Source organism: Dipteris shenzhenensis, chromosome 10, assembly GCF_047967505.1.
Source record: "Dipteris shenzhenensis isolate YYH24624 ecotype China chromosome 10, Dip_SZ_1.0, whole genome shotgun sequence".
Lineage (NCBI taxonomy): Eukaryota > Viridiplantae > Streptophyta > Polypodiopsida > Gleicheniales > Dipteridaceae > Dipteris > Dipteris shenzhenensis.
Window position 1 is genome coordinate 4,556,485 of NC_141605.1, and position 72,089 is coordinate 4,628,573.

Consider the following 72,089-nt stretch of genomic DNA (forward strand, 5'->3'; position numbering starts at 1 on the left):
CCATCCTTTCAAACCATCCCTACCTTTGGCTCAATGGATCCCTTAGAGACTATTGACTCGCTTTGCAAGTTAAGAAGTGGGTAGCATATAAAGACCTTCACCAACAAAGCCCCACCAAAGCTAAATTCACAGAGGAAAAATGTATCTTATTGATTGAAAGATGTTCCCAAGACACCAAGATTATAGTTCATTAAAAGAAAGAAGAGTTGAAGAGAGCCACCGGTTGTCTGCTCGAGGTACATCAAAAAGCCAATCAGCACAAGAGTAGGTGCACCAATTGTAGTACGACCAACAAAACCTTCTTGCACTAAAGGAAGAATTGCAACAGTTATGAAAAAGCACTCAAAGTTACAAGCCTAGGTCGAGGTGCTCCAACAACAACTAAAGCAAAAGAAGGCTGATTTGTACCTTGGTTTGAAATGGTCACCACAATCATTTACACTTTATCTACATGCACTCTCCCTTGCACCCCATCACATCCTCCTCACTACCCCTAACACATGCAAGCAAGGCTACATAAGAAAACCTATATGCACCCATCTTAGATGAATGAAACAAACCCCCCTCCCCCCACTATGTATACATGTGTAAGCCATAAAACAACCCCCTCCCCCTTGTGGATACATACAAAAAGTGTATATTCGAGTCAACTAAAAATACACGTAGTGTTAACTTACATGCTAGCATCCACTTCTACTAAGTGACCCCCCCCCACATTGCAACCACATCACTTCCCCACAACAATTGAGAAACTTGCACGCTACCAATCTTGATTGACCATGGCCTTTTTTGCAATTGACTCCAATAACCTATCTACTAGACCTACTAACATTTACCGGCTCAACATGGCGCACCCCATAGCCCCCAATTTTCTTACATTTTGGTAGCCACTAGGAGTTTTGAATCACTTGATTTTGTAGAGATCCAAAAGCCTAATGTCCTATCATACAATCCTATTCCCCAAAATTCTTTGACTCAACACCTAAAAGAGATGAAGAAGGTAGGTTACACTATGACCATAGAGGCCTCTATGGCACCTCCATGTCAAATAATATCACCCATCATCATTATAGTTTTATACAATAGGGTATATAAAGACGTAAAAGAGATGGAAACCACAAGGGTAAGAATTTTGTATACCACCCATGTGGCATACCTTGAAAACCTCCCAAAGGAGGAATGGGAAACCAAACATGTCCTCTTCAAATCCCTCAACCCAAATGATGATGGTTATAAGAATTCGATGATGAGGATGATGATACCAAAGAAGATGATTTCCATGATGTTGACGAGAAATGGTCATGGTAGTGGCAACCCCTACTGCCCTATTAACAAACCATCCACATCTACATAGCCAACACTGTCTCCACCCACGACCACCACTCCACCATCACACACATGCACATGCACGCACACACACATGCACATACACAAACATGCACACGCATGTGCACACACACACACACACACACAGACACACACACACACACACAGAGATCAGTCGGATTAGGCAGCACTAGCACACCTACAAAAACACATGAACGTGTGCCAAGGATAGACAAAGTTGCTCAAGTTCCCCTTGAGGATGATGTACAATAGGAACATGACCCCTCGCCCACTTTTTCTTATTTGTTAGATGATTGGAGCACCAACATCCTAACTTATGGGATGAAAATAGACCTCACTAAGTTCTTTAGATGAAAGGGAAAGATTCCCACCATGGACCCCTCTATAAAGGCATCCGAAGACATCTAAATGATTACAACAAGGCATGCACCCACTTTAAGAGGTTGTAGAGAACCCGTTTAAGGTAGACATAAGGTAGTGCCATGACACTTCCTTCCTTAGCATGGAACATCGACAATGTGGTAGGGCTACAAGGAGATTAGCAAAAGCCATATCTCTTTGATCATCTTGTGTGATACTTATATGTGAAACAACCTCCCTCAATCTGTGTTGACCCAACCTATCTTCCCATCCCTCGAGGATGGTCTTGGAAGTACTTCTAAGCCATGCAAAAGAATGATCTAGCTATTATATACAACTTTCCCTCATCGATCACTTCAAAAGCCAACAACTTGACTATGTACTATCTTGGAAGGGTACAATCATAGATACATGAAGGATCTAGAATTGTCAATGATGACCACCATCCACTTCAACAAATTCATAATATTCATGTTGCAAGAGGTACCACCAAGCCAGAAGGAAAGGGAACTTCAACTAACCTTTGAGATGATGTTTGATCAAAATGATCAGTGAAACCTAACGTAGATGGTCAGAATCTACTGTCGACTACAAAACTTGCACTCATGTCAAATGGAAAATTTGAAGACATGCATGACATGGGTTTTTGGCAATTGCACTACATGTTTTGCCACCATGATCCCCATTCACCGCACTCTTGCTACCCTCTCATCCCTTCGTACCCCCCTTTTCCCCTTTCTTGTGGAGTAGCAAAGAGTGAGTATTCTAAGATTCAAAGGAGATGTAGGTGACATCCAAAGATCAGAGAGCATTGGAGACACACATCAACTTATGATGTGTAGAGTGAAGGTTGAAGTACCTCATTGACAAAGCATCCATCCTGCACAGTAGGTTGAGATGTAAGTGGTCCACAAGGAGTTATTGTCAAACTGAAGTGGTAATCTATGTTGTATAATTGAATCACTTGGTCCATAGGCTATGAATTTCTTGTGAGCCACACACTGGAATAACATTTTCATTATTGTGGCCCTACATGTGATAAGCCAAGAGAATAATTTAAACCGAAGGTGGACATGAAAAAATATGATATCTATCTTGTTTGGCTAGGTGTTGCATTGTCAGATGTGGACACCAAAAAGGCATCCAATAATTACATGAAGATATTTGTACAATATTGGGCTCCCATACATAGAGGATGATGTCATGATGTAGCATGATATGAAAATTATTAGAAGAAAGAGTGGTGATATTTTAGGGATGTAGACCATTGGGAGCATGAGATTCTATATTATGGAGTTGGAGTACAATAACAGCTCCAAACAAAAGAAGTAAGGTCATAATACCACATAACGCAATCTTGAAAGCACAAGAAATCTTTGAATTGCTGAGAAGAAAAGTGGGAAGGATGATGTGGATATTGATGATTTCCTCTTATATGAATAGTGAAAATGGCTGTAAATTTTAAGGTTCATATGAGCAAAAGGCCAATGCTAGAGAAATGCATAGAAAGATAAATAGTAATGATTGGATGAGATTTTACTTCAAATAGTCCAACTGTAACCACTCTTCTTTTGGAAATATTTATTAGAATTGGACTTTGCACTCTACTTTTTCATACACTGATTTGTTTAAATGAGAGGATTGGAGTGATAAAACTTGGTATTCTTTTCAAATTGAGATGAACTTTTTCTAATGCATTATTATGTTTAACAATAAGTTATCTCAATGCCAATTATGTGTAACAGTGATTATTTTTATTATCTTACTTAATAGTAATTATTTTTAATTAATAATAATTGTTTTAAATATGTTAAATAAAACCACATTGTTGTGCTAACTAAACCAATGAAGTTGCATAGAGAGTTAAGATACTAGAACTCATTTTAGTTATCGGTACATATCAATTACAACCTTTTGCGGTGAAAGCACCTATCTTGCACATTTAGTATGTAGCACATCATGATGAACATGGATCCACACTAGTAGCTAGCATGCAAGACAAATTGACCTTATCTCTTTTAAATGCATAGAAATCCTTTCAGCACAATTTGGTTGGAACATTCTAAAAACCAGAAGAAAAGATGCAAGAAATTGCTAACATGAAAAAGCAAAAGTTTAGAATTTGAAGCAAGGTCCATTTGTATAAAAGTGCACACTTTCCTACTACTTCAAGAATTTGAATAGTCCCAAATTTCATGAGATTTTCCCACTTTTCCTAATATGGTCTTCAGAATTAATGAGGATACATACTAAGGGAAAATTTGTAGCCATTGGCATCACCCCTCTACCCCTCCTTTCAAACCATCCCCTACCTTTGGCTCAATGGATCCCTTAGAAGCCATTGACTCGCTTTGCAAGTTATGAAGTGGGTACCATATAAAGACCTTCACCAACAAAGCCCCACCAAAGCTAAATCCACAGAGGAACAATGTCTCTTATTGTTTGAAAGGTGTGCCCAAGCCACTAGGATTATAGTTCATTGAAAGAAAGAAGAGTTGAAGAGAGCCACCAATTGTCTATTCAAGATATATCAAAAAGCCAAATAGCACAAGAGTAGGTGCACCAATTGCAGTACGACCAACAAAACCTTCCTACCCTAAAGGAGGAAGTTTAACGGTTATGACAAAGCACTCACAGTTACAAGCCTAGGTCGAAGGTGCTCAAACAATAACTAAAGGAAAAGAAGGAAGCCAAGGAGCAAGCTCTGAGCAAGATCTCTAAGGGCTGATAGAAATACAAAGAGAAGGTATGCAATGACATGATGCAATACAACAAATTCTTGGCAGCCTTCGAAGCCAGACCTCGTGGCCGAATGACAAAAGCTTTAGGAAGCACAACCCAAGGGGGAGGAAATAAAAGAATGTCTCACTCACCTACATTAGGAGATAAGAAGGCAAGGAGTTTATGAGATTCTCCCATACCCTCTACTTCAAGACAAGGACAAACAAATCACAAACTTGATAGAGCAAGTACCACACAAACCCCGAATTCCTGCTCTTAGTGAGAGAGTAGCAAATGAAGAGGTCAAGGCCAAGATTGATACCCTCACCACCACGGAAATTTGGATGGCTGATTTGTACCTTGGTTTGAAACGGTTACCACAATCATTTACCCTTTATCAACATGCACTCTCCCTTGCACTAGCACCCCATCACATCCCCTCACTACCCCTAACACATGCAAGCAAGGCTACATAAGAAAACTACCTATATGCACCCATCTCAGATGAATGAAACAACCCCCTCCCCCCACTATTTATACATGTTTAAGCCATAAAACAACCCCCTCCCCCTTGTATATACATACAAAAAGTGTATATTCAAGTCAACCAAAAATACTCCTAGTGTTAACTTACATCTAGCATACACTTCTACTAAGTGACCCCCCCCTCCCCCCCACCCTGAGTCACTACCACACTGTAACCACATCACTTCCCCACAACAATTGAGAAATTTGCACCCTACCAATCTTGATTGACCATGGCCTTTTTTGCAATTGACTCCAATAACCTATCTGCTAGACCTACTAACATTTACCAACTCACCATGGCGCACCCCATAGCCCCCAATTTTCTTACATTTTGGTAGCCACTAGGAGTTTTGAATTGCTTGATTTTGTAGAGATCCAAAAGCCTAACATCCTATCATACAATCCTATTCCCCAAAATTCTTTGACTCAATGCCTAAACTAGATGGAGAAGATAGGTTGTAGGATGACCATAGAGGCCTCTATGGCACCTCCATATCAAATAATATCACCCATCATCATTATAGTTCTATACAATAGGGTATATCAAGACGTAAAAGAGATGGAAACCACAAGGGTAAGAATTTTTCATACCACCCATGTGGCATACCCTAAAAACCTCCCATAGGAGGAATGGGAAACCAAACATGTCCTCTTCAAATCCCTCAACCCAAATGCCATGATTATTATAATAATTCGATGATGAGGATGATGATATCAAAGAAGATGATTTCCATGACTCTGAGGAGGAGAATGCCCAAAATGGTGATAACCCTTCCAACCCTATTAACAAACCATCCACATCTACATATCCAGCACTGTCTGCACCCATGACCACCACTCCACTATCACACACATGCACATGCATGCACACATACATGCACACACATGAACACTCACACACGCACATGCACATGCATGTGCACACACACACAGAGGCACATGCATGTGCACTCACACACACACATGCATGCGTGCATAGGCACACGCACATGCACACGCATGCGCACTCACACACACACAATTAAAAAGATTAGTGAAGCATCCCTTTCCCACTTTTTAAGCAATTTACCTCAATTGTTGGAACTCTTGATAATACTCCACAAGAGTTGGGGATATGTAGAGAGAAACTCACTTGAAACCCAGTGAGTGGGTGACCTTTAAACTACAAAAAGAATCCTATTCCCCAAAATTGTTTGACTCAATGCCTAAACTAGATGGAGAAGGTAGGTTGCAGGATGACCATAGAGGCCTCTATGATACCTCCATATCAAATAATATCACCCATCATCATTATAGTTCTATACAATAGGGTATATCAAGATGTAAAAGAGATGGAAACCTCAAGGGTAAGAATTTTTCATACCACCCATGTGGCATACCCTAAAAACCTCCCATAGGAGGAATGGGAAACCAAACATGTCCTCTTCAAATCCCTCAACCCAAATGCCATGATTATTATAATAATTCGATGATGAGGATGATGATACCAAAGAAGATGATTTCCACGACTCTGAAGAGGAGAATGCCCAAAATGGTGATAACCCTTCCAGCCCTATTAACAAACCATCCACATCTACATATCCAGCATTGTTTGCACCCATGACCACCACTCCACTATCACACACATGCACATGCATGCACACATACATGCACACACACACGCACTCACACATGGACATGCACGCGCACGCACACACACACATAGGCACACGCACATGCACATGCATGCGCACTCACACATACACACGCGTGCGTGCATAGGCACACGCACATGCACACGCATGCGCACTCACACACACACAATTAAAAAGATTAGTGAAGAATCCCTTTCCCACTTTTTAAGCAATTTACCTCAATTGTTGGAACTCTTGATAATACTCCACAAGAGTTGGGGATATGGAGAGAGAAACTCACTTGAAACCTAGTGTGCGAGTGACCTTTAAACTACAAAAAGAATTGCTATCCTCGACAAGTAGTCTTTTGAGTATGTGAAACAATATACTCAAGATTGAAGTTCTTTGTTTGACCAACAATATCAGGGATATTATCTTGCTCAATAGATTGAGGGGCCGATGAATGACTTTATCATGGCAACAATTTTGGAAACTACCCCATAGATAAAAGGTCGTGAATGTTTACAAACCTTTACATATGCTCGTAACATACACTTTGGAGCTGGGTTAACTTTTTGAGTTGAATCACCATGCTATGGATGATCAATCGTATTCTTGCTTAGCATAGTGTCCAACCTTAGAACATGACATGCCAATTTGTATTAGCATCGCACACTATAGGTGACCATCCCATATATCTGAGCTGCCTATGACATTATGGTTGTAAATGCGATATCGCGAGTGTAATACTGATAGAGGGAGAGAGTGTGTGTGAGGGAGACACATGGAGGTAGCTAAGGCAAAAAGATTGTAGCTTGATTGATGAGAAAGAAAGTATATGAGCCTCATTTTATAGGCAGAGGATGTGTTATCTTCCCACACACCACACAAGTCAAATGATTCTCAAGGTCAATTGTCCCTTCAAACTCACAGAAGATAAACTAGAGCTTGTTCACATTGTATCTCTAAAATACTCCAACATGCCCCATTGGAGCGATAGCGGTGAGACCCTTGGCAAAAAGTGGTCGATCTCCAACTCTACCACAATACTACAAGGATTGGCCTTGTTGTGTGCACCTCCATGCCACAACTACTCCCTCAATCAGCTTGCAACCAACAACGGAGACCATCACTAAGTCACCCCCCTTGACTTTGATGTTGCTGGACATTTTGAGAGCCTCTTATAGAACGAAGGCTCACACACATTAAAAACTCTAATATAATCATTTTAGAGGGAATACCCAGGGTAGAGAAACCATGTTGACAATCACTCACATAAAGACATAATTACAATAGAAGTGATCGATCTCCCAAGTTGGTAGTTGCTCCCTGCACAACTATTGTATCAGAATTCCAATCTACTAGCAAAGACACTAGCTCATTTGGGTAAGATGCATGTGTAGGTGAACATATCTAGTAGTATAGTGATTGTCTCTAATAGAGTCCAATGACCCTCACAACAAATCTATCTCCCCCCTTCTAAATGAAGAAGGTGATCACAAACTTCTTTTTGCATTGGGGCAGGGTGATTGCCAAGATTTGGATCCAAAATCAATCTAAGATAAAATTCTAGATGCCTTTTAGATGCTTCTTTGTCCTCCAATGTGCTTGCCCATTATGCATCTAGTACAATACCTATTACTACACCCTATTCATCCTTGAACTGTTGATTAAAAATATCCACAATAGCAACATAAGCCAAAAGTGATTTTTGTACTGAAATATCTGCTCATTGAGAGTTATCAAGTATTTCACCCAATTGCCAAAGCATGTTGCAAAGTACTTTACAATGTCCCGATTTAGCCAACCTTTAATAGCATCATGACCTCAAGAAGGTCCCAATGATACAAGGTAACAAATGGTTCAATTCCTTTGCTGATAAGAGAGTCCATCATAGCATAATAATATATGATTCCCTCCTCATGGACTGAACCATCTAATCCCTCAGGAAATATTCAAGAGGCATCAAATCTCATGTTGGTGATCAATTCCATGCCCTTCTCATAGTGATGGCATAGATCACACGAGACATCTCTATTCTTTTTATTCATGATTTTACTTGAACTTCCATTGCTTGTCAAACAAAAAAAAGATGCCCATAGGAATCGATGTTGGTACCTTAGACTTGCAGTAGGAGCAGACTTACACACAAAGGAAGCATCAGATGGTGTTGTGGGTATAACATACCATCAACATGTGAATAAAATGCCACATACTTTTACCTATGTTGTTTCACAATATTAGCTGTGTGTTCCTACTAAGGAAGCAGCTTGGCTAGTAGAAGGAATGGTGGGATAAATTTGGGGTGGCCACTTCTCCTCCAAGATAACAAGTTTTTCAAGTTCGTTTTGAGTAGCTTGTGATGCTGAAGAAAGGGTGGCACAACAACATTTCTGAATAGGAGGTTAGGAACAACCAAGAATGGGGGCACATATGGGCACTGGACTAGTAAGAGATGCCATCAATTTCTTCAAGAAAATAACATGAAAAAATGTGATAGGTCGTCTCTCTCATGCACAAACACGTTTGATAAGAGTAGGTAGCAAATTGATGGCCTCGCACTTAGCAAATCAATTGCCTGGAACTACATCAAAGTATCAGAGTGCTAGGCTTCCCTCCACTCATCGCCCATTCTATCTCCGTGACTTGTTTTAGCTGCTCGCTCGGCTGGAGTTGAAGGAGACAAGGCACCGTTCTTCAAACTTCTGTAACGATTATGCAAGCCATCAACCTCCAAGCAGAGCCTTGTGTCTACAACAACCTACGCTCAGCAATTTGGACCAGCTCCTGAAAATATTACGCAACCATACGTGAAGAATCGTAGCCCCTGTTTGTTGGTGGACACCTACGAGTAATTGATCTGCGGAGGGGTACGTGCTCGAAGAATGGAGCGGTCCAGCATGGGGGGACGGATAGAGGCCGGTTTCGGCCCAGGAATTCATGGACTCCATGGTTTTAGATTCATTGATAATGCGCGTCACTCTCGCGTCACTAGATCTTATTAGTCAAGAAATCGGCTATGGCATGCATCCAGAAGTCCAAAATCTTCCTGACATTTTCAAGCGTGTGGGTCTTGAAAACAATGAGAAAATGGATTTGTCAATTGGTAACAAGGTTCTGGAATCCGCAGTGGCTCAGTTTAACGTTGATCGACTCTTGACAGAACGTCACTTCTGAACAAGCCTGACTCGACATTTGCATATGCGTGGAGTAGTTTTGACTGCATGTATATGATTTTTGCACGTCAAATTCATACAATTTCTCTCTAGTCATTGCTATTCCTGACTGGTCCAAAGATAGAGACCGACATTGTGGTGGTCTATTTGAGATTGACGGTAGAGCAAAACTAAGCAACAACGGCGTAGCAATATGGTGATGAACGGTTGGTCTTGTTCAGCAGCGGGTTGGCATACTAAATGGTGACTTTCAGAACGGAAACAACGACTGATTGATGGGCAGATCTTCATGAGCTGTGAACGTCTTCCCATTGTGTGAGGAAGACCAATTCTGAAAGAGAACTGCCATCGCTAGCTCAGCGCAGTTGCACGTCTTCCTCAGCACCACTATTACTTTTGGAAGTTGATCTACGTGTGCTGTTTATCTTTCTTCTCAGAATCTTGATTGTCAAGAACGATTTCTAATGCACTAGCTCTCCAAAAAAAATTTTGGGCTTTGCTGATTTCCTATCTCCTTGATCAAAATTGAGGCCTCCCTAATGTAAAACTTGGGGCTTTACTGAAATTTGTGCAAATCCATAACTAATTGTACATTTGTTTGGGGATTTTGCTGCATTAAGCAAAATCTCTCCATTCTGAGCTAAGTTGTTCGACACTGGTAACTCCCAGCCCAACATTTTGAGAGTCATGATGTGATTGCCTCATGCAACTGCTCCTATGGACTTCATCGACATATTCTACCAAGACATTTGTACCAAGTGCTTCACCAATATTCGGATGCAAGATGTGTATACATCAATATGCAGCAACTGTTTCGAGAGATCTACATGTTTTATTCCTTTATTTACTTTGTGTGAGTGAGTTCTCTGCCCTTGCTATGCATAAAATGAATGTTTTCTTGTTGACTTAATAAAGGTACTCTGCCTTGAGTTGTCCCTCTAAAATGATTGTACTTTTGTGTTCTATTTTCTGTGCGAGCCTCGGTTCTATATATGGCTCTTGAGATGTCCAGTTGCACCCACATTGGAGATAGGGGGGGTGACTAAGTGATGGTCTCCACTGCTATTGATGGGATTGTTGTAACACGGGAGGTGTTGACAATCTAGGCCCGCTCTCTTCAGTATTGCGCTAGAGTTGGAGATCAATCACTTGTTGTTGAGGGTCTCACCACCAATGCTCCAAGGGGGGGTGTTGGAGCAATTCGGAGCTCATGTGTGAACATGGCTCTAGTGTGTCTTATGTGAGTTTGAAGGGTCACTTGACCTTTGAAGATATAATTTGATTTGTGTGTTGTGCTTTGAAGATAAGGTTGAGCCTATCCTATAAAATGAGGCATATGTACTTGGATCATGATTCATAACCAATCATCATTAGCTTGTGCTTTGCCTCCATTTGTGACTCACGTCTCCATCTTGTGATTGTCTATTTTCACCCTGGTTCCAACAACATCATACAAGGCCTTCCACGTCCTTGCTTTTTATTTAACGAATACGTTATTTCCAAAAGAATGAAGCCTTTATGCATATGTATAATTGTTGTAGTGGGACCCACATAATGTTAAAAATTTTGATTAACAAATACTTGGGGTGCCTCAAATTTTTATAAAAGCTAGTACAAGTCTAAATTAATGGAATTTTCTAGTGGAACTAATGCATGCTTAGAAACTAACAGTTTCGATTGCAATTATTGCATGAGTTTTATAACTAGATTGACCATGGAGAAATTGCCCCCATAGAAAGATTCATTTATTTATATTTGTAGATCTAAATATATAAATTTCAATAAGGGTATGAGTGTGATTAATTGAAGCTTGTAATTTACATGTCTAATCACCACTTCATAATTGAACCATGCTATCATTCTCTTAAAAGCAATTATCATGTGTATTGCATTGTTATGACTTAGACACTCAATATGCTATAGCTAAAGAGATGTGACTTCCTTGATTTTATGTTGGCATGAAACTTAGAGAATAGATTCTACAAAATAAATCTACATTGACACAAAATCTAACAAAGGACAATGCAAGATTGTTGAATTTGAGAATGTAGTTGATTGGATTTGTTCATGAAAACACTTTCATTCATTAGAGACCTAGATGTTTGCTACCATGTATCATGGTGTCACTTAAAATTTTATTGAATATTGCTAAATATACAAGAACATATCATGTCAATAACAATTGAGAAGTTGGGCCACAAAAAGTTTAGTAAGGAAAGTATGGTTTAACTAATAAATCATACGATTTCTTAGTCTATAGAATGCATTATATATGATAAATACCTCATATTTAGGATAGGAAACACTATAAAATAATAGTTGTGCTCTCTTTTTTTTATTGGTAAAATTTTTGTTAGATTCCCAATACACCCTTGACCAAGAATCAAGACATTGACAATTAGAATTGGACACACATATTCATGTTTAGTATTTAAGCATCATAGACCAATAGGCCTCCTCATATGTACTTAAGTGAGTTCTAATAGTAAATCCTTAAATCGGACTCTATTAACTAAATTATGTGTATATATTGCACCAAAAGTGGCATAACAAATGCCTGTATTTGAAGATGGCATTAATTTTTTTAAAACAATTTAAGGTGGCGCAAAGAAAATGAGTAAGAAATATAAAAGAATGATATTAAAGATTTATTGAGATTCCAAAAGTAGATCTATCTTAAGTCAAAAGAAGCTTACCTAAATAGACCAAGATTCTATAAAGAAGGATGCAATGTAGATACCTACCCCATCCCAAGTTACATGAATATTACCTAGGAATAAATATCTTACATGCCCTCAATATTGCATGTAGTCCTTGTCACAATAAGCTAGATTAAAAAGATAACACCAAGTCTATAGGGTTTTTTACCACTTACATCTCAACCTACTGTGTGGGATGGATGCTCTACCGATGAGGTGCTTCAAGCTTCACTCTACACATCATAAGTTGATGTGTGTCTCCAATGCTCTCCGATCTTTGGATGTCACCTGCATTGCCTTTGAATCTTAGAATCTCACTCTTTGCTGCTCCACAAGAAAGGGGAAAAGTGGGGTGGGAAGGGATGAAAGGGTAGCAAGAGTGTGGTTAATGGGGAAGGGGAATTGTAGATATGTCAACAACAAAGAGGGGAAAAAACAAGCAACAACATTATCGACTGAACACAACAACAAGGGAGTAGAAGAAAGTGGAGAGATTGTATTTCTTGCATATGAGAATGAAGAGCAAAGCCAAAAGGCTTGGCTTTTATACATGGTGGAGGGGCAACAGTAATTTCACAACTAGACCTAACTTATCCAAAATGGCCCAAGCTAGTCCAAATCAGATTTCGATCAAACCTAGCTTTTCCTAGTAGCATCGAGAACACTATACATTTCCTCAACTTTCATTTAAATGGATTCTATATCTATACATGAATGATGCATTTTTGCATTATGTACAAAAGAATGAAAAATGATGATGTGGGATCCTATGTTAACCCAAAGTGGTAAACATGCTCCACTTCTTGAGGCAGATCTAGTCCCTTGGATCTATATCATGAGTTAAAGTACATTCACATGCTCCATCCACTCATGTAGTCATAGTGAGCTATGAGCTTCGGATCGTGGTGGCAAAACATGTAGTGCAATTGCCAAAAACCCATGTCATGCATGTCTTCAAATTTTCCATTTGACATGAGTGCAAGTTTTATAGTCGATAGTAGATTATGACCATCTATTTTAGGCTTGGCTGCTCATTTCGATCAAACACCATCTTAAAATGCTAAGGAAGGAAGTGTCGTTGCACTACCGTATGTCTACCATATATCTATCGGTGCTCTACAACTTCTTAAAGTGGGTGTGTGCCTTGTTGTGATTGTTTAGATGTCTTCGGATGCCTTTGTAGAGGGGTCCATGGTGGGAATCTTTCCCTTTTATCTAGAGAAATTAGTGAGGTCAATTTTCATCCCATAAGTTAGGATGTTGGTGCTCCAATGGTCTAACAAATAAGAAAAAGGGGCAAGGGGTCACGTTCCTATTCTACATCATCCTCGAGGGGCCCTCAAGCATTAGCGACTAAGGCAGTGCCCTAATGTTCAGGTGCCCGGGTGATTGTTTTTTCTTCTTTGTTAGCCTGGATGTGATTGTGTAGACCAGATTGCACTATGTGGATCATCATTTGGGTGCCAAGGTGTCAATATCACATAGGGCAATGTCTTAGGCTATGGCAATGCCCTGTTTGATTGAGGGCAGTTTAGCTTGATGACTTGGGCTTCTGAGTGCTTGATGGATACCTACATGAGTAATAACAACTGACTATGCCTCAGGTACCATCATTTTGCTGATGTGATAGCTGAACCAAAAAATTGTGGACATTAGCTGTAAGGCAGTGACCTATCATCCTTCGATCCATTGTGTGCAACTGTCAGCCTTGAGGTGTTTTTCCAGTGTTGTATTATCATGTTGGACTATCAAAAGTAGGTGGAAGTTGGCCTAGAGGGGCAAAAGCACATAGGGCATTGTCTTAGGGTAAGATAGCATCCTACTTGGTTTGGGGGCTTCCTGTGTAATTTTGCATCTTCCTTGGCCTTCATTCTTCATGTTGTACCTAAATGTGACCTCTGGTTACCTTGGTTGCCCTGCAAGATGTCCCAGTGCCATTTTCCCAGCCATTAGGCCTAAGACATCGCCTTGAGTGGAATTGGTTGTTGGGGAGGGTCCCGCTAGCATCTGGCTTCATGAATGAGTTTTACCAGTTTGAGAATCAACCTAGGTAATGCTGGTGGGGCTAGATGGGGCCAGTGCACAGTAGGGCATTGTCTTAGTCCAAAGGCAGCGTCTGCTGTGTATCTGGGTGTTGGTGGGGTACCTGGTGCCATGTGAAGCCATGATGATGTTTCTTTAGCATAATGATGTGCCTCCAAGGTGTTGTTGATGTCCGATTGAAGCAAGACACATCAAGGCACTGCCTTAGCCTAAGGCAGTGTCCTATCTAGATTTGGTTGATGGTGGAGCTACTGGTGGAATCCAAGGTTATATATAACTTTCCCCAGCATAATGAGGTACTTATGAAGTGTCAGTGGTGTTGAATGGGGCCAGGACACATCAGGGTGCTGCCATAGGGCTAAGACAATGCCCTACTTGATTGGGGCCTTGGGTGACTGACTTGTGGGGTCCTGGGGGTTTATGGCAAATGAGCTAAGTTGGGATGACCCTCAAAGAACCTTGGATTGATTGTATTTTCACCATTTCTTGACCTTGATGGACTTGACATTTTGACTGGAATTGGGGCAATTGGCTAACCTGTGAGGTCCATTTGATGGAAGTGAAGTGCTAAGGGTGACACACTTGGATCGACAACTGGCAGTGTATGGCACACACTTGGATCGACAATTGGCACAAAATGGGGGCTGGACAAATAGGGTGATGTCTTAGCCCTAAGACAGCATCCTGTAGAGGTCCTGTAGCACTTGATTAGATTATGGGGGCACCTGGGGAGTAGATGGCTAGGCCTTGGCATGCTCAATTGACATGAGTTGGTCATTGGATGGCAAGTTATGGTGCATGGATGATGGGTGAGTGCTGGCTACCTAGAGACCTAGATTAGACTTCAGCTTTGGACAATGTTTGACTCAATCCCTATAGGATGGACGACTCACTAGACAGAAGTTGGATTGACCTTGTTGCCTTTAGTCATGATGAGTCTGAGAAATTGACAACAACACTTATGATTGTAGTTGTGTTGCATACCTTGTTGATATTCATGAAGAGTCATTCTGCAACTTGCTAGCCAATTGTGCTGTTATGGTTTCTTGTGGCTTGTTTGGTTGCAGTTTGTTGGCCATGTCAAGGATCATCCTTGTTGATGTAGCATTGGTTTCCTATGGCAGCAAGGTTACCTTACATTCCATTGTCTCCATTGTTGCAGCAGGTTCTTGTGTGTCTAGTCCCTTTTTAGGAATAGGTTCTTGTGGAACTACTGCTATGTATGGCATAATCAATGATGTCAATGATATGGCTGTCCCTTGTTAACCAATTGGCTATCCTAGCAGGTTCTTGTGTAGCAATCCACTGTGCAACCATTTGCAATGGATTGTTCCCCTCGTTGGCTTAAATTTTCCCTAGAAATATCGCCAAAAATGGAATCGTCTGTATTCATCTTGGCTAAACTTCAGATTCTGCTCACTTGATTCTACTCGATGCACTTCCGAGAGCTTGCAGGTGATAGACTCTTACACTTAGAAAACCAAAGATTCCGAGTCTCAGTATCATGGAATGCTTTTGAGACTGCTCGGCCATATGAAGACGAGGGATTGCTACACAATTGCGAAGACATAGATGCAACAAATAGAGTGGAACAGAGTAAAAATATATTGCAAATAGTAGAAAGCAGTGTTACATGCCAAGTCACCTCGACTTGGATTGAACTCTCACACACTAGAGACTCGATCTTCTACTCATAAAGGTAGACTCAAGCTCATACTCCCTTTATTACAGAATCCACCACTATCTACCCGGTACCCAATCACACTCGGATTCTACTATATGAGTTGGTATGAACCTATGCTTGATCCTGATATGAGTTGGTGTGAACCCAGCTAAGATTGAGGTTTGGCAATAAGCTCCAATGTCCTACAGCAAGGACTCCAATGTCCTACAGCAAGGCTCTAATGCCCTACTGGAAGGACTCTCCTTTCGAAGTTCCTCCCTTTCCCAACTCGCACTCTCTCTCTCAAAATCCCACACACAATCACACAACTCTCTCCCGCACACTAACTTCTCTGCCTCTCTTGCTGCTGCAACTGCAGAGGCAGTCATCTTGGATTTGGAAACTTGGAAGATGCTTCTCTTTACTCATCCCTACTTGCTACTAGTGTTGGCTCCCATACTCGGATTGGTTGTCGCTCCTACAATGTTGGGCTTCAGTTTAGGTATCTCGATCATCTTCACCGCTTCTCGATTCTACTCGAAGCTCATCGCCAAGTGTTGTGCCTTGGCCCATTCACAACGAGGAGGATGCATGCCAAGGCCTTGAGTTGGGAATTGAATAAACAAGCCCAACCTAAATAGATTGGGGACAAGCTTCTTCACCAAAACATACACCGAAGGGATCTTGGACAGCCACAAGGGTAGGAAAAGGCAATGGCCAGCGGGTCATCATTCAGAGTGGATCGAAAGAAGAGATGGCAACTCTATCCACCTCCGCATCTTCACATAGCATTGCCTCCCTAGGCAAACCAATCAGGAAACCCCAGCCTGATACCTACACTTCACATAGAACCAAGACCAACTGAGAGGCTTCGACCTCTAAGAAAATAAGGAAGCCCACATTTATCAAGGGGGTGATGAGGAAGATCATGTGTAGCCCTAAGTGCGACATGTGCGACACTTAATGGCCATTCAAGGAAGCCCTTTTTGCTAACTATAGGCCTTCAATGGCCAAGTCTTGTGCCTTGCCTAGTCTGCTTGTCCACTCCGTGTGCTCCACTCGTGCATTCATCTATTTCTCTGCGTGCTCGTCCACTCGTCCATCATCTACTCCAGGTTCTCTCTCTCTCTCTCTCTCTCTCTCTCTCTCTCTCTCTCTCTCTCTCTCCCCCCCCCCCCTCTCTCTCCCTCTCCCTCTCCCTCTCCCTCTCCCTCTGTCCTTGTCCCTCCCTCCCTCCCCCCCCCCAATATGGTGTGTGTGCAATAGAATGTGGTTAGGGGGTTTGGGAGCTTCCCAAACCCCCTAATCGCATTCTATTGCACACCCAAACCACCCAAGCCCCCCCCCCCCCCCCCATCTCTCTCACCCAAGCCCCCCCCATCTCCCACTCACCCAAGCCCCCCCCATCTCTCTTACCCAAACCCCCCCACCTCCCATGTGCCACTCATGACCTTTTTCTTTCCTCGTGCTCCCTAAACCCTAAACCCTCCCCTCCCACCCATATGTTCAATAGAATGCGATTAGGGGGTTTGGGAGCTTCCCAAACCCCCTAATCGCATTTTATTTCACACTCACCCATGCCCACCCCGCCTCCGCTGCTTCATTATTATTTGTTGTCAAGGTGTTGGCACTATACTAGCAACCACTGAGATTGTTTGCAATCACAATTTCCTTATGTTGTGGGAATCCTTGGGCAGTAAAACGTAGAAACTTTTTCATTTCCTTTTAAATCTAGCAAGGAAGTTTTTCTTATTTTGCCTTATGCAACAATCTTAGGTAGTGCCACTTCTCCCTCACCCCCCCCCTCTCCCCAATATGGTGCCTATGCAATAGAATGCGATTAGGGGGTTTGGGAGCTTACCAAACCCCCAAATCGCATTCTATTGCACACACCCAAACCACCCAAGCCCCCCCCCTCCCCATCTCCCACTCACCCAAGCCCCCCCACCTCCCCTCATCTGCCACTCATGACCTTTTTCCTTCCTCGTGCTCCCTAAACCCTAAACCCTCCCCTCCCACCCATGTGTGCAATAGAATGTGATTAGGGGGTTTGGGAGCTTCCCAAACCCCCTAATTGCATTCTATTGCACACTCACCCAAGCCCCCCCTAGTAATCACAATCCTAGGAGGATTTCTAGACTAAAAAAGAGCCATGGAGGATTTGGATGCCATGGATGTGGATTAGAGGATTTGGATGCCATGGATGCTTAAATCCTCCCCACACCCAAGCCCCCACCACCCCCCCTCTGGAAAAGGTCATAGAGGAGGGGGCAATATGATCCTCCAATGAGGGTTTTACCCTCATGGACAAAATGTTTGAAGAAGACTTGGTCATACAAAAGCTAGAAGAGGAAGGCAACATGTCATTCTATGACTTTGTGGAACCCGATTCTTTAGGGATCACTCGATCCAAAGGCTTGCATGACACGACTAGTTTAGCCGCTCTTCTAGCCACAGAGTTAGCATAATGACCGAGGATTGTTGGGAAAAATGGGGCAAACCTCCTCTAGAACCCAAGTCCCTAGTGGTCAAGCTTGTAGATGAAAACACGGCTCGCCCCATGGGAGTACTAAAGGACCTCAAGGGAAAACCTTTGGATTCACTTACAGAGTCTGGTTCACAGTAATGGATTTTCGCAACCATAACAACTCATATGAGATCATTCTTAGACACCCATTCATATGCGCTGCTGCGGGATTGGTCCATGATTGCCTTGCAAATGACATTTACCTATGGAAGGATGGCCAAGTTACAAGAGTGGACATGAGGACCTGGACGGTTCATTTGATGAGTGGCCACTTGTTTGTTGCACGTAGTCTGACACCACCACTAGGACACCTTCAGAAGGAACAGCTCCATTGAAGACCTTGGAACCTGAGAAAGATTGAGAATGAAGATGACGCATGGTACGAACCATTGCCCGAGCCAGAATTCTCCCATGATTGGATGCATCTGCTGGCAACCATAGACTTGCCAGAGAAAAGGGGAACCCAAATCACAACCCTCGAGCTAGAGTCCAAACACATGGTAGCCCCTCTGAGAATGATGAATTAGCTGAGGAGCTCACAGAGCTCCAAGAGAAATGGAGGAGTTATCAGGGTAAAATTAGACTTGCATTGGTCGAAACATATTGGTGCCACCCCCACCCACCATGAGTTTTCTCCTGGTCAGGAAACCAGTATGAAGAGGGTGCTAGTACTAGTGGGTTCGGTTACCGCCCTCGAGCCAGAACAATCGCATATCGCTCGCACTAAGAAGCGCAACCCAAAACAACAACCTTCTCCCAGGAAGGCATCAACCAACAAGGAAAAGGAGTCTAAAAAAGAAGAAGAACTTCATTAGGTCCCGCACCACTTTAAATCTTAAACGGTCAAAGACTGCAAGATTATGTTCGAACAAGCCAAGAGGTCGGTGGTGGAAGATAAATCACATGGCTTCAATGGTCTAGTCACTGTGAAGGAGGTAGACCTAGCCAAAGAGTGAGAAGATCCAAAACCGATGTACATCGTAGATTATCTGACCTCCAAACAAGAGGAGCAATCAATTTCCCTCCTAAAGGAATTCAAGGACATCTTCACTTGGAAGTACACATACATGAAGGGTGTGCAGCCAGAAGTGGTGCAACACACCATTCCTCTTAAGGAAGATGCCAAACCAGTTTGCCAACGACCATATCCGATGAAGCCTAAGTATTCTATCCTAGTTAAGGAGGAACTCCAAAAGCTAATAGATGCGGGATTCATCTATGAAATCAATTGAGCACACAGATTGGGTTTCATCCATAGTGATCATCATAAAGAAGAATAAGAAAATACGAGTCTTCGTAGATCTCAAAAAGATCAATGCAGCAACATGTTGGGATCACTCCCCGCTCCCTTTTACAGAGCATTGGGTTGCAGGCAAGGAAGCATACAGCTTCCTTCATGGATTTTTAGGATACAACCAGGTGTTTGTGTTGAGATATCAAGCTCCACCCCTGATGTATCTCCTGGGTGGCTATCATTTATGTTACCAACATGGGTAGTTGTAGTTGTGGCATAGTTAGCTAGCCACGTATCTTGGTTTTGGTTCACACATGAACCATGTACTTTAGGGATAGACATATATGGTATACCCACTCTCTTATTGTTATTTTGTTGTCTGCTATTTGCAACTAAGAAGAAGAAGATACTTCAGCCTCCATCTTGCATATCCCCTCTTGTGTATGTTGTGAAGGAAGCTGAAAGTGACTCTCCTCTCTCTCTCTCTCTCTCACACACACACACAATCGTTTCATGGTATTGGAGCTTAATTCATGGTGAGGAGCTCAAGCAACAAGCAAAGGCAAGCGCAGGTCACGATACCCTGGTAAGAGGATCAACGTCTTATTTCTTTTTGGACTTTGGGGAGCATACAGATGTAGGTACATAGTCGCAAAAGTGCAAGGTGTGAAGTCTCCAATTGAGATGCCCTTTGGTGTGAAGCACGGGTGCATCAGCTGGACAAAACTGGGACCATTTTAGGGTCCATTTTGGCATCGCAAAGTTTTCGCAGGCACTCGAGAAGTGGCCATTTTTGATTGTGTATGCCTGTTTTTCGCCTGTGTGAGAAGTTTCAATAGAAAGGTTGTTGTGTGCCCCAGTATAGAGATTCTAAGAAACGCAGGCCAGTTTATGCTTTCCACTGCCCTTGTGAAGCATCACTGTTTTGGGAGTGCAAAAGTTTTTGTTGTTCGCCCTTGTGAGGGTATTCTATATTTCAAGTTGAAGTTGCAGTTGTAGACTTGCAAAAATGTCTAAGAATCTGTCCACCATTGTCAGTGAGAAGCTTGACAAGGATAAGTTCCCAGCATGGAAGTTCAGGATGACAAACTTCCTCTTGGGAAAGGGAGTTTGGTCATATATCAATGGCACTGAGCAAGAACCATTCTTGCCTATTTCGCCTTCTGCGCCTACTATTGCTGAGCTGAAGGCCTATAAGGAATGGCATGAAGTCTCCAGGAAAGTCATGTATTGGCTGTCTATTAGTGTATCAGATGGCATGATTGTGCACATATAGGATGTAGAGATGCCTAAAGAAGCATGGGATACTTTGGTGAAGCTGTATAGCACCAATACCAATGCTCGAAAGATGCAACTCAAGCAGGAGTTGCATAATATGCAGATAGGAAGGTTGAACATCAATGACTATTCCATGAAGGTTAAAGGCCTTGCAGATTCTCTTGGCTCAATTGGAGCATGTGTTGATGATGAGGACTTGGTGTCTATGACCTTGAATGGTCTAGGGAAGGATTATGCATAGTTTTGGACATCCATTGGAGTCCGTGAGACATTTTCTGATTTTCAGGAACTGATTGCTCTCTTGTTAAGTGAAGAGCAAAGAAATGGTCGTTTTTCATCCATAGGTACCTCTCAAGAATCTGTTCTCTATTCACATGTAGGTAGAGGCAGAGATAGAGGAAGAGGCCATTTTGGTGGCTGATCAGGGAATCATAACCAATAGCAACAACATGAAAACTAGTCCTATGGAGGAGGACATGGTAAGAAAAGAGGAAGGGGGAGCCAAAGAGGGCATGGTTCATGGAAAAGGAACGAATAATCTAATAATAACACCGAATGTTATTATTGTGGAATGCCTGGACATAAGGAAAATACCTGCTATTAAAAGGAGAATGACGAAGAGTGGGAAGTTGCAACAGAGCAACTATGCATCATCCAGCAAGCAGATTGATGATAGAAATGGGCACCTTTTCGTGATGCAGCACATGGTTAACTCCATGACAAGATATGTTGCAGAATGCAGTAATGTTTGATATGTTGATTCAAGTGCCTCTAACCACATGACCAGTCATGGTGAGTGGTTTAGAGATTTTAGAAATCTAGACAAGCCAAGTTATCTTGAAACATGTGATGATACTGCGCATCCAATTACACATGTTGGCAAAGTGCCACTAGCTATGCAGGATGGCAAAATGAAATACCTATAAGATGTACTTCATGTTCCAAATATCACCAAGAATTTGGTCTTTGTTGGCCAGATGGTTGATCAGGGTTTGCAGTGTAAGAAAATAATACAACGTCTATGCTCAACAGATAATAGGATCTCGTACGCAAGAGAGAAAACAAGATAGTATAGAAAATCAAAAATTTGATTATTGTAGAACTAATACAATAGATGGCGCTGCCTCCCAACCGTGCGTTCTTGTGAAAGAAGCTTCGATGGCATGATGGAAACAGTAGAAGACGGAGGCTGGATGCTAAGGAATCAAGGTTGCTGTAGCCAGTGATGAAATGGGCTTCACGGGCTTGCTCTTATATAGCCACTGATCATAGTCGATTAGGCTCAATTGGGTGACCGACCCAGTCCACCCAAAACGGTCGACTGGGGGTCAGTCCCGAAATAGGCCACCGACCATACGATAGAGTCGGTGCACAAAACAGAGCAGCTAACCTATGGTCTCCATTCGGCCCAGAGCCATCCGGGATCATCTGAGGCTCCAAACGGGCCCCGTAACCCGAGTGGGCTGCCCCGAGAAATGCTCAGTCTATCCTCAATGCGGTCAGTCAAGGGATGCCTTCCTACACTTGCATGTAGCCTAGTTGGCGGTGTGCCAACTCTATTTGAAGCCGTCCAGCCATCAGGCCATGCATGGCCCCCATCTGGTGTCCAAACTAGGACCTACCAAATAACCGAGCTACTCAAATGCCTTCTCCTCATATGGGGGGCTTACAAGTAGAGTTAGCTAGTTCCCGCGTAGTTACACGAGAGTGGAGCATTGATATCTAACACCCTCCCTCAATGTCCACCTGCAAGTGAACTTACTTTTTTGGCCCAATGCCAAGTCGATGAAGATGCCTCTCTAGCAAGTCTCTTCCAAGAGCCTTCGTGAAGATGTCCGCAGCATTCTCTGTAGTCGGACAGTACACCAAGTCGACCTCTCCATCCATGATGAGCTCACGTACAAAGTGATATTGAATTTCAATGTGTTTTGTGTGAGCGTGGAATACCGGGTTCTTTGCAATCACCATGCAACTCTGATTGTCACATGATAACTGTGTAGGCTTGTTCTGCACTGCACCCATGTCCCCCAAAATCCTCCTCAACCACACTGCCTTGCAAGAAGCAAAGCATGCAGATTTGTACTCGGCCTCGGTAGAAGAAAGAGCAACTGTGGGTTGCTTCTTGCTGACCCATGACACAACTCCAGATTCAAGTGAGAAACAGTACCTTGTCACTGATCTCCTGCTGTCCACGTCTCCTGCCCAATCCAAGTCACAGAATCCGGTCAAGATGTTGCCCTTGGTATAGGTGATGCCATAATCAAGTGTGCCTTTGATGTATTTCAGCACCTGCATAATTGTCCTCCAATGGTTCTCCCGGGGCTTATTGGAAAACTTGCTTACTACACCAGTCGCAAAACTGATGTCCGGCCGTGTGTTGCACAGGTAAATCAAGCTGTGCACAAGCCTTCTGTACTTCGCTTTGTCCACCAGTGGTGATGAATCCTCGTTTGAGAGCTTCGTGTCAACCTCCATAGGGGTACCAACTGTCTTGCACTCAGCCATGCCAAATGCCTTCAGTATCTCTCCAGCATACTTCAATTGTGAAATGAAGATCCTGTTTCAGCTCTTGCCAAACTTCAATCCCCAAACAGAAATGCATCAGTCCGAGGTCTGTCATTTCAAACTCTCTTCCTAGCAAATGCTTCGTCTGTGAGATCTCCTCTTCATGGTTTCCTGTTATGACAAGGTCATCCACATAAAGGACCATGATCATACACCTGCCTCCTTCTCTGAAGATATACAAATTTGCATTAGATGGGCTCCTCTTGAACCTATTTTGCAAAAAGTAGGCATCAATTTGCTGGTATTACGCTCGTGGGGCCTATTTCAGTCCATATAAAGTGCCTTCTTTAGTTTGCAGACTTTACCTTCTGAACCAGGGATCTCAAACCCTGGTGGTTGTTCCACGTATACCTCCTCCTTGAGATCTTCATTCAGAAAGGCAGATTTCACATCCATTTGAAACACGGGCCAACTTCCTTGGGCAGCTAAAGCCAAAACATTATGAATTGTGGTTAGTCGAGCTATGGGAGCAAAAGTATCCTGATAATCAAAACCATGTACCTATGCAAATCCTTTTGCCACGAGTCAAGCCTTATACTTATCCAACGTGCCATCGGACTTGTACTTGGTCTTGTACACCCACTTGGTGCTAATTACCTTGCGTTTTGGTGGACGATCCACAAGGTCCCAAGTGTTGTTCTTCATTATGGAGCCATACTCTGACTGCATAGCCTCCATCCACCTATCATCACCTTATGCCTCTTCAAGACACTTGGGTTCATCAGCACGGATCACTTCTGTCATCAAAGCATAGTTGACCAAGTGTTCCTGCGCCCTTCTTTGCTCCTCTAATCTCTTGGACCGGCGGTGTTTGGATGGTTCCTCCTCAATGGCTGGAGGTTCTCTGCCATCCAAAAGTTGCCCACTTCGGGAATGGCTGTTGTCGTCGTGGTTTTGTAGGCTCTTCTTCATCTTCTTTATCTTGAATCCTCCCAAGCACCATTGGGGGAGTTCGGTCTGCTGTTGGTGGTGGTACTGGATGGATATCTTGGTCCTGGTTGTCTGGAAAGGAAGCATCCTCCTCCAATTGATGCAGCTATTCTAAGAAGACAACATCGTGACTTACTATTACCTTCTTGGTAACAGGGTTATAGAGACGGTAACCCTTCGCCTCTTCACTGTAGCCTAAGAAAATACACTTCGGGCTCTTCGGTTCCCATTTGGTCTTGGTAGCATCAGGGACATGCACAAAACAGTCACATCCAAAAACTCTGAAATGTGCAGTTGAAGGTTTCTTATTAGAAAAAGGCTTGCAGTGGAGTGTTCACAGCCTTCGTGTAGCTATGATTTAGGATGTAAACTACAGTGTTACATGCTTCAGCCCAGAAAGTCTTTGGCAAATCTTTCCCTTTCATCATACTCCGACCCATTTCGCAGATCACGCGCATCTTGCATTCTGCTACTCCATTTTGCTGTGATGTATGTGGCAGGGGTTTCTGCCTCTTGATTCCATGACTTTTACAGTAACTTTCGAATTCAGTTGATGTGAACTCTCCACCTCTGTCTGATCTCAACTTCTTCACCTTCCTCCCCGTTTCTTTCTCAACCATTACATGCCATTCCTTGAACCTACTAAAAGCCTCACCTTTAGTCTTTAGGAAGTATATCCATATCCTTCTACTGTAGTCGTCGATCAGCGTCATGAAGTAGTAGGAACCACCCAAAGCTTCTGTCTCCATCTTTTCGTAGAGGTCTGTGTGAACGAGCCTTTGCCCTGCTGGCCTCTTTAGGAAAGGGGTGCCGATGCTGCTTGCCCATCATGCAAGCTTCACATACATCGGGCAAATCTGAAATTTCTAGTAGGTCTGCAATCATTCCACTTTTATGCATCTCCTTCAAAGAAGTAAGGTTTAGATGACCAAACCTCTCATGCCACAACTTAGTGTTCTTCACATCTGCTCAAGCACTGAAAGCTGAGAGTTCGTAAATGTTGTTGCGCCGTGTACCTTTACCAATGACCTTCCCTTGAAGATCCAGAATCTGTGCACCATTCTTATCGAATTGAACTTTGAGGTCCCGATCCGTGATCGCGGAAATGGACAACAAATTCCTCTTGATATCTGGCACATAAAGAACATCAGACATCTGTTTTACAACTCCATCTGACTTGAGAGCAATCATACCTTTTCCTTTTGCTGGACATTTTGCATCATTGCTGACTGCTACCAGAATGTCATTCCCTACCGGCTGTAGAGAGGTATACCAATCCTTCTGACTGGTCATGTGGCGCGATGCACCCCTGTCAATGATCCACGGTTCATCCGCAGGTACATGAACTGCCTCCGTGCAAATCTTCTCAATTGCTACGAATAGCTCTATTGGTGCTGCCTGCGCTCTATTGCTAGACTCTTTCTTTACTCTGTTTTTCTCATTTGCAATCTTCTTTCGGCACTCATTTTGCTTGTGCCCTGCCTTGTTGCAATAGAAGCACTTGATCTTCTTCTTTCTCTTTTTATCATCAGAAGAAGATGGGTTACCAGAGTCCTTACCCTTACCTTTCTTTGATCGGGTCTAGAAAGCCGAATCTTCTCCAGTCCTCATCTTTTGACACATCTCCTCCTCCAGAAGCATCGCGCTGAAATCCTTAAAGTTGAGGGGTGAATTTCTATTCTGCGTATTTAGTGCCGTAACAAGACCGTTGTACTTTGGTGGGAGAATCCATATGCACCTTCATGCTAGATTCTTGCTGGTGATGGTGATGCCAATCGCAGTCATTTGATCGCGCAGATTCTTCACCCTGGTGATGAACTTCTCTGCCACTTCACACTCAGACAACTTCTCGTTTGCGAGTTGAGTCTCCAGATTCTGAATCCATGTCTGATTCGTGGTCTCGTACTGATTTTTGAAGACCGTCCATGCCTCCTCCGCTGTGGTGACATGTTGAATTAACGCCATGATGGAATCACTAACACTGCAGACAATAGAACACAACGCATCTGCATTTCTTCTTGTCCATGCGAGAATCTCATCCGCAGTTGGGTTGTCCTGCATTGGCTGGTCTGGCAACTGGCCTCACGTCCATCCCAGTAGCAGTGTCCCAAAGCTCGTATGCGCTTAGGATGGTCTTCATCTTGAACTTCCAGAGTGGATAGTTAGAGTCGTCCAACTTTTTGCTTTCATTGAACGGTGGGATTCGTAGTCTTGCGGGGTGGGCCATCTCTCACAATCTGCTCGCAAACAAAAACACACTACCAAATCTTCTTGCTAGAGTCCAGGTTCTGATACCATGTAAGAAAATAATACAATGTCTGTGCTCAATAGATAACAGGATCTCGTACGCAAGAGAGAAAACAAGATAGTATGGAGAATCAAAAATTTGATTACTGTAGAACTGATACAATAGATGGCGCTGCCTCCCAACCATGCGCTCCTATGAAAGAAGCTTCGATGGTGTGCTAGAAATAGTAGAAGACGGAGGCTGGATGCTAAGGAATCAGGGTTGCTGTAGCCAGTGATAAAATGGGCTTCACGAGCTTGCTCTTATATAGCCACCAGTCGTAGTCGGTTAGGCTCAATTGGGTGACCGACCCAATCCGCCCAAAACGGTCAACTGAGGGTCAGTCCCGAAATAGGCCACCGACCATATGATAGAATTGGTGCACAAAACAGAGCAACTAACCTATGGTCTCCGTTCGGCCCAGAGCCATCCGGGATCATCTGAGGCTCCAAACGGGCCCCGCAACCCTAGAGTGGGCTGCCCCGGGAAATGCTCTGTCTACCCTCAGTGCGGTTAGTCAAGGGATGCCTTCCCACACTTGCATGTAGCCTAGTTGGCGGTGTGCCAACTCTATCTGAAGCTGTCCAGCCATTAGGCCACACATGGCCCCCATCTGGTGTCCAAACCAGGACCTACTGGATAACCGAGCTACTCAAATGCCTTCTCCTCATATGGGGGGCTTACAAGTAGAGTTAGCTGGTTCTCACGTAGTTACACGAGAGTGGAGCATTGATATCTAATAGTAGGTTAGATTTAACCTTGATGGATGCTTTGTTGAGGACATGAAAAATCAGTGTCGCTTGGTCACAAAAGGCAACAAAAATGGCAGAATGTTTACCTTGGATGTTAACATGCCTAAGGTGGAAGCTACTATGTTTGTGCATGGAAAAGGTGTCATTGCAGATATTGAAATATGGCACAAGTGCATTGGGCACATGAATGTACAAAGGCTGAAATCTATGAAGATGTAGAATATTATGGCAGGATTGCCTAAGTTCAAAGTGAGCACTATGCATAGAGTGTGTGAGGCCTACCAATTTGGAAAGCAAGCTAGGCGACTGTTTCCATGTTACACCCTCGTCATCATCTGGGAGACTATAGTCTTGCTCAAAGTGTGAAGGTATATGCGTACCCTCGTCAGCCTCCTCATCCTATTTTAAGATTTCGTGTAAATATAAGATCTTGTATTTCCTGGTATCCAATATTAACCGCGAACTTAAATAGCTTTGACTTACTGATAATCCATCAACACGTGCAACACCAACAGTGGGTACTGGTTTGGGCTCCTCCCCATATGTCCACAAGTGGCGCATGATAATACGACGTTGATGTCGTACTTCTCGCTTGCAATGAGTGCAATGATAGTATAACCTCTCCGTAAGCCACTTTGTGCTCCCGGGCATTGGTGCACCATCGGATGAGATTCCACTCATCCCTTCCATCTACACTTATAAAATCACAACATAAGTTGCAAGGAAATATATTAACAGTTATAAAATAGCATCTATGAGCTTCTTTTTTAACTTAGAACATAAAGTGTCTTAAAGCATCGCTATATAGCGATGTTTCGATCTGTTCCATCGCTATATAGCGATGTTTTTAATTAAAAACATCACTATATAGCGATGCTGTGGGTCAAAACTAAAACCTGACGCGATGCACGGTGCTTTCCTTAGCACTCTCTAATCTCTATTGTAAGCAAGGCAATCTCTCCTCCCACCTATTTCTGATGTAAGGGAGCCCTTGAGGTTATTCATTCTGATGTGTGGTATGCCATGACACCAACTCTTACAGGTTGTAAGTCTTATGTCAGCTTCATTGATGATTACTCAAGGAAGATGTGGGTCTACTTCATGAAAAAGAAAAGTGAAGTGTTCAACCATTTCAAGAGCTTTAAGGCTATGGTTGAAAATGAAACAAGGCTAAAAATTAAGTTGCTAAGATCTGATGGAGGGGGATAATATTTCTCTACTGAATTTAGTGAATATCTACGTGAACATGGTATTCAAAGGAAATACTCATGCAAATCCACTCCTCAGCAAAATGGCGTTGTAGAAAGAAAAAACAGGCATTTTGTAGAAGTTAGGCGTGCATTGCTCAATGAGAAGAATATGCCAGATTACTATTGGGCTAAAGAAGTACAAACTATTGTTTAAATTATGAATAGAACCCCAACTGCAGTTGTCCATGGCATGACGCCTGAAGAAATGTTTACAGGCACGAAACTAGATATTTCTCATTTGAAAGTATTTGGTTGCATAGCTTATGTTCATATTCTTGATGAGAACAGAAAAAAGCTGGATCCAAAAGCAAAAAAGTGCATCTTTATTAGGTATTCTCTGCAGCAGAAAGGGTATCAGTGTTATAACCCTTCCACTCACAAATTGCAAGTGAGTAGTGGAGTGTTGCAATCAGTTGGAGCAGCAAGAAGCAATCGACAATTGCCTTGTCTAGCACAAAGGTGCGGCTATGGCTGCATGTGAGGTGGCTTGGTTACAGAAGCTACTTGCAAATATGGGACAGTCAGTGCAGGGAGAAGTTGTCATTTATTGTGACAACATTAGCATCATTATGCTGGCTAATAACCCAATCTATCATGCTAGAACAAAGCACATTGAGGTGCACTATCACTTTGTGAGGGAGAAGGTTCTAACAGGTGAGTTTGATCTTCAGTATGTCAGCACCGAGGATCAGGTGGCTGATGTCTTTACAATGGAATTGGGTACAGAGAAGCTTCATAGATTCAGAAGCTTGCTTGGTGTACTTGAGTTGGATTTGAGCTTGAGGGGGAGTGTTGAGATATCAAGCTCCACCCCTGATGTATCTCCTAGGTGATTATCATTTATGTCACCAACATGGGTAGTTGTAGTTGTGGCATAGTTAGCTAGCCACATATCTTGGTTTTGGTTCACACATGAACTGTGTACTTTAGGGATAGACATATAGGGTATACCCACTCTATTATTGTTATGTTTTTGTGTGCTATTTGCAATAAGAAGAAGAAGATACTTCAGCCTCCATCTTGAGTCTCCTCTCTTGTGTATGTTGTGAAGAAAGGTGAAAGTGACTTCCTCGAAATCTTGAGACGATATGTTCGAGAGGATGAATTTGTAGACGTCTACGAAGAAGCCCACTTAGGTATTATCGAAGGACACTTCATGGTTGATACAATAGCTCAAAAAATGATGCATGTCGGATTGTGGTGGCCAACACTCTTTAGTGATGCTGTTGAGTTCATGAAATGTTATGATCCTTGCCAAAGCTCGAAAATACCACATGTACAAGATAAAATGCCCTTAATTGCCATATTGGCCGACCAACCATTCGTGAAATGGGGCATCAATTTTGTAGGACCAATTAGTCTGCCGCAAGGTCAACAGGAGTCTGATATATCATAATGGCCACGGACTACTTCACCAAATGGGTAGAAGCTAAGGCAACAAGGAAAGCAGATGCCCATAGCACTGCCATTCCTTTATGAGAACGTCATCACTCACTATGGCTGCCCCTTGGAGATTATGAGCGACAGAGGCACACACTTCATCAATGAAGTGATTTCAATCTTGTTTAATGAATTCATGGTGGTCCATTGGAAGTCCACACCATATTATCCACAAGAAAACAACGTAGCGGAAAGCTCAAACAAAACTATGTGCCTTATCATGACCAGAATAGTAGGAGGCAGTCGAAGTGACCGGGACCACAAGCTCATTGCAGCCTTGTGGGTGTACCATACAACCTACAAATTGTCTACCAATTGCACCGCTTTCAGCCTAGCCTTTGGGCTACAGGCGGTCATGCCCATGGAATTCCTTGTCCCAAGTTTGAGAGTAGCAGTAAGGGAACACCTTACTAAAGATGCCCTGGTAGAAAGATTAGTGGACTTGGAAAAGCTAGAAGAGACCCACCTTAGATCAACCGTTGAGAAAGCGTGTCAAAAGCGATGGTTTGCCCATAATCTTAAGAAAAAGGATCTCAAGGTAGGAAACCTTGCCCTACTTTTTAGTGTTCATAACACTAAGTGCAAATTGAACTATAGGGGCATGGGTCCTTATCGTATAACAAAAATCACCCCCAAGGGTCAACAGTCAGGATCGCCACCCTAGATGGTGTCAAACTTGAAGGATACATTAATGGAAGTAAGCTCAAGCGGTACTACGGACCGCTCACTCAAGAGACCCTTCAAGCGATCCATAGGGTAAAAGGGAAAAAGGAGTTGCAACTCCTCAAGAAACGAGCCCAAGAAGCAGCTAAGGAACACATAGCCAAACAAAAGGGTAAAAGACCCATCACGATCAATATGGCTATTGTCACAAACCTGAAAGAGGATGATGAATATATAGAACCCACACACATAACACTTGGATTGCAAGTGCAAGGTCAAAAGACATTCGCGAAGGCCATGTTGGATGGAGGGGAAAGCCACAACATCATTTCATATGAGGTTAGGCAACGCTTCAATGAGGTAACCCTAACCCCAAATAATACAAAGGTCATCGTGGTGGATGGTCATCAAACCCAAACTCTCAGATTTATAAATATGTATGCTTGTGTTAAGAAAAATGCGATATTGTGTAAATTTTATGTGATGCCTGCAGCTACCACCATGATAGAGCAAGACGTTTTAGGGAGAGCTTGGATGAAGCTGACCTCCATTCACAACATCAAATGGAGTAGGAGGACCGTCACAATGTCCTTTTCAAAAGGGACAATTACCATTCTGTTGTTTGCCTATGACAAGCCCAGGGAGCCGGAACCAATTCCCCCTCCTACCACATCATCGTCCTCTACAACAACTTCCAAACCCAAGGCACCAAATCCTCCCCAATTAGTCGACAATAGGTTTCCAAGGTATGGGTCCATAAGGATCTACTCCATAGTTAGGTCGACCACGAAGTAGTTTGGATTCCCAAAAGAAGAACTAAGGTACCACCACCTGCTACACCGCGACAATGAAGAAGGGTTCAACCCACACCTAAGATGGTGGTGCCCCAAGATCAAACGAAGGTGGGTAGCAAAGTCGCTACTCCAGGCCCAAGGATACTACCAAGGCAACACATGTATTTGGGTCCCAAGAACAATGAGCCCCAAGGATCAACCTGCTCCAACACCTCTTCGTCCACAAGATACATCTGTACTAACAAAGAGATGGGTGCCCAAGGGAGTGAAGGTAGACCTGCCCTTCAAGGAAAGGAACATGCCATAGTCACACAAGAACCTATTCCAAAAAGAAGGATGGTACCACAAGAACCTATGCATGAGTCCTCGACATCAGCAAAAAGAAACTTCATGGTCCCGCCATCCATACAAACAGCCACACAAGAACCTGCTAGGATGGCCATGTGGCTAAAGAAGAAGAAGCAACTTCAATGATGACAACATCGGCAGAACCACAAGAACCTACTCTGAAAAAAGGAGTAGTCCCACAAGAACCTGCTGAGACAATGAAGAAAGTGGAGCCTAAGGTCACCTTGTTACCACGTGAAGAAAATGCTACACCACCAAGGGTGATCCTTGACACATCGAAGCAACGGCCGCAAGTGACGATAACAGAGCAACTGGCTGGTAAGCTGCATGCCTACTCATGGATATCCATAAGGTATACAGTGTTGCTACCATCGTAAATTCAAGGCAATGCTATGGCTACATGGGTCAAGACAATAAAGTCATTTTATAGGGATTGAATCAAACAACGGTCAGGGGATGGAGTCAAGTCTAGGTCCCTAGGCAATCAACACTCACCCATCATCCTTGCACAATCACTTACCCTTAGCAAGAGCCCTGTCATGTCATTTGAGCATACCACAGTCTAGCCATGGTCAAAATCAGTAACCTGAGCCACTCATACCCCAACTACCCCCAAAACGGGCCAAGCACAGCAGGCTGCTACCTTATAGGCTAAGGCAGTGCCCTATCCGGTTCAACCCCCTTTTGAGTCAATTGCCAATCCAAGTGAATGCCGCACAAGGCCAATGTCACCCCTAGTACTTCACTTCCGTCAAATTCACCTCACAGGTAAGCCAATTGCCCCAATTCCAGTCAAAAAGTCAAGTCCTTCACAGTCAAGAAATATGGCAAATTCAATCAAACCAAGGTCATTCCAAGGGTCACCTAGTATGCCTCAGCTGCCAGGAGTCCCTCAAAAGTCCAACACTTAGTCACCAAGGCCCCCTTCCAATAGGCCACTGCCTTAGGGCTAAGACAACGCCCTAATGCACCCCACCCCTATCTGACACCAACAACACCATGGACGCCCCTCATTATGCTAAAGAAACATCAACAGGGCTTCACACGGCACCAAATACCCCACCAACACCCAGATGCATACCAAGCTACTACCATAGGGCTAAGACAATGCCCTACTATGTGCACTGGCCCCATTCGGCTCCACCAACATTTCCCAAGTCAATTCTCGGGTTGGTAAAACTCATTCATGAAGCCAAATGCCAGTAGGGCCCTCCACAAATAGCCAAGTTCACTTAGGGCAGTGTCTTAGCCCTAATGGCTGGGAAATCAACACCAAGACACCTGTAGGTCAACCAAGGTACCCAGAAGTCACATTCAGGTGGAATTCAAGCTAGGAAAGCTGCATAGTTAGCCAGGAAGCCCCCAAACCAATTAGGGCACGATCTTAGCCTAAGATAATGCCATGTGTGCTTCTGCCCCTCCAGACCCACTTGTCAACCGTCAAGGGTTCGACAGGATAATACAACAAAGAAAAACACCTCGGAGCTGACCAAGGCACCCAAGGGATCAAACAACGATAGGTTCGCTGCGTTACGGCTAATGTCCACGATTACTTGGTTCAGCTATCATGTCAGCAAGATGATGGTACCATTGGGCTGTTATTAATCATGCAGGTACCCATCAAGCATCTAGAAGCCCAATTGATTGAGCTAAAGTGCCCCAGGTCAGCCAGAGCACTGTCTTAGCCTAAGACAGTGCCCTATATGACATTCACCCCTTGGCACCCAATTGCCAATCCACAGAGTGCAATCCAGTCTACATGAAGACATTCATATTAGGCCGTTGCCTTAGCTGCTAATGTCCAATGATTCGCGGTGGTGCACTTTTGATAGAGGGTTGGTGCAAAATGAGGATTCCCGGCATGTCGGATCTTCATCATTGTCCATGAATCACTATCAAGATCAGGTTGCAGCATCATTTATTCAAGTTGTTGCCATAACCGTTCAAGTCCAAGAGGTAAACCTGTGATTATTGCCAATGCATTGAAGTTCAATCCACATGCTGGATCACACAGAAGAATGTCAGAAGAATGCAACCCAGGCTCGCCAGAGTCAAAATCAAAGTTGGTCAAAAATTCAGCCCAGGCAAGCAGGGCATTGTCTTACCGCGGCTGGGGGTCTATAAAGGGGCAGGAGCACAGGATGTTGCCTTACCAGTCGTAACAGAATTCTACCAAAATTTCACAAAAAATTAACTAATATTTTCAACACTTAACCAACTGCCTAAACAACCCCCCCTCACCCTAATTCACACACAGGAAACCGTAGATGTCCTCGGTGTCAGAAGATTCAGTCGACTCCCTGCTAAAAACCATGGCCGACGACTTTTGGTTTGACTTTGAACAAGAAATTGCCTCCACCCTCCCAAAGACACCCCAAGAGCCACATCTCTCCTTCACGAACGATGTCTGAAAAACCCTCTGGATAGGCCACTGAAGATGAGCCACCCCAACAAACCACCCCCTCTACTCAACACTCTACATCCCGGCAAGCTCGAAAAAGAAGGAGAGACGATCCAGCACCCCTGACAGTACACTCTGAACACTCCATCCAGGCTTCCACCACCTCACCCCTCGGTCCTCAATGGGTAGAAGCCTTGGATGGAGCCGTCGTCCATTCGAAGTACCGGTACCATGCAACTGTCGCTAAAAACCATGGCCGACAACTTTTGGTTTGACTTCGAACAATAAATCGCCTCCACCCTCCCAAAGACACCCCAAGAGCCACATCTCACCTTCACGAACGATGTCCGACAAACCCTCTGAACAGGCTACTGAAGATGAGCCACCCCAACAGAACACCCCCTCTCCTCAACACTCTACAACTCGGCAAGCTCGGAAAAGAAGAAGGGGAGACAATCCAGCACCCCCGATAGTACACTCCGAACACTCCATCCAGGCTTCCACCACCTCACCCCTTGGTCCTCAATGGGTAGAAGCCTTGGATGGAGTCGTTGTCCATTCGAAGTACCGGTACCATGCAACTGCCGACTTCAAGATACAATACCACAGCAGCAATTGCTACAAGGCATTGGAGGATCCCGAAGTCCAATCACACCTTCAGGAGTTGGGCCTGAGTACCTTAACGTATAAGTTGCCATGCTACCTCGACATGAAGGCGGTGTCGCAATTTGTCAACCACTTCAACCTTAACACCAACACCACTTATGTCGAGGATAGCGATGGCAACATTCACCAACTAAGCCTAAACATCAATGCGGTATGCAACGTGTACAACTTTCCAGTGGTCTGAGAGCCCTTTCGGCACTTCAGATCACTCGATAAGAAGCTCGAAGGGGTTGTGGCTTACAACTGACATCGACACAAAGGCGGCATCCCCTTCGAAGAGATTGTAAAACCAGAACTTGTGAATCCTGCACGGGCTCTTAGGTTCCTCACAAGGGTGGATCCAGCAAACATACACAACATCATCACCCCAAACCTGCTCGCCCATCTACACAATGTTACGGTCGACGGACCTAACGTGTTGTTTGGGGATGTTGGGATGTGCTGATGGAGAGCTCAACCTCCAAGCAACTCATGGTAGTGAGCAATGCAAGAGGAATGCCGTCCACGGTCATCAATTGTGGCTCCCAGGTTGTTGCAATCGTGTGTCCACAAGATGAGAAGAGGGGGGAGAGAAGGAGACAGAGGGGGAGAGAAGCGTGAAGTGTGGTGAAGGGGAAGATCGTAACGTGGCACAAAAGAAGGGCAAGAGGGAGCAAGAGGAAAGACACCAAGGTTGGAGCAAGGATCTTGCCTCTACTTCCTCAAGCAAACAACAAGTTAAGACCAAAGTCAACACCTTTTGCGATTCATACGCTCCACCTTTTGCAGGGAGGGCTAACCCTAAAATCCTTCCTAGACCTAATTCTTCTAGAATGCCTATTTGGGGTACAAATTGGACTCCGTCTGCGGCTATGACTTGCTCTCATATCTAGAATAGATTGGGCCTAGTCCTAGATGGTTCCGTGGACTTTGTCATGTATTTACATTCCATTTTTTTAAGGGAGGGCTAACCCTAACATGGCATTAATGCATGACTCTTGGTTCCTTGGGACACCAAGGTATTCTTTGTGCTTGTTCTAGCTCCTTATGTTGGTAGGCTACTCCCGTTAATCCGTTGGGGTTAACATGCCCTCTCCCTACAGTTGGTTCATCCTTGGATCAAGGAAGGTGGAGTATGTTGCTTGTCTAGGCCCCCGAGATGATGATATGGTGGTCAAGTAGTCATTGGGAGATGCGAAAAAGGTTATAGCGAGGCCAAAATCTTGTGTCCATGTCTTCGAAGGTTCGTATATGATGTGCATAGTTTGGTACATCCTATAATATTATTATGAGAAGCTGAAAGAAGTGGACAGAGGCCACCACCACCGGATCGGGCATCGTAGCGTATTTCTCGTTGAAGATCTTCATTTGTGTGACGAGGCCGCTGGTGGTGAGGCACTTGGGAAAGCAAAATCGTGGGAAAATATACTGCACATTAGGATCATTTGCTCTCAGTTTACAGAATTCTTCCCACCTCCACCATCAATAGATTGGCATGTAGGTGGGGTGGATTCTTCTTGGAATGGGGGCACAACAGTAGATTTTCGAGCAAGTGGGGTCAGGAACAGGATCCGCCACTTGGGTTGCAACCCTACATCATTGTTGTTGACGGGCACCTTATGGTACATGAGGATATCAAATCCTCCTCGTGTCTTCTTGGGGTGTTTGGCCTTCCACTTCTTGTAGCTCTATTCAACAAGCGGCGTGAATGCTCGCACTTCCATCACATGTTCCATCTGTAGGTGGTAGCTGATAAGCTTCCCTTTCCACCTGCTGAGATCTGTTATGTCATTGAATACCTAGAATGATGTGAGGACTTGATGCCATTTTGAATCTGTTATTCCTGGAGGTTTTGCGAGTGTCTCATCATCATCCAGGGGAAAGGGTTGTTCCACCTCTGGCATGTCGGAAGTGCTTGGAATGTCTTTCGTGGTTTCGGTAAGGAGGGTGGGTTTGAGAATATCTTCCATCAGATTTGCATTAAGAACTGGTTCTTTCCCTTTGCTAGACCTGGCAACCTGCTGTAGCTCTTCCAATGTTGTCTCAGGCTTTGTGGTGTGTGTGTGTGAAGGGTGGGTGGGTGGGTTAGTTGAGGTGTTGGATGCATGTATGTTATGTGAAGTGGAGCTTAAGTAGGTGGAAGTTAGGGTGTTATAAGTGCAACGGTCTTTTTGTTGTGTTTCAAGATCTTCAGGGTCAATTGATGGTTCCTTTGCCATGAATCACGCCCTCTTTGGCTCCCGCTTCCTCTAGAGTTATCACGTCCTCCTCCATAGGACTGGTTTTCATGTTGGTGCTGTTGGTTTTGATTTCTTGATCGACCACCAAAATGGCCTCTTCCTGCATTTGAATAGAGGACAGATTCTTGAGAGGTACCTATGGATGAAGAACCACCATTTCTTTGCTCTTCACTTAACAAGAGAGCAATCAGTTCCTGAAAATCAGGGAATGCCTCACGGACTCCAATGGATGTCCGGAACTATGCATAATCCTTCCCTGGACCATTCAAGGTCACAAACACCAAGTCCTCATCATCAACAGGTGCTCCAATTGAGCCAAGAGAATCTGCAAGGCCTTTAACCTTCATGGAATAGTCATTGATGTTCAACCTTCCTCTCTACACATTATGCAACTCATGTTTGAGTTGCATCTTTCAAGCATTGGTATTGGTTCTATACAGCTTCACCAAGGTATCCCATGCTTCTTTAGGCGTCTCTGTGTCCTGTATGTGCACAATCATGTCCTCTGATACGCTGACAGGCAGCCAATACATGATTTTCTTGGAGACTTCATGCCATTCCTTATAGGCCTTTAGCTCAACAGCAGTAAGCGCACTAGGCACAACAAGCAAGAATGGTTCTTGCTCAATGCCATTGATATATGACCAAACTCCCTTTCCCATGAGGAAGTTTGTCATCCTGAACTTCCATATTGGGAAGTTATCCTTGTCCAGCTTCTCGTTGACAATGGTATACAAATTCTCATACATTTTGGCAAGTCTGCAACTGCAACTTCAACTTGAAATATAGAATATGCCTCATAAGGGCGAACAGTAAAAACTTTTACACTTCCAAAAAACTGATGCCTCACATGGGAAGTGGCAAGCAACCACAAGTCACTTCAATTGACAATATGCATAAACATAGCAACCAAAAACTGGCGTGCATTTCTCAGAATCTCTGTACTGGGGAACACAGCAACCTTTCTGTTGCAACTTTGCACACAGGTGGAAAACAAGCACTTCTCTTGAGTGCCCTATGAAAACTTTGCGATGCCAAAATGGACCGTGAAACGGTCTCGAAATGCAATTTTTCATGAGAAAACCTGCAATGCAGTTTGTTTTGTCCAGCTAATGCACCCGTGCTTTGCACCAAAGGGCATCTCAATTAGAGACTTTGAACCTTGCACTTGCGGCGGCGGCTATGCACCTGCACCATCTGTATGCTCCCCAAAGTCCAAAAAGAAAGATGTCGATCCTCTTACCAGGGTATCACGACCTTCGCTGGACTTTGCTTGCTGCTTGACCTCCTCACCACAAACTCAGCTCTAATACCATGAAACAATTGTGGGAGAGTGACAGAGGAGAGTGACTATCTACTTTCTTCACAACATACACAAGAGGGAAGACTTAAGATGGAGGTTGAAGCATCTTCTTGTTCTTAGTTGCAAATAGCACACAAACAACATAACAATAAGAGAGTGGATATACCCTATATGTCTATCCCTAAAGTACACGGTTCATGTGTGAACCAAAACCAAGATACGTGGGTAGCTAACTATGCCACAACTACAACTACCCATGTCGATGACATAAATGACAGTCACCAAGGAGAAACATCATGGGTGGAGCTTGATATCTCAACACGCCATGACCTCTTCGAGCTTTTTCTCAATTGATCGGAAGTGCCGGAAGGGCTCGGAGACCACTGGAAAATTGTACACATTGCGTACTCAATCAGCTGATGTTGAGGCTGTGCTGATGAATGTTATTGTCGCTATCCTCGACATAGGTGGTGTTGTCATTGGGGTTGAAGTGGTTGACGAATTGTGACACCGCCTTCATGTCGAGGTAGCACGGAAACTTATGGGTTAGGGTGATAAGCCCCAACTCTCGAAGGTGTGGTTGGACTTCTAGATCTTCCAACGCTTTGTAGAGCAGTTGCTACTGTGGTACTGTATTTTGAAATCTACAGTGGTGTGGTATGTTGAGATATCAAGCTCCACCCATGATGTATCTCCTGGGTGACTGTCATTTATGTCATCGACATGGGTAGTTGTAGTTGTGATGTAGTTATCTAGCCATGTATCTTGGTTTTGGTTCACACATGAACCGTGTACTTTAGGGATCATAGACATATAGGGTATACCCACTCTATTATTGTTATGTTGTGTGCTATTTTGCAACTAAGAAGAAGAAGATACTTCAACCTCCATCTTGAGTCTTCCCTCTTGTGTATGTTGTGAAGAAAGCTGAAAGTGACTCTCCTCTCTCTCTCTCGTGATTGTTTCATGGTACCTATACTTGGAATGGACGATGACTCCATCCAAGGCTTCTACCCATTGAGGACCAAGGGGTGATGTGGTAGAAGCTTGGATGGAGTGTTCAGAGCTAACTGTTGGGGGTGTTGTTTCATCTCCCCTTCTTATTTTTCTGGCTTATCGTCATTGTGAGGTAGAGTGTTGGGTGGAGGGGGTGGTTTGTGGTGCCGTCTCTTCTTCAGTGGCCTATTTGTGGTCTTTGTCAGATGGTGTTCATGAAGAGGATGTCGGTTGTGGCTCTTTGGGTATTTGTGGGAGAGCGGAGGAGATTTTTACTTGGAAGTCAAACCGGAAGTCATCGGCCATTTTTTTAGTAGGAAGTCCACTGAATCTTTTGATTCCGAGGACATCCATGGGTTCCGGTGGTTGATTTGGGGTGAGGGGGAGTTGTTTAGTTGTTCGGGTGATGGTTGAAATTTATGTTTATTTTTTGTGAAATTTGGGCAGGGTTCTATTGCATCTGGTAAGATAGTGCCCTGTGTCCATGCTTTTTTATAGACCCCAAGACAATGCATTGGCTTATCGCTAAGACAGTGCCTTGTTTGCCTTGGGCAAGTTTTTGACATTTTTTTATAGTGATTTTTCTAGCTTGGGTTGCACTTTTCTAACATTTTGCCGCATGTTCCGACATGTGGATTAAACTTGAATACTTCAGTGATAATCATAGATTTACCTCTTGGACTTGATTGGTTATGGCAACAACTTGAATAAACGAAGCTGTGGCTTGATCTTGGGTATACTTGGTGTTAACCCTGTGGCAACAAGGGCTAGAAGTGCAGTCTAGGACAACAACTATGAGAGCATTGTGTGTGTAGAGTAGCGACGAAGCTCCGCTTGTAATATCTTGATCCTAAAAGATAGTATGATAAATCTTAAAGGATGAGGATAGCCAAAATCCTCTCTAGAAAAGATCCAATCATACTTGCAAAATCAGGATCTAGAGAGAGACAGACTAAATCTAGAGAGAGAAAGACTAAAAGCCTATACTTTTGGAGGTCCCTCCACTTTGTGTAGAGACCCAAAAGGTCCCCCCACTTTCTCCTCCTTCCTTCTCCTCCTTCCCCCCTCCCTTGAACTCCCTCCTCCTCCTCCTCCCTTCTCCTCCTTCCTCCCTCCCTTGAACTCCCTCCTCCTCCTCCCTCCTCCTCCTCCTTCTTCCCTCCCTTGAACTCCCTCCTCCTCCTCCTCCGTTCTCCTCCTTCCTCCCTCCCTTGAACTCCCTCCTCCTCCTCCTTCCTCCCTCCCTTGAACTCCCTCCTCCTCCTCCTCGTCCTCCTTCCTCCTCCTCCTTCCTTCTCCTCCTCCTCCCTCCTCCTCCCTCCCTTCTCCTCAACCCTTACCCCTCAAATTTGTGAAGGAGACTAGCTCTCCACTCCTCAACCTTGGACACCTCCTAAACCCTGCAACCCCCTCTAGACCCTGTAACTCCTAGTTAACTATCTCAACACTGTCCCCACTTCTAAACCCAAAAATCCCCTTCTAAACCCTTGAACTCTCGTGGAGGTGAGAGCCTCTATCAATCATTATAATCAAGCTCTCTTCCTCATTCACGTATGCATGAGATCTACTTAAAATGCTTTAGCCTACACCTCTCAACGGAACACGACCCGAGGACCTATGCTACACTTGTGAACACCTATGCTACAATGAGCAACGACACGACTGTAGGTGACCAACACCCTTGAAACCTGCGATTGGGTAAAAAAGAGAGCATTTGGTGCCGCTACCAGGGAGGTTAGCACCTGAAGTGAAAGTGGAGCACGTGCTTGCATGTGTGAAAAAAGTTACGAAAAACCATACTAGACGCATCCCTCAAGGCAAAGGAGTGAAAAAATGCTTCCAAATAATGCAAAAGGATAATGTTGACTTACAAAATCACATTAATACACTAAACACTCAAAATTAATCCTTAATGCCCCCCACATCTTATAAAAGCAACACCAACCCCCCTCATTTCTTTCCCCACCCTTTTGATAGCCACTTCCTTCTCCAAATTCCGTTAAGCCGCCATAATTTCCGTCTTTCTCTATTTTCCGTCCACTACCACCACCACCACTTTTTACCTCTCTCTATCCCCCACTCCCTATACTCCATTATCTCTCTACCTCTCTCTATCCCCCTCCACCTCCACCCCCCTCCACCCCCACCTCCTTCCCGCCTTCTTCCCTCTTTCCCTCCCATCTCCATCTCCATCTCCATCTCCACCTCCACCCCCCCCCCCCCCCTTCTTCCGTCTTTCCCCCCATCTCCATCTCCACCGCCACCCCCCCTTTTTACCCCCTCCACCCCCCCCTTTTTTCTTCCCTCTTTTCCCCCCATGTCCATCTCCACCTCCACCCCCCCCCCCCCCCCCGCTTTTTTTTTCCCCCCTCTACCCCCCCATCTCCATCTCCACCTCCACCCCCCCACCCCCCCCTCTTTTTTTTCCCTCTTTCCCCCCATCTCCATCTCCACCTCCACCCCCCACCCCCACCCCTTTTTTTTCCCTCTACCTCCCATCTCCATCTCCACCTCCACCCCTCCACCCCCTCCCTCCATCCCCCTCACCCCCCCTCTCTTTTTTTCCTCCACCCCTTCTCTCCCTCCTCCATCCCCCCCCTCGCTTTTTTTTCCACCCCTTCTCTCTCCCTCTCTCCCTCCCCCTTTCTCTCTCTCTCTCTCTCTCTCTCTCTCTCTCTCTCTCTCTCTCTCTCTCTCTCTCTCTCTCTCCCCCCCCTCTCTCTCTCTCTCTCCCCCTCTCTCCCTCTCTCCCTACCTCTTCCTCGACCGAACCCCCCTCCCCCCCCCTCTCTAATAAGGCCTAAGGCCTTAAGGGTGCCTGCACAGCAGCGGCGCTCGCACAGAGGCGGCGACGCTTGCACAGTAGCAGCGCCCACACAAAGGCGGCAATGCCCACTCGCGTGCCATGCGACGACGGCGCCTGCCAAGCCTTAGCCTTAGGCTAAGGCTTTAGGCCCTTCCCCCCCCCTCAAACCCCCCCCCCAAAAAAAAAGGCACCGCCCGACCCCCCCTTAGTATTATTCAAAAAAAGAAAAAAAAGAAAAAAAAAGCCGCCGCCCGACCCCCCCTCAGTATTATTATTATTATTTTAATAAAGAGGGTTAAATTAACCCTAAACAAACTAACTGTAGTTAGGTTAGTTGACATTAGGTTAGGTTAGTTGCCTTTTGGTTAGGTTAGAGGATTAGATTAACTTAACTATGGATAAATTAGAAATTAACTTTAGTTACTTGGACTTAACTACAGTCAAACTAACTGGTATAGTTACATAAATTAGGTTAGGCTAAAGACCAGCTATAGTAACTGAGTCCAAACTAACTAACAGTTAGTGTACAACCCTAGTTAGGACAAAGGTCTAGGACCATTCAGACTTGGCCCTAAAGACACAAGGGTCCCTATCCCCTAACTTTGAAGGTCCATATCTTGCCCGTTTTGGACCCAAATTGGACCCCGTTTGAACCAAAATTTCACACACGAAAACACCACGCTACGGGCATTTTTCCAGCCCATCCCACACCATTTAGGCATCCATAAAACACGTTAATTTGCACCCCTGTGTGGGTGAATTTTTTGCACTAATTCGCTCATAAAATTCTGCCGAGACCTCTGATTAACCATCTATCTGCACCGGCACATTTCCCCACTCATGTGGAAAAATCCTAAGCATGTTTTTAAGATGATGGTTCCTACGACACTAATGCATCTCTAACCCCCCTTTAATTTTGACCCCTTTTTTTGGGAACCTGTATCACGGCCGTTTAAAAGAACAAATTGCACTCGGATTGACCCAGATTCACGCATGTAAAGAACACTTGTAAAGAAAGTGTTTCGACGTGTTCAACCATCAATTTTGGGCTCTGGTAGTCGCCTCATAAGGCACTGATTTCAACCCGCCGCTTGCTTATTTTTGATTGTTTTCGGGTCCACGAAGGTCGAAATCATTATCGGACTTTGCAGTCATATGCACCCACTTGAAAATCACAAATAGGACTTGTTTATGCACCTAAGATCAGGAAAAAGTCTAGAACCTGCCTACTTTTGGGAGCTTTCTTTGACCCTCGCCGCTCTTCAAGAATTCAACCTCTCACCATCAACAAGTAGCATGGAGGAAATTACAATTGAAGAAGCAATAAGTAGCAGCGACGATCAAAGTCCTTCAGAACACCTTAACAAATGATGCAACTGCAACAACAATAACAATGGCAGATGACACTTTGGTAAATTGGAAATGTCGAAGTACAATGGATGAGAGGACCCCGCCAGGTTCCTTCAACTCTTTGATGCAGCATGTTGTGCTGGAGGCGACTAGTCTAATGAAACCAAAGCCGCTTGGTTCCCAATGGCCCTAACCAATGAGGATTCGAAATGGTACCTCGACCTTCTTGTAGAGGAGAGAGCCACATGGGCACTGCTATCTGACCAATTCAGAAGAAGATTCCAAACAGAAAGGCTGCAACATGACCTCGCATTACAACTCGGCAATATAGACATGTGCAAGAAAGAATAGGTCAAAACATACCTGGGAAGAATGAAAAGATTAATAGCAAAATGTGACGGATGACAAGTACCTCATAGCATGGTTCATCCATTCGCAAGGATATGAAAAAAGTCAGTAGCGATGCACATTTTAGCGATGCTCATGAAGCTGCAATTGACATTGAGGACGGCATGACCGATTCTGACAGCGACAGTGATGGCTATAAATCAAGTCATCACAACAAGAAATCTTCAAAGAAGAACAAAGATCGCACCACCGAAGATAAAGTGGAAGCCATGGCCCTAAAAGTAAAAGAAGAAATGATGCAAGCCATTGAGCAAAAGTTGCATGTCTCTGAGCCACCATAATACCCATGGAGAGAGAATATTTGGTGCCCACATTGTATGGCCAACCATACAGCCAATGAATGCCCGATCTTGAGGAACAGACTCAACCCACCAGAAATGGCTCAACCCCCATGCTTATGGTGCCCCATTTGCAATGCTGCAGGGCATGATGTAAATACTTGCTTCTACAATATGAGGGTAGCACAAAGCTGGCCCCAACAATACCAATAGCCATCACAAATCCCAGTGTATAGACAACCGAGACTGGCACCTAATGCACAAGTGCCACGTCTCAACCCACTCCCGATGAGAACACAAGTGCCTCAACTAATGAGGAATCCCAATCTACCGCAATATCCATGGGCTCCCAATCTTGCTCCAGTAGTTCCGGTGCAACAACTCTAAACTGAAGAGTAGGAACCTCACTATGAGTATGAAATAGAATACCCTATGTACTACATGGATGGTGCTGAAGGACTCATCCTGGTGTATGCAAATCAAGTAAGACCCACCACATATCGAACACCCATCAAGTGTTTTGGTTGTGGAGAAAACCACCACATAGCAGAATGCCCACACAAGGGTAACCCCACTTCATTCCAACCTATGTGCAGGGAATGCGGAGTTGGGCATGCTTGCATGGATTGCCCACTAAGAACAAAGCCTCAGCCAACCACGGAAATAAAACTTGAAGTACCCTTGGGGATGATAAGTGTGGAAAATCATAGTGTGGCAACACCAAGTGTGGCATCACAGCCGATCTTGATCATAACAAGGCAACAGAAAGAAGCGACACGGCAAAAACTCCTTTTCGCTCAAAAAGCAAAGAGCCCTTTGGCAAAACAAGCCATGCCAATCCCACAATACAATGAGACCATGCCTAGCACATTCATGGAAAGTGCCACCCAAGGAGCCAAGGAAGCATACCCCAATGCTGAAACTGAAAAGACATGCTACCAAGCCTTGAAGTAATGGGTTCAACAAGAACAAGAAAAATTTGAGGCAGACAGGATGGCAGTAGTAGAGGACAGAGCACCATCAGCACCTAGCATTGACACAGTGATTGATCCCAACAACTTCCAAGAGGTAATAGAGCAACATGCAAAACATCCCCAATTGGATGGCACTGCACTAGCAAGCTTGATAAGCTGCCCAGTCATGATGCCAATTGGGACCTTACTAAGAAATTGCCCTACAATGTGGGAAAGTTTCAAGGGATGGATCGAATCTTCACAATACTTCCCCCCACCTGAACAAGAGGAAAATACAATTTCAGTAAAATTCGGTGCTCGAGATGACATAAAAAATGTAACCATCCCGCTAGAGCATAAAGCCTTTGGTCAATACTCGACAATAGTGGATGGCAGAGCCGGAGTAAACATTCTGGCAAGAGAGCTATATGAAGAATGGGGTCTAGCTCCAATGCAGAAGGCCGCATTTAACGTCCGCCTAGCTTACCACACGAAAATGAAGCCATTAGGTATCATTGACAATGTGTCAACAAAAATTGTTGGAGTAAGATTCACACTCCAGTTTACTATCTTGGATCTTCCCAAGGGCGCCACAGCATATGAGATATTATTGGGAAGACCATGGCTTTGAGAAGCATCGGTACTCCATGATTGGGGCACCGATAGGATCACTATCCAAAATACAGAAATCACTGTAAAGATAAATCTGGGAACAGGGGAAATCAAACCCACTATTCCTAGAAATGTTGAAGACACTTCTTCCACTACAGCCACTAGTCATGCATCCCCCGAACCTACCAATGCACAGAAGCCCATTGAAGGGGATACACAAAGTGACATCAACAATTGGATACAAATGTTGGCTACAATAGATAATTGTAAAACAACGCATCTAATGTTGCCAGATGTGGATGCCCAAATGATACAACTAGAAGCACCAATTTGGGATGATGGGTTAGAAGTAATGGAAATGCCAGTCTTCATGACAGGTGTCGAATGGGACAGTGACCCTAAAGAGTCCATAATAGAAGGCTACGATGCTGACATAGAGTGGGATCTAGAAACAGAAGCTGATAATGCTAAGTATTTGACAATGACTTGGCAATACTACAGGCACTCATGGCCATTGAATTCCCCAAGATCGACCCTCCATCACAATCCAAAGGCAACCGGTCTAGGAAAAAGAAGGAGGGTGTATAGCACCACAAGGCCAAGATAGAGCATTACAATGAATTCGAAAGAATGCAAACAAGAGTGGTAGAATTGTACTTAACTAAGCCCACAAAAGCACCTGAGTCCCCAAATTTGGAATGGGATCCTGAAGGGAGGTCTTTTTATGGCCAAAGAACCACTCCTTGAGAGTGCAACTCCTATTGAAAATCCATCACTCGTCTCACTTAGTAAAAAACTTAGAAAGTTCAAACCCAATGTGAGAATGAAGAGTGAAAAGGTCAATAGTAACAAAAAAGAAGAAAAAGGGAACATAGGTGAACCCAGTGAAGCTAGCAGCCAAGCAAGCACCTCAAAGGGCCATGAAGGCCTAAGGGAAGTTCCCGATTACTTCAAAAACTACACTAGAGGAGAAGCAACAATAGCAATGCCTAGGCCAGTCAGGGAATCAGAGCTCAAAGAAACAAAGAATATTGAGGATACCCCAGTTTATGAAGGACCAGCCAAGACAAGGAAACTGAATCTTGCCTTGGACGGTGAAGAAGAAAAGCTAGTATACATCGGTGAACAGCTCACTCTAGAAGAAGAAAATGAATTGAAAGCATTACTAATGGAATATAGAGATTGCACGGCTTGGTCCTACAAAGAAATAAAAGGGATTTTCACAGAAGTCGCAGTACATACCATACCAATAAGGGAAGGATCCAAACCAAAGGTATGTGGACCTTACAGGACAAATCCCAAGTATGGCACCCATGTCTATGAAGAACTAGAAAAACTACTGGAGGCTGGTTTCATTTATGAGATCGAGCATACCGATTGGGTGTCACCATTCGTGATTGTTCCTAAGAAAAATAAGAAGCTCAGAATATGTGTGAATCTCAAAAACGTCAATATAACGACAATCAGAGATCATTATCCCCTACCATTATCTGAAATAGTTTTAGAAAGGGTAGCATGATTTGAAGTGTATAGCTTCTTAGATGGGTTTAGCGGGTACAACCAAGTACAAATTGCACCTCAAGATCAAGCAAAGACAACATTTGTCACAGAATGGGGTATTTTTGCATACAAAGTCATGCCATTTGGCTTATGCAATGCCCCATCTACTTTTCAAAGGGTAATGTACACCGCCTTCAAGGAATTTCTCAACAAGTTCCTACAAGTCTTCCTCGACGACTTGTGCGTACACTCAAGAAAAAAGGATCACTTGCAATGCCTTGAAGAAGTGCTTAAAAAATGCAGGGAGTATGGAATCTCTTTGAATCCTCTAAAATGCCAATTCTCGGTCACACACGGAGTAGTCTTGGGACACATAGTCTCTCGACATGGGATTGCAACTGACATGGACAAAATAAAGATCATCATGGAACTTCCCCCCTGCTAAATGCCAAGGGAATTCAAGTCTTCATGGGACATCCTGGATACTATAGAAGATTCATACTGAGGTATGCCATGATTGCAAGGCCCCTATACAAGCTCCTAGTCAAATTCATTTGGACAGATGAATGCGAACAAGCATTCGAAACCCTCAAGTGGAGATTGATCACAGCACCTGTTCTAATGGCACCAAATTGGGACATAGACTTTCATGTACATACTGACGGTTCCAATTATGTAGTAGGGAGTGTGTTATGTCAACCCGGCAAACACAACAAAGACTACCCAGTATACTTTGCAAGCAAACAACTAAATGATGCAGAGGAGAATTACACCACAATAGAAAGAGAAGCCTTGGCAATGATCTATAGTGTGAAGAAATTTCGACACTATCTATTGGCTACTGACTTTATATCTACACAGATTACCAAGCCTTATTATATCTTGTGAATCAGCCATGTACCACAGGCCGGATCACTCGATGGCTTCTACTGTTACAAGAATTCAATTTCAAAATTGTGGTGAGAAAAGGAGCTCAACATTTCCTTGCCGATCACATGTCATGATTGAGGACAGGAGAAGTGCCGGAAGGAATAGAAGATGATCTACCAGATGCCACATTATTTCAAATAGACGCTATGCCTGATTGGTGTGCAAACATAATTGGGTATTTAATGGCAGGAAGACCACCTCCTGAAATGAAAGTAGTGGATGCTAGGAAACTAATTCTAAAAGCTGCACCCTATCAACTCATTGCAGGACAACTATACAAGATGGGCAAGAACTAGGTTTTAAGGAGATGTGTGATGTCACATGATATCATGCCAATCCTCAGTGAAGCACATGAAGGCATTGCAAGTGGACATTTCCAAGGGGAAGCAACCATAAGAAAAGTCCTTCTCGTAGGATACTGGTGGCCAACACTTTGGTCAGATGCCTATGAATATGTCAAAAGCTATGATGTATGCCAACGAACTTCTAAACCACAACACAAATACTTTAATCTTCTAACAACAGTCGTTGCACAAAAACCCTTTGAGAAATGGGGGATTGATTTTGTGGGTCCCATCCATCCAGCAGCAAAAGGAACACAGGCACGCTACATAATTGTGGCCACAGATTACTTTACTAAGTGGGCTGAAGCTAAAGCCGTCAGAAAGGCAGATGCCAAAAGCACAGCAAGGTTCTTGTACGAGAATGTGATCACCCGATTTGGATGTCCCATTGAAATTGTGTCAGATAGAGGCACACATTTTGTTAATGAGGTCATCCAAGAACTCTTGTCTGGCTTTATAGTGATCCATAGAAAGAGCACACCTTACTACCGCCAAGGGAATGGACAAGCCGAATCCACCAATAAAATTCTATGTATTGTCCTCACCAAGGTAGTAGAACCAAGGCGTTCTAATTGGGTAGAGAAACTAAATGCAGCCTTATGGGCATATAGAACCACACTCAAGGTCAGTACAGGAAATACACCTTTTCAATTAGTGTACGACCTTGAAGCTATGGTCCCACTGGAATTTGTAATACCTAGTCTATGCATGGCAGTAAATAGTAGGATCATTCTCCTTTCTTCAACGATTTGCTCTCTTGTAGAGACCTTCTTTTGCCCTTTTCTATTTACCATGCCATGACAATAGAAAAACAAAGAAGGAAGGCATGGTTTGATAGAAACCTCAAAGACAAAGACATCAAAGAAGGTGACCTAGTTCTGCTGTACAATACCAAAGTCCATAAGGGCAAGCTTAAATTTCTAGGTCAAGGACCCTATAGAGTCAAAAAAATGAATCCCATCGGAGCTATGCTGCTAGAAACACTAGATGGAGTCCAGTTCACAACAACAATAAACAGGAGCCGACTGAAGCACTACTACATCAACATCAAGCCATCCCTGACAATAATGAAGAATTGGGGGCCCAAAGTCTTCCATAGTTAGGACTAGATTGTTCCACGAGCACTCACTAGCATATGTACGCCTTCGCACATATAGATAGTTTCAATCGATTTCAACCTAGGGCTCAGAGGTGATGACTGTGTCCTAGTTGCCCTATGATTCCCTTAGCAAATTAAGCATATAGGAGGAATGCCTACCTCACTAGTCATGCATAGCGCACCCACACGTTTCGACCACCATGAATAAATTGCACAAATAAAAGCCCCAAGAGATACTTGTTGTAAATCCACACACACAACACCCTCTTCACAAAAAGAGTAAAATGCATTAGCCACTCACAAAAGAAACATGGACTCTTGGCACATGACACTATATTGGCACTGTCAAACTAGAACTTGATTCATGTGTGCAATGCCAGGGTAAGTCCAATAAGATGGAAAAAGGTCTACACCATCAACAAGGCAACACCATGCCAAACGGCCTAAGCCTCAACCTCAACAGCCCTCCTCAAATCACCAACCTGAAGAAGGACACGATGCACACTCACCTACCCAGAGGTCAGCACCAAAACGACCACGGCTAGTGGTTCTGGATAGTGATACTGATGATTAAATAAATGCAACATGCCAAAAAGAAATGCCACAGAACCAAGGGATACTAGAGGCAGGAGAAATTGAGCCAGAGCAATTGACTATGCAAGATGCAGGTGCAGAACACCTTGAGGACTAGACTAACAAAGAGCTAGCAACAAATGGAACAATACAGCTTGTATGGCCATGAGTCTCAACATTCGCAATGTCACCCAATGCTTACAACTTCTTGCAGGGACTAGGTAGTCTTTTTAAGAAGCTAAAATCCTTCTCACCAACACCTACTATGACCGAATACATTTGTCAATTCATAACATCATATAAAAGTAGAGAGTTGGAGAAAGACAAGTATGGAACAATAACATATAAAGAAAAGACCTTACAGATCTACCTTAGTAGATCCACTATGCAGGAGACTTTCTCATTTCCAGATGCACAAGAAGAATATCCAAAGAAACATTTGGATGCAAGATTCTCTGAAATTCAAGATTTATTCCCACCTAACACAAAGTCACAAAGCGAGGGAATACGCCATGAAATGATTCTGGACCCCATATGCAAAGAGGCAGCTAAGTTTTTGGCTGACATTTTCAATCATTCAGGAGAGAAAAAACTATATGTCAGTAAAAACTCTTACACTCCTTGGTAGAGAAAAACTACAAGATTGGGCTCAACACATATCCTTGCTGCTAACCAATTATGTATCCACTACCCATAATCGTAAAAGCTACATTGCCCATCTATTGGCCATAATAATTGGGTTTGCAATAGAGCAAGAGGATGACTCTACACCCCTCTCAACACAAGATTTAGAGGACTTTGAAGCATTGATATTATCGCCAGAATGGGAATTAGACCCTCCACCTACTCTCAATGAGGACAGCATGGAAGGGCAACAATCCGAATAGACTCCAAAGAATGACAATGTGGAACTCTGCCAAAGAATACTGCAACTCAGGTCAGTAGTCTTGCTCCCACAACAGAAGGACTCAAACATGAAAATCCAAGAGAATACCATTCCACATAATGACTTTGCAAGAGAACCAAATAACATACCTCTCTAGGAATCACAAGTCACCAATATTGACAACTCCATGCCTCTAGAGTCACAACCCCCAAACGTCTCTAGTGGCACCATACAAGTCTCTTTTTGCAAAAAAAAAAAAAAAAAAGAGTTTGAGCAGCAATGGTTGTATATTCGAGGAGAACAGAGCCAAAAACCAGTCGACATTAATGATGTTCCAACCAGCAACACTGCACGACATTACACCTGACCTCTACACCAGAGATTTGCCCATATGTGAGCTTTCATTTGAGCCAGAAAGCCCTGTTTTCTTTGCTCTAAAGAAGGAGATCTAAGCCCTCCAAGATCAGGCCTCTGTTTTGGACAGTTTTGACAATGTTGTGAGTTTGGTGCTACATTAGATGCTACTTTGGCATTTCTAATGATGTAAAGTGTTGAATAGCATCAATACAATTGTGGCTACAACTTTCCTTTAGGTTGCTATACGTGGATTTGCTTGGAATACTTTCATTTAGCCACCTCTATGAAGCATGCAAGTTGAAGTGTCATTTCCATTATGATTTTTATTATGGAATTTGGTTACAAGTCTTTGCTACTCCAAATGCTTGTACTTTGAAACTTTTCAATTTTTTCTAGCCTTGTAAGAGAGTAGACACTGCCCATTTTGGGTCAAACCCTCTCATGGCTACCTTCTTGAATATTGATAAGTTTAATGGTAAAGGCTTTCACACATGGCAGATGAAAATTAAGTTTGCATTGATGAGGGAAAACCTCTGGGGGCTTGTCAAACCTACTTTAACTTCTTCTTCAATAGCCTCTAATGCTGGAGAATCCTCAGCTCCTACACACCCGGCATGAGATCCTACTAGAGAGGAGAAAGCCTATGGCATTATTGCTCTTGGCTTAGGAGATGGTTATATTCATCACATTTCTGATTTGTAGTCTCCTTCTGAAGCTTGGCAGAAAATTGATATTATTTTTGGTGCTAGATCTCACATCTCGAAATTGTCACTTAAGATTGCTTTCTTTGAATTGAAGATGGCTAGTGGCACTCCCTTGGCTGCCCATGTCAATCACATGCGGAGTCTCATGACTCAACTTGCTTCTATCAACCCTCCAATCACTACAGATGATGCAATGGCAGTATTGCTTAAAAGTATGCCTGAAGATTATGATCATGTTGTTACCACATTGAAAAATCTTCTTAATCCTACTCTTGAAGGTCTTATTACTACTCTTCAAGAAGAAGAAAGGCACAAGGAACTCCGGACAGGCAATGACATAGCCTATGCCATAAAAACTCAAATGGGCAAGTTTCAACCTTGCAAGCATTGTGGGAAGACTAATCACCTCTCAAAAGATTGCTTCAAGATCAATCCTTGCAAACATTGTGGCAAAAACAATCACCATGAAAAGTTTTGTAAGGCCAAAAAGGAAGCAACTACAAAACCAGAAACTGCCAATTTACTTTTAGTTGATGTGCCTCCACAAAATGAGGCCTCCTATGATGATTATGCTTTTTGAACCATCTCCATATATGCTCCAGATCTCTCTTTTATGTTGAGCCAAGGTACTCTACCTGGATAGTCCTCCAAAATGAATGAAATAAACTATTGTGTTCTTTGTAAACACCTTTGGTCACCATATGATGTAGGCCATGTGTATGTGTTTTGCTCCATGGTACCTCCTGCAGACATTGTGTGCATGTACATGCAGGGGAGATAACCATTTGAGGGTCTTATGTATCCCTTTGTTTGACACCACACCCTTGGGAACCCTTGCTAGCATGAGATCCTAGCCATAGATTTATCCTTGACCACCATGAGATGGCATGAGAAACTATGAGACTAGATGTATCCTTGACATAGCCTGAGGCATTCTCTTGAGGGGGGGTTGATGGGATATCTCAAGGTGTATGCCCCAGGCACACCTTGGGTTCTATGTGTGTGTGCTAGAGGCACAGCTAGGTGCCCATAAGCACTGTTAGGTGGTGGTAGATGCCACATAGGATGATTGAGAGATTCTAGGAGCTGATTGAGGAGATGATTATGGAGCTTGGTGGCTCATGTAGAGGTGCCTACATATGGACCTCACCTTTCTTCATTCCATAAGCAAGCATTCTCTTGTTTTGTGTTCAGCTTCATGCTTTCCTTTCACTTCTTCAACAAATACATGTGTTACCTTGGTAGTATCCTTGGGCCCAGAGCAACGACTTTGCTACCCACTTTTGTTTGATCCTGGGCACCACCACCTTAGGTGTGGCTTGTACCCTCCTCCATTGTTGCATTTTCGGGAGTGGTGATACTGTAGTCATTCTTCTTTTAGGAATCCAAACTACTTCGCAATTGACTTGATTGTGGAGTAGATCCTTACAGGCCCATACCTTGGATACCTATTGTCGACTGACTAGGTGAGGCTTGAGTGCCTTGGGTTTGGAAGTTGTTGTTGAGGAAGATGATGTGGTCAGAGGGGGAATCGGTTCTAGTTCCTTGGGCTTGACATAGGCAAACAATGGAACGGTAATTGTCCCTTTTGAGAAGGACATTCTAACGGTCCTCCTACTCCAATCAATGTTGTGAGTGGAGGTCAGCTTCACATCCAAGATCTCCCTAAGATGACTTTCTCTGTCATAGTAGCTGCATGCATCACATAAAATTTACACAATACCACATTTTCCTTAACAAAAACATACATATTTATCGATCTGAGAGTTTGGCTTTGACGTCCATCCACTGCGATGACCTTTGTGTTGATAGGGGTTAGTGGCACTTGTTTGAGGCGTTGCCAAACCTCATACAAAACGATGTTGTGGCTTGCCCCTCCATCTAGCATGGCCTTGGCAAATGTCTTTTGACCCTGCACTTGCAATGCAAGCATTATGTGTGTGGGTTCTACATATTCATCATCCTCTTTTTGGGTTTACAATGGTATCCATATTGACCGTGATGGGTCTTTTTCCTTTTTGTTTGGCTATGCGTTCCTTAGCTTCTTCTTGGGCTCATTTCTTGAGGAGTTGCAACTCCTTCTTTTTCTCTTTTTCCCTATGGATTGCTTGAAAGGGTCTCTTGAGTGAGCAGTCCATAGTACCACTTGAGCTTACTCCCATTAATGTATCCATCAAGTTCGACATCGTCTAGGGTGGCGATCTTGACTGTCCATTGGGGGGTGATTTATACATATGTTCACTCCCCTGGGGATCATGTTTGTATTATTCCATATCCCTGTGGAACTCTTCTATCATGATTTGGTTCATGGGAGTAATTTGTGGTGGTGGTGGTTGTGGACCAAAACTTGGTGGGGGTAAAGGAACACTGGGAGTTTTGTACATCTCCTACAGTTTTTCCCTATTTGTTGAGGTGTCCCTTGAGTGGGGTTGGTATTGGCCAAAGGTGTTGTCAGAGCTAGAGGTTGTCGAGGTGGATAGGTGATGGATGGGGTAGCTTGTGGGTATCAACAATTAGCTGTGTCATGGTTTCCCCATTGTGCATAGTGTGCACAGTATTGTGTTGGCCATGCAGGTAACCTAGGACACTCATTAGTGGTATGGTTGCCCATGCAAATACCGCATAGTGTGCATAGTATTGTGTTGGCTGTGTGTGTAAGTTGGGACACTCGTTAGTGGTATGGTTTCCCATGCAAACACCACACCACACATTGTCACGTCTTGGATACATGTGCGGGTTGATTGGTCCCTCCATTTTCCAATGTTGTTTTAGTTGGTTCAACAATGTTGAGGCCAAATCTTCCATGTCCAGGTCCTTGACATTCTTTTATGCTTCCTTTTCATCTGAGGTAGAGGACTTGGACACTCTAGATGATGATGATGATGATATTTTATTCGTGGGATTATTTTCCATCATGTTGTCAATCAACCGTATTGCCATCATACTGCATAACTCAAAGGACGTAGGATTCTTTGAAATCAACAAGTCATGAAGCTTTGAGTCATGCAATCCCAAAAAGAATCGTGGCTCCATTCATGGGGTTACATCTAGCATTTAAGTGCTTGATATGTGCGATATAGTCCCTCATGGATTTCCTTTCTTTTTGTGATACTTCATAGAGTTGATTGAGTGAACTCCACTTAGGACCACTAGGAGAAAAACCTAGTATAAAAGCCTTCCTAAGTGTATCCTAGTTGATTTTCTCCTCAATATTGAGGGCTCTAAACCAATGTCCTACCTTGCCATCCAAGCTAATCCCAAACGCATTAATTTTATCTAGGTCACCTGTATCTCCAAATGTATCGCACACCTCTCGCACACTTGCTCAAATCTCTCGATGTGGGAGATAGGATCTCCTTCACCGACAAATTTGGTAACTAGTTTGGAGATGGTCACTTGTGTGCAGCCCATTATCCTAGTGCTTGTACTAAGGCTCAAACGGCATCACTAGTTATTAGCACTATCTAATTGATCGATGTTGGTGGAGGATAGTAGGGTTTGGCATCTTGCAGAGATCTTGCATCAGTGGAATGGGTGATAAATCCCATGGGTTTGGTGGAGGTGGTGGCCTCATCTACGTGACATTTAGCATGTTGGGGTTAGGCCTCAATATAGGTGGTTGGGTAGGTCTCATAGGCGGGACGGATGGACTCATAGTGGATTTTATGCTATTTCTAGTCATTGGTGCTGTATGGCAGTCACAGGAATTCTCATGGTATGTGGGAATCCATTGCTAATGGTATTGGCAAAAGTCATTTGAATGGGTGGTGTTCCAAAAATCATACATTCGGGTGGATTTACAACCTCGTTCTACTAGGTGCCAAATCTCCTAGTCATGTTGCGTATTGGGTTAAGTGCCTCCTTTGTCTATCGAGGATCCATGGGGAAAAATGATGGAAGGAATCAGGAATCAAATCCCCTCAGAATCTATCAGTCTCTTGTGGCAATTCCTGAGCCATGGGGGAGTTCCAAAGAAGGTTCCTAGGGATTGATCCCCTTGGCTAATTGGGTTGTTTTGGGAGGTGGATAAGACCATTGCATGGGAGGCGTTCCTCCACTTGGAAATGGTTGTGCTTCAACATTTGTGGTGGAGGGGTTGTTAATCTCATGCTCATGGGTTCAGATCATTTGGGAATGAGTCCTTTTGGATCTCCTTGTACCTGCATTTGATTGGCAAAGAGATTGATCATATCTGCAAATTTTGAGAGTCCAAGTCTAGTCCCCCACCTTCCCATCATATTTGTGAATGACTCCAATAGTCAAGCAGTTGTAGATGGGGTAGGTGATTGGAGTTCCACACTACTACAGTTTGGTGCTGTGGAGGGTTGGGGATTTGATGGCTCTCCCATGTTCCTATCCATACTCATCGACTCGTCTGAGCTTGATAGAGTGTTGGGATGGAGTCCGTAGACTGAGTAGGAACTAATCATAGACTCTCCTTATCTCACCATCACAAAGCTAGGCAAGTAGCTAAATAGGATGTTGTTGGAAGCGTTGTCGTGAGTTTCCCCAATTTTTGAGCGAGAATTTCCAAGCGAAGCAAAATCCGAGCGAATCCATCCAAGATCTAGTCATAAAAGACCCATTAATAATCTTACAGTGAACTAAAATTTCTTGTAAGCTCCACAAGCATCCAATAGGAGCATACACAATCCACGAGTGTTTATTTTCCTTGCAAGGCATCAGTGCTGCACAAAAGGAGGCTCATTCCATTATTCCAAATTTGCAAAGTGGGAGTCGTTCAGTGCAAATGATGCTTCTACAATGTGTACATGTAAAAAAGAAAGAAATGAGAAACTAGATGTACCCTTTGAAGAGCATGCAGTACTCAATATAAAAAGAGTTTAAATAATGAAACCCAATTTCGAAAGACAACTGTTACTTGATCCTCAACAAAAAGAAACACTTACTGATGTATACATCCAAGGCAATATTGCTAATATTGACATCCTTGATTGAATACTCTATGAAAACACCACAATGAGACAAATCAAATTCAAAACAGGTCAAACCAAATTTGGGCCAAACAAAAATTGTGCTTCTTGTTCCCAAATATGCAACACCCATAAAGCCACCAAGACATTGAACAATAGAGGTCAAAAGCCACAAAGGCACCAAAACTTTACCACTCACGAAGGAGGTCTAGAGAGAACATGCAACACTACCGCATAAGTCATTGCTCCAAAAAGTCACAATCCCCAAATTTCTCTCCAGACAGTATTGCCATTGTTGGAATATGAAGCCAAAGTGAGTCAAAAATTAGTGTTCTAGGTGTCTAGGGGGTGTTTGATAGTCTAGTGAGTCCTAGACATGCCACTGTCATATTGGGAGTTATCCCATATACACTATGGATTTGTAGAGTCTAGTGTCACACTATATAGTGTTGTACTTGTCTTGAGTGATTTACATCAGTCAACATCAAGATATCTACATGTGAGTATTTTGGTTATCATTGCCTAGCACTTGTTCTTTCCATTTTTCGTTTCCATTATGCTTCCCATATTTCCATTCCGTTCCTAGTTAGCTTGGCATTCTCCTACCACCATGTCTCTTCATATGATATCAGAGCCATGTTCCTAGCCCTGCTCTCTCTTTCCCTTTCCCTTCTAAGAGGTTGAGGTGAGGGAGGCCAATGAAGCTACTCTACCTCCTCCTCCTTGGAAGGCTGCCCTCTTCTCTCCTTCCTTGAGCTCTCTTCTCCATGCCATGATCTACCACCTCTCTTCTCCTTCCTTCAGGTACATCTTTCTGTGACCTGCGGATAATGTGACACTTCTATCCGAAGCTAGAAGCAGAATTATAGAGGACCTTGAGTACTACAAGTTTTGTTTTTACATCATTGCAATCCGAGTTCTCTGTGAAAAGTTACAGCCCTTGCAAGAAGTGACAAAATTTGTTTCTGTGCACGAATTTTGTTCTGGAGCTCAATGATTTGACAGCCCAAGCATGATGCAGCTAGCTCAACGTGGAGCTGTCCATCCTCTTCATTGTTGACCTCTGCTCCAACCCGCCATTTGCTCCTTCTGCCCGACATTCTATTGGAGCGGCTTCGAGCTTGATGTGAGCTCCAAACTTCCCAACTTCTCTGATTACCGCCCGATTGTCCTTGATGCCCGAGCTCCACTTTTGACTGACTCTCTGAGTGCTCGTGACACCTCGGCCTCTACTTCACATCGGTGACTCTCCCTTAGCCATTTTGAGAGTCACTATGTGAGTGCTCCATCTAGCTACCCCATGGACTTCACCAACACATCTTTTGGGGAATTCCAACCTAGCGCTTCTTTGACATCGTCATCGTCTCGCAAGAATGTACACACGTGTGCAGTAACTACTTGGAGGACATCTCTTATCATAAGAGATCTATTTTTTTATTACTACAGCTTGATGTATTTTGGGGTCCTCTGCCAATGATATGTATTGAGTGTTTGGTTTTCATTGAGTCTAAAGGTCCTCTGTCTTGGATAGTCCTCCTAAAAAGATGAATTGGTTTTCCTATTTTAGTGTGTGGCTTTCTAACATGTCCTGTTATGAAGCCAAGGGGGGATGTACTGTGGGAGCCATATGTATTGGCTTTGATAGGTCTCATTATTAGGCCTGGCCGAGTTCCAAGATGGTGTATTCCTAAACCTATGAGTTGGTCATGTAGCCATGCTATAACGTGAGCCTCTGAGCATGTTGAGTCTCAAGCCATGAGAGTGCTTGATCAACCTCTGAACACACTTAGACTTTAGCCTCTGAGTTACATTGGGTGCATAGTTTGATGACTGCCATTGTCATGTTCTGTTCTTGGTTCCATTCCAGTAGTCTCTCACCTTGCCTTCATGGCGGGGTGTTGGAATATGAAGCCAAAGTTAGTCAAAAATGAGTGTTCTAGGTGTCTACGGAGTGTTTGATAGTCTAGTGAGTCTTAGACATGCCACATGTCATATTGGGAGTTATCCCATATACACTATGGATTTCTAGAGTCTAGTATCACACTATATAGTGTTGTACTTGTCTTGAGTCATCTACATCAGTCAACATCAAGATATCTACATTTGAATATTTTGGTTATCATTGCCTAGCACTTGTCTTTCATTTTCTTTCCATTTTGCCTTTCCATTATGCTTCCCATATTTCCATTCCATTCCTAATTAGCTCGGCATTCTCCTATCGCCATGTCTCTTCAGCCATTTCCTCTATGCAGGCACATTGCATCTCCTCCCCCCAAGAGCCTGAAACAACAACACCTTCGAGAGCCTAGCTTGGTGCATGAATTCATGCACATGTGGATCCAACACCAAAACATTCATGAAGATGTAGTACACGAGCTTTGTTTGCAAGGAACATACACCGATTTTTGGGCTTCTCTCCTCTGAAAACCTTTGCAACTACAACATGGTAGCTCAGATATCGAAACTAAATAAGCCCCAACTCCCTAGACCCTTCTGTAGTGACGTAAAAAACATGTGACTCATTGCATTTAACTATGGCCTCTCGAACAACTAATGCCTCCAACCCACGACCTCTGTCTATGCTCTCATGAAATTCTTTTATCAATTTGGATCTCCATTTCATGGCCTTGCCATCTTTAAATCTAGGCGTAGCACTAGTCGACACCTTTGGCATGGATTGTTGTTTCAAACCTAAACTTGAGGCATTAACAGCTTCAACCATCACAAAACCATTTGTTTTTAACATATGCACCTCTCATTGCTGCAAGCATGTCCCCTCTTCCACTAGCCACACTCCAGGTGCATTTCTTGGAACTCCTACGACAATGATGTCATCAACATTCCAAGAGTGAGTATTGGATATATCGCAAAACCAAATGAATCCCTCTTTTATGCCTCTAAGAAATCTGCGTCTTCCCCAAAAACAAGGTGCGAGAACTCCCGAAGCAGTTTTTCCCTCACCACCTGATATGAACCTTCCACATTTCCGTGATTGGCCGGCCAACTTACCAAAGCAAGTGACTTTGCTTTTCGGCTCAGTTCTTCGAATCACCCAAACTGTTTTAGGCACTTTTGTCTCCTCCACCACTATCAGATTTGCTCCCCCCACCTATGCATGCGGAGTACGTTGTGTGCCTGTAGTAACTGTCACATATTTAGGTCTATGACCATCATCATCCAAAATCACATTTGGATCAGCCTGCACAGGAGGTTTTTTCTAGACAGATCGTTGGTATTCACTTATATGTGGCATATAATTTTCACATCCCATCACATGCATTGATGCATTTGCCATGTCAACGAATCATTTGCCAGATATTACACCCACACTACCACTATTAAAGGGTTCTGCAAGGTCAGCCATGCTTGGGTCACATCACGTTTAAGATATGCATTATACCTAACACTCTGAAGTACTACCATAGTCAAATCTGCCCCTGTAGCCTCAAAGAGTGAAACACGATCCTTGTGTCCAACACTTGCTCTCATGCTTGCATGCTTGGACTCTGAAAGGTTGGTGGAAGGGACAAACAAACTAGAACCATCTTGTGAAACAAACCATGAGCCCCAATGAAAAGCTCTAGTGTCCCACCTGCCACATTTCTAGTGCAAGAATCTCTCCTTGTACTGCATGACCTGCCTACCAAAATTTCCTTAACTCATTCTTACACACATCCGCTGAATTAGTAGAGGGTGCATTTTTCCACTTTTTGCATATAGATTTATGTTCCTCTTGAGAACTTGTTGAATAATTATGCACTTATGGGTATGACGAACCATGCTTTGCTCCCAATGAAACACACAACTCCTTTCTTTACTGGGATCCATTTTCTTGGCACCACCAAAGTAAATTGTGTGCACTGCAAGCCAGTTTGCATTCGCCTCATCAGCCATGAAACCTCTAAACTCCATTTTTGAAAACCCATTTGTCTCCACAACGTATTAAGCATTCTCCAAAACTCTATTTGTGCATACCTATACTCAACCTTAACTCACATGTTGCAATTGTGAACAGTTCGCAACAAACAAAGGGATCATAGACATGAGTAGACATAGTTGGCCAACTAGATACTCTATGAACATGATCGAAATGAACCCACATTGTATCTAGATTTCCTCTTGGTCTCATTCTGTTTACAAGATCCAGGCCACTTCCAAGACCCTTGGTCGACATTTTGAACACCTGTGGTTGATGTCGAGCCCAAAGGCAAACAACGTATCATTTCAAGAACGCTTTCTATTGGCTTATTCCCCATGCCTACATCTGCGTCAACGTCTATACTCACTTTAGAGCAAGGTGCTCTCTTGTGTACTTTGAAGCTGCTGCTTGGGGTTTTTTGTGAAGACTCATCTTCATCAACGTCTATTCACACTTTTGAGCTAGACGCTCCCTTGTAAGCTGTGAAGTTGTAGCTTGGATCTTTTTGCAGAGAAACATCCTCATCAATGTCTATACTCACTCTTGAGCAAGACGGAACCTTAAAAACTTTATAAGTGCTGCTAAAACCAGGATCAATTAGATAGCCGGTGTCGCCATTCTGAAGCTTCATAGGTTTTAGCTTGATGTCTTCAATATCAATTCCCAACAGCTTCAATGTGAAGGGAGTATCTTGCAAATCGAATGATACTCTCAAGGTGTCAAGACACAACTCACCGGTCTCCTCTTTGAAAACCAACAACATTTTTTATTGACTTCAGGGCCATAGATAATAACCATCTTGTTCCATTAGGAAAGAAGGGAACTCATTTTAGGACCCTCTAAGAAATTCACTATTTACCTATTTTTGTTGCACTTAAAATATGGGAAACGCCATAAAATATGGATACTTAGTGCAAAAATGTCAGTCTAGTACTCAGGCTTCACATTAAATGCATATATAGGATCCTTGATTTTTTGTGTAGTATTTGATGATTCTAACATCGCCAACGCGTCCGAAGCGGGCCAAAACCCCCAAATCGACCAACTGGCCAAATCGCGTTTTTGTGCAAATCCCCCATTCCAGGCCCGAAAATGCCTAGAATGGGGGATTTGCACGAAAACGCGAGGCCTGGAATGGGGGATTTGCACGAAAACGCGATTTGGCCTGGACGATTTGAGGGTTTTGGCCCGCTTCGGACGTGTTGGCGATGTCAGAATCATCAAATACTACATAGAAAACCATATCTTGAAGATCGCGTTTACATGTCAGACGTAATAAAAGAAAAAGATTTTGAATATGACTTATTTTATATTTTTACATGGTTTTTGGTTATTTTCCAACGATTGGTCGAGAGCCTATTTTTCTAAACCCTAAAAGGCCCCAAAATGAGCTCTCTTTTTTCCTAATGGTGGCTGCTAGCAAATCTCCACAGCCTATTTTTCTAAACCCTAAAAGGCCCCAAAATGAGCTCTCTTTTTTCCTAATGGTGGCTGCTAGCAAATCTCCACAGGCAATAGTTGGGTTGAAGAAAAACAATAAGAACGATGCAAGTAGAGACAGTTGAGAACAACATTGAAACAAGGAAAACATACCTTGAATACAGAGATTCACACGCCCAACTGCAAACTGGAGAGGTCTTTTCTGCTAAGCATATAGTCATTCCATCTGTAACAGATATCCTCGTTTTGCAACCCACTCATTTCAATCATAGTTTGACAGGCGAATGACGGCCCGATCCTCAACGAACTATAAAAACGTCCATTGTATAGTTGCAACTTACTACAACTATAAGGCAAGAAATCACCAAGGTCAATAGAGCACAGTAAGATGTTTTGGGACAGAGGCGGCTTGACAGTAGTAACGAGCGAGGAGTTTTCTAGCAGAGCTTCAATCATCAGCGAGGAGTTTATTGCCTGTGGCTCCACGTAAATCCATGTCTCCCAGTTACATACGTAAATCCATGTCTCCCACTTAGTCCCATTTACAAGTAAAACCTGGAAGAAATATAGAGCTGGAAGAAATATAGAGCATATTCTTTTCTTAACGGTGGTGAAGTAGCTATGACTCGGACACAACATATACAACTTAGTACCCAACAATATGACAGGGAGTCCCAACTCCCACATTGTTTTCAAAAGACTATATCAAAGTATATTGGTTGTAGGGTTGCCCACAGAGTGAAGCTGCCTGACGAGCAAACCAAGTCACGCTCTTCTGGTGGCAGCAGATCAACAATTGTCGTTTCACAAATGACCCAGTCGAATATTGTTAGAGAAGATATGAATTCTGAAAAACTGTTAACAGTCCGTCGTTTGAGGAGCTAGTTTTTGTGATGGAGTCTTCAGCGCACAGTCGGCCTAATTGCAACTCAAGCGATAGGGAGAAGTCGAGGTTCTAACAACGCTATAGGAAGTTTTTCAATTACTCCAATATATTCCTATGCCGGGTAAAACTAACACAAAGCCTTTGAGCTCACGTAGAGCTTCCATGCAAAGAGCATAGAGTAAGAGATAAAGGTTCGAAGCATAACCCAGGCGCAGCCCTCACGTGCTCTTTCATGCTGAGAAGTATTGCTTCAATGTGCCTGTGGGGAGACCCAGAGGTCATGCACCAAAGTAGAAGCCTTGGAAGCCAGCGGGGGCAATCATGAGCTCGATGGCGTAAGTTGGCTGGAACAGCAGGCAAAAAAATGTCGTATGGGACTGAAGGAGTTACCACAAATCTTCCTGCAATCTTATGCAATCGCAGTAGCAGTGGAGATAATGCACTCATTCAAGAACCGAAAGAGGTGAGCAAAAAAGAGCAGAAGCAAAAGGTCCAGAAAAAATGGGAGGCGGATCAGAATAAAGTGAAGGCTACAGCACAAACCAATGAAGTCCTTGACAGGCTTATAACTAAATCAAAAGTAGTAATCGATTAGAAGCTAAGGCAGCTTGATCTGAGCCTCAGTTTTTAGTAGCTAATACTGTTTTTTTGTGGCCCGAGCAATTTGCGGTGTCAGAACAATGGAATTCCTCTGGCCAGCGAGTCCCTTCAAGAAAGGCCAGCCCAGTGAAGGTCTATGCTTCAAGCAAGGGAAAGGTAGTAGCCAGGAGGTCGCGAAGAACACAGGAAAACGGATGGTAGAGGTCATTATCGACTCAAGGCTCTCGATCTCCACAGCTCCCACGTTTTTTTCCCCGGCTAAGGAGTTTACCCTAAGTTAATTGAACTGAGAACCAATAGCGGCAAGAGACCCCTTACCTAGTTCAGGTCACGTTGCTCGCCATCCGACGAGCTTTGAAAATGCACGTTCGTGTGAGCTATGCACCTTGAGTTTGACTGTATCCACCCAAACTTGGGGAAGGGGGGAAGATATGCTTCCCCTTGTAATTATCAAGCAATTATTAAAACAAAAAATTCCAAGGAAGTTTCTTCTTCTTTTACTCCAACTCTTGCCAGTAATCCTTCTTAACTCTAATCCATTTCACAGTTATCCTTATTTCCTTCCACAATTCCAAAAAATTCTTAGAAATGAGAATGCATCCGTCTCTCTATCACATACATACATGCACCCTTCACAACAAAATGCTCTAGTATATGTATTCAACACATAAACGTATCCATAATATAAATACTCCAAATTATAGAGAGGTCTCATAACCATTTTAGAAAAGGGATTTTCTAAATAGCCAATAAGGTCTCTCTTTCAACGTCCCTTGGGATGTTAACAATCTTTAAGAAAGACTCGATCATTCCACAAACAATAAAGGAGAATGCTCAAGAACATCCCAAGTGTATAACAATGTAAAAATTTCCAATGTCAAATACCAAAGCTCCTAAGGGAATTCCTCATCGATTCATCTCTTCCAAAGGTTATAATTAAATCCATGACAAGATCTGCAACCTTATATCTCTAAAGAAAAGATTTAGAGAAATTTCACAAGTATAAATAAAAATCTATGTACAATCTCTAATGCTCCCTCTTAAAATTTATAAATCTCTCAGTCTCTTAGGAAGACAAAGCTCTTAATATCATAGTCCATAAATAATGAGGGCAAAACTTGGTGCTCGTGTAACTCATTGATTACCTCATGTAGTCAAATTATTCCTATGAGCAACCAATAATGAAAGAGGTTTAAAAATCTTTGAATTCAAATTACATTAGACCTCCAAGTTCAAAAAATGCATTCCCTTATTTAAAACTTTGGCCAAGTTTTCAATCCACTTCCAATTACAAGGATAATTACCCTCTAACAAAAGCTGCTAACATAAGGATACACCATGAATTAGTTTAGTGTTAGGCCAATTCAATTTTATCAACCACCATCTCCTTTTTATTGGCTATTATGTACCAAGGAGAGCTAGAAAAGGTCATAAATCCCTCAAGTGCTGGGGAGTTATCAAAGTGACCAGCAAGACCGAGCCTCCAAAGAAACATGGTTGCTCAACAAAGCTCAACCCTTTCAACAAAACTCAATTCTTAGTTAAAAATGGTGTTTGGCTACCACACAATCCATACTCATCTACTAAAGTTGAAAAACCCATACCGATCCTAGATACCTTATCATGTAAACAGTAAAGTCCAGATCATGATCATATTAGAAAGTCTCTTCCCAATATTCCGAACTACAAACTTCTTGTTCTAAAGCAATATAAATACTTAGTTTACACAGCAAAAGATCGAAAGGGAGTTCCCTTATGATTTTACCATTTATTATATTTGAGCCATGGAAAATAAACATAAAAATGTGTCTCATATATATCTGCAAGCACAGCTTGAGACAATATCATTGCTTTGCATTCGATAAAATAACATTCTAGTCTCAAGTCCTTCCCAATCCTCAATGAGCTATAAAAACGTCCATTGTATAGTTGCAACTTACTATAACTATAAGGCAAGAAATGACTAAGGTCAACTAAATGTCAGCCTTATAAATCTACTAAGGTCAACTAAAGGTCAGTAGAGCACAATAAGACATTTTGGGAGAAATGCAGCTTCACAATAGTAACAAGCAAGGAGTAAATTTTTGGCAGAGCTTCAATCATCAACGAGGCCTATGGCTCCACATAAATCCATGTTTCCCACTTAGTCCCGTTTGCAAGTTAAACCTAGAAGAAATATAGAGCATATTCTTTTCTTAATGGTGGTGAAGTAGCTATGACTCGGACACAAGGTATACAAATTAGTACCCAATAATCTAATGGGAGTCCCAACTATCACAGTGTTTTCAAAAGACTATATCAAAGTATATTGGTTGCCGGTTTGCCCACAGAGTGAAGCTGCTTGACCATTGTTAGAGAAGCTATGACTGAGAAGTATTGCTTCCAGAAGTAATGTGCCTGTGGGGAGACCTAGAGATCATGCACCAAAGTGAATCCTTGGATGCTAGCGAGGGAAATCATGAGCTCGATGGAGTAAGCTGGCTGGAACAACAGGCAAAAATTTTGTCATATGGGACTAAAGGAGTTGCCACATACGCGACCTTACACTTGATCTTACCAATATGCATACCTTGGGCACATCATGATACATATAGGTCATGGCAAATCACTAAAGTGTCGACAAACCCAATGATCAACCAAGGGTGCACTCCCCAATTAGAAGGGGCCCCAAGGGAGAGAGAGAGAGACAGAGACAGAGACAGAGACACAGAGATAGAGAGATAGAGAGAGAGAGAGAGAGAGAGAGAGAGAGAGAGAGAGAGAGAGAGTGCATGTGTGTGTGTTTCAAGTCCTAGAACATACACCCTACATGTAGGTAGTGCTATTGCAACTTCTATCAAAGCGATACAACAAGTTTGTAACAAAATTCTTTGGGAAAACTATTTCCACTAATAAGCAATTTCCCTTCAGGAAATAAAAACAAGTGTACACTTGCTTGTGTAGAATCCCAAGTAGATACAAGAAAATTGTTGATCCTTTTGGTAGCTATTTAAGTATATTCCAATGTCAAGTACTGTTACCTACATCCATCCATACAAAAGGTCCTATTAATACATGTGTACCTCATGATGTGGGACTACAGGTGTCATAGATACTAATTGCGTGTTATTGCAGTCAAGAATATACTAAGATGCTTGCCAAAAGTTATAGACATGCGATACAAAAAATGCAATATCCGATTTGATAGCATCTAATCTAATATATGCATTTTCATTTCAACATATGAGGGTGGCCTATTGATGCCCAAGAAACTAATATAGAAAGCCAAAGGCCAGGAGGACGTTAGACACCATTATCAGGTTGTTGTGAGGCATTCCATTCATAAGGAGGAGCTTGCATATAATATGTGGACTGTTATGAGGATTTTCATACCTAGTGCTTCTTTTGAGTAGAAACTTGCATATCATATTTGCTTAGCAACCTTGTTTGGAATGATGAAAACTATATTTCCATGCCTTTAAACTAATTTCTTTTGAAATTTTAAAAGAGAATAAAAAACTACAATATATATTGAAAACCTTACGTAAAAGGGAATTGCATCGCTATTCTATTGATTGAAAGAGGGTAGCTTCAAAGAAACCAGGAAATAGCTCAAACATAATGGTCCCATATACTCTTGAGGATCTTCTTGGATTCTTCATAAAACATGAGATGTTACATCTAGATTGCTTTAAAATGAGTGATCAACTTGCATCTTACCTTTTTAATGTGAGGAAACGCCTCAAAAAATTGGGTTATATATATCTTACTACACAGTGTTAATCACATGGACAAGATAGCTCACAGTATTATAGAGAATTAACCACATATTTGTAGCCATGTTGTCAAAGTAGTATCCAACCAAGCAATCCATCGATCAGGATGATGGGGAATAATTTTCTTTTATACACAGGACTCAAGAAATTCCCAGTATTGTCCAACTCCCATATGCTATCTAGACAATTAGAGAATGTTAGTATGTGGACATATGGAGTTCATAGGTTTTAGAGAGAGCTACTCACATAGTCATAGGCAATTTGTCAAATGGTATCCATCTATGCAACTCATCTAGTTGAGATGATGGGATTCAAGAAATTGAAATACTCATGACTTATGAAAGTCCCATTAGTGGTCAATTCTCAAATGCAACCGAGGTAGTCTACTTTGAACTATGAAGGCTAAGCAAACAAATCAAATATACCCACATGACCATGGTGCTTAAGTGCCCAATGCTCATACAATTTTGAACTTCCAAGGGTCTAAAAAGGTCGTCAAAGGTCGTCAAACAAGCATAGGGAAACCAAAGAAGGAATACAATACCTGGGGTACCTAAAAACCAAAGAAGTAATATAGTGCCTGGGATATCTTGCACCTACTATGTATGTCCCCCTTGCTATTGAAAAATGGAAAATTCATTAGTATTAAACTCCCATCCCACTCGTGAAAGATTGAAGTAAGCTCTCCCCCATAGATTTAGGAAAGATTAAGGCACCCCCTTTACGGAATATTAAGCCCCTCGCTTATAAAAATCCTCCATTGCCTCTCCTCTTTCTTTCGATGTGGGGCTCCTTCTGCCATATCTGCTTGGCTCTCCTTCTCGCCATAGCAAGCTCCTCTTTTCTAGCAACCTCTTACCTCTGCTCTAATTTCTTCCCCTCACCATGCTCCTAGATTTCTCCTCCCTCTTCCCTCTGCCCTCTCCCTCTTGCCTCTCCTCCTAGCTCTCTCTCCCCTTCATTTAGCCTCTCGCCTCTCTGGTCCTCTCTTGGTGGTGCCCTACCCCCTTTAGCCTCCCCTCTTAGCTTCTCTTGTCTCCTCCTCTCCTCCTAGTGGCGCTTCTGCCCCTCTCCTGCTTGGGATGCCCCTGCCCCTCTCCTTTCATCCCCTTATCTCCTTTCATATCCTTTCCTTCTCTCTCATTTTTCTACTCATCTCCTCCTCTCTTGGAAGCAGCGCCTCTCCTTGCTAGCTCCTACTTCTTCTTTGACTAGAATTAATGTGCGTTGGCTTTCATTGCACATGTCAACAATTTCCAAAACCTATCTTTTGCCCACATGAGTTGAATGATGCAAATGGTGCATTGATAGGCTATCCCACTCTGAAAGGCTATTTTGGCCTCATCTCACCCTATACATTACCATAGTTGACAAGAGGGAAGGACAACAATTAGGACAGATATGATTGAGTTCTCAAGGAGAAAGTTACTTGATTTTACCATGCATTTTGTGATAGAGGTTTACCACAAGCCAATGGGTAATAATCCTAAAATGATTGCGATATTATAATCTTCCCATTTATAATGAGATAAAGGTGGCATCAAGGACCATGTGTGTGATCAAGGTAGCTCAAAAAAGCTAAGGGCTAACCCATAATCAAGGCATGACACTTATTGCCATAACTGATCATGTGTGCCAACCAAGCTAGGAAAATCTCTGTGTGTGTGTGTGTGTGTGTGTGTGTGCGCATGCATGTGTGTGTGTGTTTGTTAGGCCTACAAAAATCCACTGTGGGAACAGGTAGTGGTGGTATCGCTAGTGAAAAAAGTTCGTGAAATTCTTGATAATACACTTAGAATGAATTATGACAAATACAATAAGTTTAAAATCTTTAGAGTTAGGGTTATGATGAGCAAGTAGAGCAATGAAGAATTGATCTCATTAGTGACTGCATCAAGGCATATTCCAATGTTGGGGATTATAAATAACCTACATCCATCCAAGCAAAGGGTGATGTTAGAATTGGCACACCTTGCATCTTGGGACTATAGGTGTCATAGACCCCAACTATTGGTTATTGCAGTACAGAATATGACCCAACAATCTACCAAGAGATCTAATGAAATATATTAAACAAATCAACTCAAACTTGTCAAAGGGAGAGGCAAAAGGGAACCCATGAGTGGGCTGCCAAGCGAATGCTAAGTCAATTTGGTTGGGAATAAAAATTTATCTTGAGAAAACATAGATGAAAATCACCAACATGGTGTGCATGACATTAATTTAAGGAGTTGCTAATGCCTTTGAATAAACAAATCGAACATCCCAAGTATATTGAACAAAAGTCCTTTTGTGAAAATACATTGAAAAGGAAGTAGAGAGGGTCCTTCATAGTGATTTACAACTCAGTTTGATACCAAGGAACAAATACTAATTGCACACTTCTAAGGGAGAAGGATGATATTTAAAAAAAACTGCATACTTATTGAACCTTGATATTGCAACAAGACCTATTACTAAAAATTCTCATACATAATCGAAAAGAAAAAAGCATTTTAGTATATGGGAAATATATGTCTAATGTTATAAAATTGGAAATTCAACTAGTCTGAGAAGATTTCCTGCATACATAGCTTGGCTCAATTCAAATTAATCAATTTGTCATGTTTACATTTAAATCATGAGACTTGCTAGATTGCCATTGAGGTTACCCTCCATGCCATTCCTAAAAGTTCAAGGTACGTAGTATCCAATTGTAGTTCCCAGTGCTACCTCAAGGTGTCGATCATATATATTAACAGTGCAACATCTAATTCAAGAACTGTAACCTCAAAAAGAGAACTCTAGGTGAATCTTTGAAAGATTCCCTCTTTTTCATGTGAATTTTATGTTTATTTGAAAAAGATGGCCTTTTTGCACGACGGTTTTTGAAAAAATACATAAAAACCATGCTTTTATGAAATTTTGCCGACAAAGTTTTTTTGGAAAATGGGCACAAACACCTACACTTGGAATACCAAAATTGCAAAAAATACATTAATTTTTTTAAACCAATACAATAAGGGCCAATGCACATAAAAGGACCATGGCATAACACATTTCAAAATCCTAAAAAGGTACAGATCACATTGTTGCACAAACATACATGCCACTGATCCTACAAAGAACAGTACTCATCCTTTGATCCTACACCTTCAAATGCACTAGAGCCTAAGCTTTGTGCGGTAGAAGTTGAAGATCCTTCCTCCTCTAGGCTATCCACTAGAACATTCTCCGAGTTAACCTGGGCAAGTTTAGCTACCACCCTCTTTTTTTCACGGCGTGTCTTGGCTTCCATTTGTTCACTACATCCGATTAATGTCTTTGGAAATTTTTGGGATATTATGTATTGTGTCTCCCTTGGCAAATGCTCGGCTTGTGTTAATTGAAATGCATATACCAAAATATCTACCTCATCCAATTGTAAAGTATCAATTCTTGGACAATTATTTGTCGTCCTCTTCCCTTTTTGGCCATGCTTCCTTGTTACCACCATCTCTAGGTTATATCGACCCATGAAAGCATCCATGGACGGTATAAAACCAATGCACCTCTATTGACTTGGTGTTTGAACCTTCCTTTGTGACTTTCATAACTTTAGCAATCCAAAAAGGAAATCCACTAGGATCATCTGTTGCTAACACATCAACCATCATACCCACTGCCAAGTCCTCGATGCTACCACTTCACATTTCTTGAACCCTTTCCTTGGCTTTTTTGGACTTTCTTGCTCCAAGGTACACCAAGATAGTTCTTCTTTGAAAATGCATGTAAATGCGCACTTAAAGAAGCATTCATACGCGCATTTACAAAATTGTGTTCAATGCATTGTGGCCAACTAAAATCTGCCACATCTTGGGGGTCATTTAGTAGGTGATTGATAAGTATTTGGGACGCAAAGAATGGATTCCACCATGTCCACACCACATCTTCAAAATATGTTGCAGCATGTTGGAATGTTTCTCTAATCTCA

General features: G+C 43.0%; 1 protein-coding gene and 1 pseudogene across 1 annotated transcript; one reads left to right on the plus strand and one right to left on the minus strand.

The window, feature by feature from the left end:
- The first annotated feature begins 20,920 nt into the window (after positions 1–20,920).
- On the plus strand, positions 20,921–31,581 carry LOC147897293 (uncharacterized; annotated as a pseudogene).
- Positions 31,582–37,917: 6,336 nt separating this feature from the next.
- LOC147897294 (uncharacterized) lies at positions 37,918–38,253 on the minus strand. The gene has a single exon (XM_087380845.1). It carries the CDS (start codon positions 38,251–38,253, stop codon positions 37,918–37,920), a length of 336 nt encoding a protein of 111 aa, XP_087236971.1.
- Between the last annotated feature and the right edge of the window lie 33,836 nt (positions 38,254–72,089).

Excerpts from the sequence above, each read along its gene's own strand:
- LOC147897294 (XM_087380845.1), bottom strand. The coding sequence starts at position 38,253 with ATGTATGAGAATTTGTATACCATTGTCAACGAGAAGCTGGACAAGGAT.